Below are 62,447 nucleotides of genomic sequence, written 5' to 3'. Positions count from 1 at the left end.
CCATGGGACCTGGAGTCTCTGTCCCTGCTCTGTGAAGTGGTAACAGGGTGAAATGTTAAGAAACGGGGTGCTGGGGAAAAGGGAGGTGCCCCCACATGTGGGCATGCACATGTACATGTACATGCTAAGGGCCCTGACGGTGCGCGGAGCAGAGGTGGGGTGGTTGGTGCTGTGAGGGTGACCCTGGAAGGGAGCCTATCCTGCAGCCCATGTCCCCGTAGGGCCAGGAGGCCGCTCGGTGGGAGGGCAGCTTCTGGCCACCGCACTGTGCTTTGGGTTCCCTGCTAACCTGCCTCAGGGGCCCCACCCTGAGGCACTCCCAGTCTTGGGAGGCCTCATGGGTGGGGAGAGACCTGTCACCAATGCTGGGTCAGGTAAGAAGGGATGGGGTGGCCACTCCTGAGAGTGACTCACACGAGCAAAGCCTGAGCCTCCAGCCAGCTGGACAAGCTGGGAAGCCCTAAGTAGGTCAGAATGACTGGAGCCACTGCAGCGTGCACGGTGGTAGGACGGTGAGGCCAGAGCACAGGCAGTGACCACCTCAGACTTTCCTTGTGGCCCGGGCCAGGCCTGACCCTGACGGCAGCGGGGAGCCGCGGAGGGTCATGAGCAGGTGAGGGGAAAAGTCTGGTGTAGGCTTCTGCCATATGCTGCTTGGGCTGCGTGCCGAGCTGTTCTCGAGTTGCTGTGAAGAAATACTTGAGGCTGGGTCATTTACAAAGACAGCGGGTTTATTTTGGCTCAGCAGTGCTGGCATCTGTTAACTGGTGGGGCCTCAGGAAGCTTCCACTTATGGCAGAAGGCAAAGGGGGAGCAAGAGAGAGGCGGGGAGGTGAACTCACAGCGAGAATTCAACTCCTTGCGGAGGTGAGGACGGCACCAAGCCATTCATGAGGGATCCAACCCCATGACCCAAACGCCTCCCACCAAGGCCCCACCTCCAACATTGGGGGTTACATCTCAAACTGAGATTTGGAGGGGACGAACGTCCAAACCACATCAGGCTGCTGCATGGAGAATGGGCTGGAGAGGATAGCGACGGCAAGGCGGGCAGAAGCAGAGCATGGAGGGCTTTGGTGGAGGGAGGGAGAGCTATGGGCCTGGCCAAGGACAGTGGCAGCAGGGGAGGGGAGGGGGCACGGTCTGGGGAAGCCCCACAGGACCTAGTTTGGGAATGTGGTTAGTAACCAGAAGATCTTGTCACAGCCAAGCTTCCCGAGGAGAGCATCACCTGGGAGAGTGTCACAAGCCCTGGGCTGGCCCTACAGAAGCTGGAGTAAGGGACACTGAGCCCCCAGATCCCCTGGTGCCCAGACAGGGCCTGCTTCTGTTTATCTTACTGGCCAGGCTCCAGCTGGGCAGCCGAATCCAGCAGGTGTTACCCTTAAAACCCTGGCCTTGGTTGGGCACGGTGGCTTACGCCTATAATCCCAGCACTTTGGGAGGCCGAGGCAGGCGGATTGCTGGAGCCCAGGAGTTTGAGACTGACCTGGGCAACATAGCAAGACCCTATCTCTACAAAAATTAAAAAGAAAAATTAGGAGTGGAGGCACACATCTGTAGTCCCAGCTACTCAGGAGGCTGAGGGCCAGAGGATCACTTGAGCCTGGGAAAGTGAGGCTGCAGTGAGCCATGATGGCACCACTGTACTCCAGCCTGGGCGACAGTGAGACCCGCCTTCCAAATCCAAAAACAAGAAAAAAAACCTGGTCTTGCCACTGACCTGCTGGGTAGGTGACACCAAGTGGGGCCCTTCTCATTGGGCATGCTAGAAGGGTCTCAACCCCAGGATGGGACAGACAGGCAGGTGACAGTCTGATTTTCGCTGCTGCCGCCTCTGTGGAGGGGTCTCTGGTTTTGGGCCCTCTCACCTGTCTTGGGCTGAGGTGCCTCTCTCTCATCACTCTGGGCTCCCCTGGCCTCACGGTGGCCTGGCCTCGGGCGCCCTCCCCGAGTCCATGTTGAGACTGGCCAGGCCAGGTGTCTTGCGTACCATGCTGCACAGACAGGCTGTGACCTGCCTCTCTGCTGCCTCAAAGCAGCAATGTGCTTATAAATGGTTAACAACCAGCTTTCCAGGAAAGGAAATGTACACGTATGTATGTAGGCATGGATCTCTCTCCCTTCCTCCCCTGTCTCTTTCTCTATATACACACAGGCTATACACACAGGCACATGCATACATATACATGAACACACAATTTACAAATAATAAAATCCACAATATATATAAAATATGCAACAAAATACACAATATACTCTTCGCCGTAAATTCCACATGGCCAACGAATACTCACAAAATACCTTCATTGACTTTTACTGAGTTCTTGTTATCTGTACCCTGTACTTGAGTGCGATGGATGGACAGCTGTGCTTCCCACATACATGTTGGCTGATGTTTTCATTTATTTTAATGAGTAAGATAAACATGAAGCAGCAAAGATGAGCAACTTCTGTGCTTAATTGGATGATAGTTTTCAAATACCGAAAATGTTTATTTTTATTTATTTTTTTGCTATTTATAATGTAATGGCCGCAGACCCAGCATTCTTCAGTTTAATCTGCAATATTAGCATTTTCTTCACCTCTTTCTAAAGTCTAGGCAATCAACAAAGCAGTAATACATCAAGCCCTGGCATGCCGTGGCATGCCGAGCTCTGCGGTATAATACTTCCACTTGGCCAGTCTTAAGCTACCAACAGGAAGTCACTGAAGGTGACCTTGGGAAGAGATTCCAGGATTTCCACCACACACATCTGACAGGTGTCAACACACAGCAACAGTAAAGCATGCTCGAATAATGAAGACGTGAGTTTTGAGTATCTCCTTTATTTTTCATATAATTTGTCAGTTTATATAATTTAACTTTTAATAATGATAGTGTTTGTTTAGCTCTCAAAATTCCTGGATGTTTAACATCTATTAGAATGGGTAAAACAAAAACCACTGACCACACCAAGTGTTGGTTTACCAGGGAGGAGATGTGGAGCACCGGGGGTGCCCGTGCCTTTCTGGTGGGAAGGGAAAATGGGGCAGCCACTTGGGAAAACACTTTGGCAGTGTCCGAAAATGTTAAACATGCACCTACCACATGAGCCAACAATTCCCCTCCTAGATACTTACCCAAGACAAAGGGATTGATGTAACCATACAAACACTCATACTCCAACGTTCACAGCAGCTTTTTCATAATAGCCCCAAACAGGAAACAGCCCAAATGTTCATCATCAGGTGAGTGGTTGGACACGCCGCAGCACGTCCACACCACGGAATACTACTCAGCAGGAAGAAGTGAGCTCCCAGTGTGCAAGCTCATTTGCATGGGACTCAAGGTGATGCTGCGGAGCCAACAGCGAACTGACTCCACTGCTCCAGCTCGCCCCTGGCCAGCTGCCTGCCCCCCATCAAGCTGCATCACTGACTGATGAGGCCCGTCAGGCCACCAGGGGTGTCTGCCAGTGGGGAGACAGCGGTGATCACGGGAGTGTACCTGGGGAACATGTGACATAAGCCTATTGAAAATGGAATTCACTTTGGAGAGGGATGAATACTAAAATCAAAGGCCATAACATTTCCAGTTTGTCTTTGTGCAGAAGACAATGTGGGGAGCACGCTGAAAGCCGCAGCAGAAGGTTGGGGAGTGCCACGGGACCACAGTGGGACGTCTGCATTTCTTGTAAATGATATCTGCCCCCTGCCTGTTGCAAAGAAGTTAAGCAGCATTGATGAGTGTCAGCTGTGGAGGTTTCATGTAGGGGACCTCCAGGAACAGTACCAGCATTGTGGGGACACTGCTTCCTATAGCTCAGCTTGTGAACACACACCTCCCACTCACAGATGTGTACAGTCACACACTTGCACGCACACAGACACACTTGTGCACACACCCTCACATATACTCAAGCACTCACACACAAGCACTCACACACCCGAGCACACCCCCACACTTGCACACACACATGCACACACCTGCACACATATTTGCACACAGTACACCCACACACACTCGCACACACTAGCACTCACACACCTGTACACAGTTGCACACACAACCACACACATGCACAAACACTTGCACATACACTCACTCTCGCACACACTTGTACACACTGTGTCAATCCATTCTAGACTTGTATTTGCCATTTAATGTCTCTTGAGCATCAACCTCTTCTAAGGGATTCAGCTGGGACAAGAACCTGGGGAGTATTACTTGCATTTTGTCTTAGTCCCTATGGGCTGCTATAACAAAAATACTTTAGACTGGGTGGCTTATAAACAGCAAACAGTTATTGCTCACAGTTCTCTAGTCTGGGAAGGCCACGATCAAGGCACCAGCAGGTTCAGAGTCTGGCAAGGGCTGGTTCCTCGAATTGTGGAAAGGACTAGCTGGCTCACAGGGTCTCCTGTAAGGGCACTAATCTCATTCATGGTGGTGCAGCCCTCGTGACCTACTCACCTTCTAAATGCCCCACCTCCTACTACTGTCACCTTGGTGATTCAGTTTTAACATGAATTTTGGGGGTACACATGCAAGTCCCCACTCCCCCACCACACACACATGCACCCCCCACTCACACATCACCTACCCCCACCCCCACAACCTATATATGCACACACACACATTTACACTTGTGCCACACACACTCCCCTGACACACACATGCCACTCCCACACACTCACTTGTGATTTGGCATAAGGCACTCGAAGGCTGCAATTTCCCTCTAAATGTAGATTTTTTTGGAATCAAAATCATGTTCTTTAATTGCCTTTTATACTTGGTATCATGCTGAACATAAATTATTTTAAGTTGCAGCATAGACATGAATCCATTTACAGCACGGCATTTCAATCAAAATACTGAGGAAGACAGCATATGTGTGTCTGTGTATTTATTTTGTGCATGGACATTTTTTCTAATCTTTAAAATTTATCCAGTGTATCTTTTGGGTTTTTGGAGTAAAATTGGCATGTTATTATTGATATCAGCAATATCTTCCATGATAGATAAGTTAAGGTTTTATGAAGTTTTGAAAACTTTTGAAAAATAAATTTAATACAGTTTCTGATAATTTCTTTAAGATTTCAGAAAGTCAAGAGTGTACAGATGTTGATCCTCAGGAGCTTCATTTACCTGGCCCATCACTGAAGAGGCAGAAATGGAAGACCAGGCTGAGGGAGGCTGGGAAGAGGGGTATCTGGAGGCTGAAGAGGAAGACGATGAAGATGCCGAGGAAGAACAAGAACCTGAGGTGACGGCAGCTGGCAGTGAGTGTGGGTTTTTTACTTTACAGACACACCCTGTGGCATTCTTCTTGATATGGGAACTAACTTGTAAGAGAAACGCAGTTTCTTCATGGTTTTTCTAAAAGGATCTGATGTTCTACTGGTGGTCTGAATTTGCATTGGCTGACACTTGAGGGAGCTCTCACAATGGTGCTAGTACCACTCTTATGCGTTTGCAGTGCACGTTCAGGGCTGAAAAGCTCTGGAAGCAGGTATGTCAGTTCCTGCTCCAGGGAGCCTCATGCGTTAAATGACACCCATGGGTCACTGGATAAGGTCATTCAAAATATATCCTCTGGGGGTATCCAGTTGTCCATCAGCCTGGCAGATCTCTGCGTGGTGACGAAGAGAGCTGCTTTCTATGCCCATTAGAAGAGCCAAATTGTTTTCCATGTGTCGAACTTTTAAAATTACAAATATCACCCACTGACTACATTCCTATTTCAATAGGGAGCAGCAGTATATGTGGGCATAGTATTGGCTGGGTGAATACAATTTCATACTTTCATATTCCAAAGCTACAGATAGATAGTTTTTAGAGGTAATTATATGTTTAAAGAGAAGTGTCCAATCTTTTTTTTTTTTTTTTTTTTTTTGAGATGGAGTTTCGCTCTGGTCACCCAGGCTGGAATGCAATGGCACGATCTTGGCTCACCGCAACCTCCGCCTCCTGGGTTCAAGCGATTCTCTTGCCTCAGCCTCCCGAGTAACTGGGATTACAGGCGCATGCCACCATGCCCAGCTAATTTTTGTATATTTAGTAGAGACAGGGTTTTGCCATGTTAGCCAGGCTGGTCTCGAACTCCTGACCTCAGGTGATCTGCCCGCTTTGGCCTCCCAAAATGCTGGGATTACAGGTGTGAGCCACCATGCCCAGCTGAATCTTTTAAAACTTTGATTTATTAGTATCTTTTGAGTGATTCGGGTATTTTAAATTAAAGTGTGTATTCAATCTGTACCCTAAACATTATGGCCAGTGATGCATTTGGTGTTGAAATTGTATCTATCAATAAGCTTGACACTTTATTATCGCTAAATGCAGATTTTACTGTGTCCTATAGGTTTGCTATTAAACATTCTTCTTTGCTTTGCTTTAGGAATAGCTTGTAATTTTGCTTTCCATTCCCTTCTTGATCTCATGCTTATATACTGCAGTTTATCTTAATTTCTGAGTAATTATGATTTCATAATCTTTTTTTTTTTTTTTTTGAGACAGGGTCTCATTGTCACCCAGGCTGGAATGCACTGTCGCGATCTTGGCTCACTGCAACTTCCGCCTCCCGGGCTCAAAGGATCTTTCCACCTCATTCTCCCAAATAGCTGGGACTACAGGCATGCGCCACCACAGCCTGCCAATTTTTGTATTTATTGTATAGATGGGGTTTTGCCATGTTTCCCTCTGGTCTCGAACTCCTGAGCTCAAGTGATCAACCCTCCTCGGCCTCCCAAAGGGCTGGGATTACAGGCATGAGCTACCACACCCAGCCAGTCATATTTTGTTGTGTATTTTAGTTGTATTGGATAATAATCTGAGGATGTGTTGCTTAAAATATCACCTTTTCGAATTAAGGTAGTTTGGGGGCTGCTTGAGTTCTCTAGGAATGCCATAGCAAAGTTCCATAAACTAGGGGGCTTCAACAGCAGAAATGGACTGTTCCTCGGATCTGGAGGCCAGAAGTCAGAGATCGAGGTGTTGGCAGGGCAAGGTTCCTCCTGGGGGCCGTGAGGGAGAATCTATTCCAGGCCCTCCCCCAGCTTCCGGGACTTTGCTGGCCATCTTTGGTGTTCCTTGATTTGTGGCAGCCTCTCCCCAATCTCTGCCTTCATCTTCACACAGCCCTCTTTCTCCCTGCATACAAGGCGCTGTGTCCACATTTCTTCTTTTTATAATGACACAGTCATATTGGATTACAGCCCACCCTAATGACCTCATTTTAACTTGATTACCTCTGTGAAGATCCCCAAATAAGGCTCCATTCTGAGGTACTGGGGGTTTGGGCTGTAATATATCTTTTTTTAGGGGGAGGAGGGAGGCAGACACAGAGGCCTGCCTCTGTTATCAATGGATAACAGAGGCCGAATACATAAATAACTGTAAAATATGTTATAGACTCTGAAAAATGCACCTGCTTCAGAGATGCAGGCTTTTCTATATATCTCTAAAATCTAGTTGACAATTGTACTATTCAATTTCCTTTACATTTTTACTTGTTTTTTTTTGTTGACTATATCTGTCTGATTTAATGACAATATATTAGAACATTCCATTGTAATTCCATTTTCTTGAAGTCTTCCTTCATGTCTAGTCATTTTTCTTTATGCATTTAGTTGCTGTATGTTTGTGCTTACTGCATTACAACTGTATTAATACACACACACATATATATATACACGCTCTAACACACATATACTCATGACACATATATACTGACAAATACTTGATACATATTATAGCCAGGCACTGTGGCTCATGCCTGTAATCCCAGCACTTTGGGAGGCTGAGGCAGGCAGAACATTTGAGGCTAGGAGTTCGAGACCAGCCTGGTCAACATGGTGAAACCCTGTCTCTACTAAATGTAACAAAAATTAGCCGGGTGTGGTGGTGAGCCTGGCCAACAGAGCAAGGCTCAGTCTCAAAAAAGAAAAAAAAAAATCCCAAAAAACCACACCAAAAATACACATTATATCCACACCATGTATATGATATATATCATATCGTGTGTGTGTGTTTGTGTGTGCGTAGAGAGAGAGAGATTTTAAGGAATCAGCTCACGTGACATGGAGGTTGGCAAGTCACTGGACACTCAGGGAAGAGTTCTTTGAGTCCAAAGGCTCGAGTTGGAGGCAGAATTCCTTCCTCTTTGGGTGACCTCAGTCATTTTCTCTTAATCCCTTCAACTGATTGGATGAGGCCCGCCCACAGCATGGAGAACAATCTGCTGTACTTAGTCTTCTCATTTAAATACTAATTTTATTTAAAAACACCCTCACAGCCACATCTAGACTGGTGTTTGACCAAAACTGGGTACTGTAGACTGGCCAGGTTGATGCATAAACTTTACCTTCCCAGTCACTATAGCACGGTCTGGTCTTTGTTCTCTGGAATTTTCTTCGTGCGTAACACCCACGAATCTGTACTTGATCCTTACAGCCAGCCCAGCCAGCCCCTCTGTCATCACTTATTTCAATTGAGCGCATACTTTGCAAGGTGGCTGCCCACCGCCCCTTCCTCTCTGAGGCCTCTGTTCTGTTGCAGGGGTTGTTTGGTCTTGCAGCTTTGCAGTGAGCAGATGTTTGCAGAATGTAACCGACTCAAGTCTGGCTGCTTGCTGTTTGGAGGCCAGAATACAAGAAGCAAGGTGTGGTGAAAGGAAAGCCGTTTTTGTTTTTTGTTTTTTTTTGGCAGAATCTTGTTCTGTCACTCAGGCTGGAGTGCAGTAGCACAATCTCGGCTCACTGCAACCTCCGCCTCCTGGGTTCAGGTGATTCTCCTTCCTCAGCCTCCTGAGTAGCTGGGATTATAGGCTCGCACTACCATGCCTGGCTAATTTTTGTATTTTTTGTAGAGACAGGGTTTCGCCATGTTGGATAGGCTGGCCTCAAACTCCTGACCTCAAATGATCCACCCAACTTGGCCTCCCAAAGTGCTGTGATTACAGGCGTGAGCCACCACTCCTGGCCGAAAGCAGCTTTTACTCGAGTGCTAGCAGGTGGGAGAATGGCCGGGCTGGCCAGGCTCAAGCCTCAGAGGAACCATCTCAAGCTTTATGTGGGCGAGAGGGGTAAAAGGGAGCTTGGAATGGGAGACATGCAGGCGGGGCACTGGGCACAAGGTCTGTGTGCCTTGTTCCCTTGGCTATCTTGAGTCATGGTCCACTGGGAGCACGGGCTGGCATCATCTCTACGATGGCCGGGTTGTAGACTGACCGCCTGGAATTTCACAGCTAGATTTCCATGCTTGGTTTGTCTCAAGATTAGCTCCCTGGAACTACTAAGTAAGCACAAAATTAGGTGAGTGAGCAGTGCAGGGAGTGTCTGGTGGGAAGGGAGGGAAACAAGGAGTTTCAAAGTACATTAAGGCTGAAAGCGAGAAAGGAAAGAAGAAGTTTCAAAATGCATTTGTTTTTTGTTTTTTTGAGACGGAGTCTCGCTCAGTCGCCCAGGCTGGAGTGCAGTGGTGCGATTTCTGCTCACTGCAAGCTCCGCCTCCCGGGCTCACGCCATTCTCCTGCCTCAGCCTCCCAAGTATCAAAATGCATTTTGAAGCTAACCTGCTTGGTCACAAGGATTCTTGCTTTCCTTCCCTGCTGGGTGAGTGGTGCTTGGCTGGGATGAGGATCCACAGGCTGCCAGAGTCGCACAGGGAAGCTGGCCCACTCTGATCCATTTCTGCTATTGCTGGTTCTTTCTGTTTGGAAGCTTCTGAGATGCTCCTGCTGTCTTGGGAGCTTGGGAATGTTTGTCAGGCAAAGCCCAGGTCCATGACAATCCGGTTTGGAGTGGAGCTCAGCTAGCCCTCCTGAGGTGGAGACGGGCCTTTGCCTCCTCTGGGAGGCCTTCTTCAGTCAAGGGCTGACCCGTCTGTCCTCTGCCCCTGCTCCTCACTTCTTGTCTCCTGGCCAGCATCCTCCCAATTTCCATCTTTTTGTTTCTAGCTGGATTTGTAGAAGCAGCGACAACCCCTTAAGTGGCGTGAGGTGTGATAGTCGCCACAGTCCCAGTGGAAGCCCCAGGCTCCTGGGTTGTCAGTCACCCAGGTACCTCCACGGGCCCAGCGCATTCCGGGTAGCTGGAGGCTGATCCTCGCCCCGGGCCCCGGATCCATGGCCTCCGCTCAGCCCCTCCCACCTCTGGACCCTGCTCCCCACCCTGGGCGCTCCACGCCTGCATGTACTGGGAAGACTGGAGGTCCTGCCAGCCCGGGGAGCCCTCTCCACAATGCGGGAAAGAAGACAAAGCTGAGCTCAGCTGCAATGGGCATCACAGGCCGAGAAGGAAACCTCATCCTTTGCGCAGTGCATGTCAGCTACCCTTTGATCTAGTCAGGCAGATGCCATCTCAAGATGCCCTGCTGCATGTCCTCATCCATCGTGAGTGCACCTGGTCAGCAGCTGGCCATTCTGCGCTAGTGAGTTGCCTGTATCCAAAGGAAAATGAAAGCTTTCTCTTGGTGGTTAGGGCTTGAAGCCAGGACCTAGGCTAAGCTCTCAGGAAGGCAGGGAGCTAGGGGCGCCAGCTTTATGTTTGCATTTCAAAGAGATGTGTCCGGGTCCTGCAGACACACCTCCCTGGGCCGTAAGCCTGGCGGGGCTGTATTGAAAAGGTTTACAAAGTCTCCTTCCAACCTGGAAATCCAGCACGTACAGCATTCCCCCTCCTGCCAGGGAACCCAGAAGCCCGGCAAAAGAACCCTTGGCCTTTCCCAGGTCCCCTGGGGCGGAGAGGAGGACTTGGCATTTGTAGTTCCCTCCCTTGAGGTCCAGGGCTGAAAGGGACCCAAGCCGTTGGGAGGGGGCCTCAGCTAGTGGTGATAGCCTGGGTGCCAGGCCTCACCCCCCAACTGCGCAACCCTGTGGCTGGCAGAAATGACCTCACAGCCTGGCCTCAGTTTCCTCATCTGTAAAATGGAAACAATACAATGATCCTGGGAGGGTGGGTCATGCCTGGGGCCTGGCACATAGCACATGTGCAGTGCATGTCAGCTACGGTGACAGCTCCTGTTATGTCTGAGCCCTTGCACTTCTTGTCATGCCCTCCGAGCCCTATATGGCTGTCCCTGGCCCTGCCACCCTCATCCCTCCCCACTGCCCCTGGGAGGCCCACTGGCCTCCAGCCACACAGGCCTCAAACACACCAAGCCTGTTCCTGCCTGTGCTGGGTTGAAGGCAGCCCCCAAAAGATGTGTTCATGTCCTAATCTCTGCCCCCTTTTAGTGTGACCTTATTTGGAGAAAGGGTCTTTGCAGATGTAATTACATTAAAGATCTTGAGACAGGGTCATCCTGGATTACTGGGGTGTGCCCTAAATCCATTGACAAGTGTCCTTAGGAGAGACGCAGAGTGGAGGCACACAGTGGGAGGACGAGGCCACTTGAAGACTGAGGCCGGGATTGCGGCGATGCAGCCACAACCCAGGGAAGTCCGGGGCCACCAGCGGCTGGAAAAGGCAAGGGAGGGGTCTTCTGGCTCTTCAACAATAAGAGAGTAAATTTCTGGTGTTTTAAGCCACCTGGTTTGTGCTTAAAACAAACCAGGAAAGGTGCTTTTTCCTTCCTTCCTTCCTTCCTTCCTTCCTTCCTTCCTTCCTTCCTTCCTTCCTTCCTTCCCTCCCTCCCTCCCTCCTTCCCTCCCTCCCTCCCTCTCTCCCTCCCTCTCTCCCTTCCTTCCTCTCTTTTTCTCTCCCTCTCTCCTTTCTTTTTTTCTTTTTTTTTGACGGAGTCTTGCTCTGTTGCCCAGGCTGGAGTGCAGTGGCGTGATCTTGGCTCACTGAAACCTCCGTCTCCTGGGTTCAAGCGATTCTCCTGCCTCAGCTTCCCAAGTAGCTGGGACTACAGGCATGCGCCACCACACCTGGCTAATTTTTGCATTTTTAGTAGAGATGGGGTTTCACCATGTTGGCCAGGCTGGTCTCGAACTCCTGACCTCAGGCAATTCACCCGCCTCAGCCTCCCAAAGTGCTGGGATTACAGATGTGAGCCACCACACCTGGCCCCCTCAGTCTTACAGAAAGGAAACGAAGGTGCATGGCATCCAGAGTGAGCAATTGTGGGTAAGGGATGGAAGAAAGTGTAGGTGGCAGGGCTCCAAGGCCCACAACCCCAGCGCTCCTGAGAGTCTCACCAGCTGAGAACCTATATGGTGCAAGGGCGGGGAGGGGGATGACCAAATGCTTTCCCAATTCCAAGGCAGGATTTAACCTTTGGCTTCTTTCCTTTTGTACAATCTTTTCCAGAAAATCAAATGATTTTTATGTTTGGTTATGGCCAACTTATGGAATCATCCCCCCAAATGGGCGAAGTTAGGAAAATGGTAAAGGCGACTGGATTCCCTCTAGTTTGGGGGCAGAGTTCACACAGCTGCTCTCCCTGGTTGGCTGGAGTGAGCAGCAATGCTGGAGTCCTGGAACTTGGGCACGAATCTGTCGCCGCTTCCTAGTGTTGAGTCTCCAGACAATTCCTTCCCATCTCTAAGCCTCAGTTTTCACATCTGTAAATGGTAGTCAGGATGCTGGCCAGTGGGAGGGGCTTGAGCAAGGCTGGCCTTCTCTCCCTCACCCCCAGCCTCCCAGAGTTCAGGCATAAAGAGCTGAGGGCCCTCGGGTTGATATCTAGGTGTGGGCAGGGCTGCGCTCCCTCCAGAGGCTCTAGGGGAGGGTCCTTCTGCCTCTTCCAGCTTTTGGTGGCCCCGGGTGTTCCTTGGCTCGTGGCCTCATCACTTCTATCCCTGTCTCTGTCTTCACATGGCCTTCTCCCTGTGTGTCTGTTCCTTTGCATGGCATTCTCCTCTCTTTGTAAGGACAGCAGCCATATTGGATTAAGGATGCGCCCTACTCCAGTATGACCTTATTTTAAATATTTACATCGGCAACGACCCTACTTCCAAGCATGATCACATTCTGAGGTACTGGGGGTTAGGACTTCAACCTACCTTTTTGGGGGATACAATTTGACTCATAACACCACCCAATCTGCATCCTAACCTTTTTCTCTGGGGATAAGACCCCAACTTTGTTCAAGGCATCAGTGGGCTCAGCCCCAGGTGATAGGTCATGAAAATCCATCCCATTCCCAACGTTCTCAGCCTCTCTTGAGGTTAGGGGTGGCCGCATGATCCAGTTCTGGCTCCTGAGATCTAAGTGGAAGTCTGCCAGGCAAGTTTCTGGGAAAACTGTTGCTTCCTTGATAAAAGAGGACAGAGTGTCTGTCTCTGCCCCTTCCTCCTTCTGTCTAATGCATATGTGATGGCTGGAGCTTCAGCAGCCATTTTGTGATCACGCAGCAAAGCGAAGCAAATCAGAAAGATGCTGGGTACTGCCAAAAGCTCTGCTGCTGAACCGATGCCAGAAAGCTACCCCAGAGTCCTTAGGTGAGAAAACAAAGCATCTAATTCTTTAATCCACCATACTTAGGTTTTCTACTACTTTTGTGGCCACTTTCCTAACTGATATACTGTGTTTGTTTCTTCCTGCATCCCATTCCCATAACCAGAGGAGACCCTGTGATCTGAGTGTTCAAGTCACTGCAGTCAAGCTGCTCTCCTTCTCACCTGTGCTTTCCTCTTTCCTCCTTTGTCCTTCTCTACCTCCTCTCACCTTGTTCTCATGTAACCAGCTAGAATACATTATATAGTAGGCGAGGAATATTTTCATTGAAAAAAATGAAAAAAATTTAATTCTTACTTTCTTATTTTGATTTGATTTGAGCTCTCACAGTTCTGGAGGCTAAAAGTCTAACGTCAGGGTGCCAGCAGATCTGGTTCTTGGTGAGGTTCTGTCAGAAGCCCTTTTCAGAAAATGGTACTTAAAAAATCTTGGAGCCTGGGCAACATAATGAGACCTCATCTCTATAAAAAAAAAAATTAAAAAATCAGCCAGGTGGCCGGACGAGGTGGCTCACGCCTGTAATCCCAGAACTTTGGGAGGCTGAGGCAGGTGGATCACATCAGGTTGGGAGTTTGAGACCAGCCTGATCAATATGGTGAAATCCCATCTCTACTAAAAATACAAAATTAGCCGGGTGTGGTGGCAGGCACCTGTAGTCCCAGCTACACGGGAGGCTGAGGCAGGAGAATTGCTTGAACCCAAGAGGTGGAGGTTGCAATGAGCCAAGATCATGCCACTGCACTCCAGCCTGGGTGACAGAGCGAGACTCATCTAAAAAAAAAAATTAGCCAGATGTGGTGGCACATGCCTGTAGTCCCAGCTACTTAGGAGGTGAAGGTGGAGGCAGGAGGATCGCTTGAGGCCAAGAGGGCAAGACTGCATTGAGCCACGACTAAACCACTGCACTCCAGTCTAGGCAACAGAGCAAGACTCTATCTCACAAAAAAAAAAAAAAAAAAAAAAATTGGACACAGCTAAAAAATCTTGGACACACGGACACACATAATATAAAACACAACTCTGGGCTGGGCATGGTGGCTCACGCCTGTAATCCCAGCACTTTGGGAGGCTGAGGTGGGCAGATCACAAGGTCAGGAGATCGAGACCATCCTGGCTAACATGGTGAAATGCCATTTCTACTAAAAAAAAAAAATACAAAAATTAGCTGGGCATGGCAGTGTGTGCCTGTAATCCCAGCTACTTGGGAGGCTGAGGCAGGAGAATTGCTTGAACCTGGGAGGTGGAGGTTGCAGTGAGCCGAGATTGCATCACTGTACTCCAGCCTGGTGACAAAGCTAGACTCTGTCAAAAACAAAAACAAAACAAAACAAGACAGACAAACAAACAAACAAAAAAACCTCTGGCCAGGCGTGGTGGCTCACTTCTTTAATCCCAGCACTCTGGGAAGCTAAGGTGGGCAGATCACCTGAGGCCAGGAGTTCGAGACCAGCCTGGCCAACATGGCAAATCACTGTCTCTACTAAAAATACAAAAATTAGCTGGATGTGGTGGCAGGCACCTGTAATCCCAGCTACTCAGGAGGCTGAGGCATGAGAATCGCTTGAACCCAGGAGGTGGAGGTTGCAGTGAGCCAAGATCACACCACTGCACTCCAGCCTGAGGGATAGAGCGAGACTCTGTTTCCAAAACAAACAAACACAAAGAAACAAACAAACGGACAAAGAAACAGAAAATAGCTCTGTGTTATATTATGGTCAAGGCTGCTGTCAAATATGGACTGGGCTAAACAAAAACATCATAGGAACAAAAAAATACACCTAATTCTGTCATACTCATCCTCATATCGCAGCACACAGTTAAATGTTCAGTCTATATCTGTTAGATAAATGAAGAACTAAATGAGAATGCAGGGTTACTAGGAATGGTTGAAACAATACCCATAAACTCAATAACCATATGTAGGGATCTACTAATTATTTAATCCACTCTAGCAGGTTCTCTAGCAACCCACATCCAAGGTCTAAACATTGAAACTACAACCCATTGTTGAGAGAAATTAAAGAAGGCTCCCAATATGGAGAGATACATCATGTTCATAGATTGAAAGGCTTAATATTGTTAAAGATATCAATCCTCCCTCAAATGGTTTATAGATTCAATGCAATCCAATCAAAACCCCAGTAGGCTTTTTCCCCCCATATAAATTGGCAAGGTATTCTAAAACTCATGTGAAAGTGTGACAAACTTTGAAAAGACAAAACAATTTTGAAAATGAAGAACAGCATTGGAGAACTCACATTACCTGATTTCAAGACGTGTTACAAAGCTACAGTAGTCAAGAGAGTGTGGCATTGGCATCGAGATAGACATTGTCTCAGTTTGCTTGGGGTGCTATAACAAAATACCACAGACTGGGTGGCTTAAACAACAGACATTTATTTCTCACAGTTCTGGAGGCTAAAAGTCTAAAGTCAAGGTGCCAGCAGATTTGGTTCTTGGTAATAGTTCTCTTTGGCTTGGACACAGCGGCCTTCTTGCTGTATCCTCACACACAGTGGAGAAAGGAAGCTCTAGTGTCTCTTCCTCTTGTTGTTGGGAACCAATCCCATCATGAGGGTCCCACCGTCATGACCTCATCTAAACCTAATCCGCTCCCAGAGGCCCCAACTCCTAATGCCATGTGATATGGTTTGGCTGTGTTCCCACCCAAATCTCATCTTGAATTGTGGCTCCCACAATTTCCATGTGTCCTATGAGAGACCCAGTGGGAGGTAATTGAATCATGGGGGCAGGTCTTTCCTGTGCTGTTCTCCTGATAGTAAGTCTCACAAGATCTGATGGTTTTATAATGGGCAGTTCCCCTGCACAAGTTCTCTCTTCCTTGCCACCATGTAAGATGTGACTTTGCTCCTCCTTGCCTCCCACCATGATTGTGAGGCCTCCCTCACCACATGGCCCTGTGAGTCAATTAAACTTCTTTTTCTTTATAAGTTACCCAGTCTCGATATGTCTTTATTAGCAGCATGAAAATGGATTAATACACCATCCCACTGGGGATCAGGGCTTCCACATATGAATTTTCAGGGGGCACAAATATTCAGTTCATAGTGCTGACTGATGAGGTACCATGAAGAGTCCAGAAGTAGACTCACACACATATGGCCAACTGATTTTCCACAAAGGGGCTAAGGTAAGTCAACTGGAGAAAAGATAATCTTTTCAACAAATGGTGCTAGAAAAACTGGATATCCATATATAAAAAAATGAATTGTGAATTTGCCTCACACCACACACAAAATGGATCATAGACCTAAATATAAGAGCTAAGATTATACAACTTCTGTAAGGAAACAGGTCTACGTTTTTATAAGAAAACACTGGATAAAGACTTAGTGACTTGAGTTTTGCAAAGATTTCTTAACTATGACACAAAAAGCACAAACTATAAAATTTAAAAGTCCATACCTTAGACTCCATCAACATAACGCAACTTCTGCTCTTTAAAATGCAGTGTTATGCAAATGGAAAGGCAAGCCAGAGTTTGGAAGAAAAATATTGCAAAATACATATCTGACAAAGGACTTGTGTCTAGAGCTCTTAGAACTTAATAAGAAGACAAACAACCTCATTTAAAAACGGGCGAAAGACTTGAACAGATACTTCCTCAAAGAAGACATATGAATGGCCAAAGGACACATGAAAAGATGCTCAACATCATTAGTTATCAGGGAAATGCAAATCAAAACCACAATGAAATACCACCCCACACCCACTGGGATGGCTATAATGAAAAGACAGACAATAACAAGTGTTAGTGTATTAGTCTGTTCTTGCATTACTATGAAGAAATACCTGAGATTGGGTAATTTATGAAGAAAAGAGGTTTAATTGGCTCACGGTTTTTCAGGCTGTACAGGAAGCATGGCAGCATCTGCTTCTGGGGAAGCCTCAGGGGTTTTTACTCATGGTGGAACGCAAAGCAGGAGCAGGCACATCACGCTGCCAGAGCAGGAGCAAGAGAGAGAAAGGGGAGGTGCCACACGCCTTTAAAGGACCATCTCTTGGGAGAACTCAATCACTATCATGAGGACAACACCAAGAGGATGGTACTAAACCATTTGTGAGAACCCTGCCCCCATGATCCAGTAACCTCCCACCAGGCCCCACCTCCAACATTGGAGATTACAATTCAACATGAGATTTGGGTGGGATCACAGATCCAAACTATATCGGTTGGTGAGGATATGGAGAAACTAAAACGCTTGTACACTGCTGGTGGGAACATAAGATGGTGCAGCTGCTATGGAAAAGCTTGGTAGTTCCTCGCACAGTTAAACACAGAGTCACCACATGACCCAACAATTCCACTCCTAGCCGTATATCCAAGAGAAATGCAAACATATGTCCACGCAGAAACTGGTACACAAATGTTCACAGCAGCTTTATTTGTCATGGCCAAAACCTGGTAACAACCCAGATGTCCATCAACAGGTATTCAACAGGTATTGTGGTCCACCCATACAATGGGATCCTACCAACAATAAAAAAAATGGAGTACTGATATGCACAAAAACACCTGATGAAAAAAGAATTGTGCTGAGTGAAAGAGGCCAGACATACACTGTATGAGTCCATTTCTATGGAATTCTAGAAAATGGGAATGAATCTATAGTGACAGCAAGCCAAGCAGTGGCGGTGGGGATGGGGGACAGTGAGGAGCAGGAAAGAGGGGTTGCTGGAGGCGCAAGGCCACTTTTGGGAGTGGCAGATCAATTCACTGTCTCGATTATGGGGGAGGTTTCATGGGTGTCCACACATGCCAAAAACCCTCCAACTGTACACTTTAAAGACGTGCAGTTTCTTGTATGCCCATTATACCTTCATAATGCTGTCAAAGAAAGATTAAACAATCATTGACCTTCAGGTCTGCAGCAGGCCTCCATTTCCCACATGAATATTCCCCGGCGGTGGAGAAGGCTCTAGTTTGGCCTTCCTGAACACAAAAAGAGGGCACTGCGCTCCTCTCAAAAGTTCAAGGCCTTCGATTAAAGGTATATAAGAATCTGCAGAGCAGCTGTCCAGAACTCCTGGAGGACCCCCGTTTTGTGAAGACAGTGATAGATGCACTGGGGCTGGCATCAGATGGAACCAGCTGCGAGTCCCATGGCAAGTGGGAGCCCCTGAGACACGTGGCTGGGGCCCTGGTGTCAAAGACGTCCCCTCTCATGTTGCCTCAGCGTCATCATGCCCCCAGCCCAACACCTCATGGGCATCACAACCATCGAGACGACTACAGTTATAAAATTTGTGGTGGTCAGTGTGTAAATTCAAACCCTGTGGTAGTCATAATTTATATTAACTTCCCTTTGTCATTCTTAGAATAATTCTTTCATGTTTTGGAAAATTGCTCCTCATCAGGAGACTGTTAGAGCCCAAACTTTTGTATATGGCATCCCACACTCTCCATACTCTGGTTCTAACTGACCCTTTAGCCCATACATGTCCTACTGCAACCTCTCTGCCCTTCTAAGCTTCCCTGAACACACCTCATACTTTCCCTTCTTCCCTGTCTGTCCGAACCCAAGCACTTCCCAGCCAAGGACTCCCTTCCTTTGCTTCTACCTCCACTTCCTGTCTCCAGAGCTGCCCTTCCAACTACCCTGGCAAGTGTGGGAGCTGCCATGTTGCCTGAAGTCTGGGAACAGAAGCGACTGGAAAGAACACACAGCTGTGTTCTCAGGAGACTGATGTGGCACTTTGCTGAGGAACACAGGGGACCAGGTCCAGCCTCCCTTCCCTCTGGTCTCAGAGTCACGGCATCTGAGTGGCCTCGGGTGGCTGCCTGTGGTCCCAGTCAGAGGAGCCTGCACCCCAGGGCTGACCCGAGGCAGCTCACCCAGAATGCCTTTCTGTCTTACCTTCACAGGGACCCCCCCAAGGAACACCCAAAGCCCAGCTCTGGCCATTCCCCACAATCTCAGGCTTACAGCTTTTCCTGTAACCTTGAACCCAAGGCCTATCCATGTAGTTTAAACCCTCAGAATAACCTCTCTACACTAGAGGGCTCATTTCCAGGCCAATACTCATACATCTTCCTTATTTGCAACCAAAGTAAATGGGACAGTTCCATTTCACAACGAATCCAGCCAGGACAATTTACTAGTTACATGGAGACACTGCCAGAGCATTTATGTGGCTCTTGAAGCATTCACAGTTTCAAAGGGCAAAAGCCCAAAGACAAAGGGGTCCCAGGTTGGCATCCAGGTAAGTTCTTCAGTGGCGGGGTGGAGGAAGCCTTGGAAAACAGGCAAGACTTTCCCCATAGTTTAAGCTTTTACATTCTAGCTGTCCATCACAAAGCAAGCTTGGGCTATACCCTCCCAGTTCCCCACACAGCAAGAGGGAGGGAGCCCAATTTCAAGGCACCATTGAAGGAAAAACACAAATATCCTTTTCGAACATTCTGACTTTGATTCCATGTGAAACCCATTCAGCTCACGTGGCATACCTAACTGCCACACCCAAAAGAAAATGATAGCAATGACCACCTTGCAGTGAGAATGTTATTAAGGGGAGCTAAATTAGACTAAGCAATGATAAAAGGCTGCACTATTTTAAATGCCGTTTATCTAAGTAAGCACTGGGGACCCTGGAACTTTTCCCGGCACTCCAAAGTCACAGTGCAAGTGCCCAGCATCTCTCCTGGCAACTCCACTTTCTGCTGAAAACTCCTGTACCTTGTCCTGCCAGTATCTAGTCAGTCTTGGGTAGGTCCTGAGGTGAAAAAAAAGGAGCTTCTGTTAAAAACAGGGTTCACTTATGCATCAGAACCAACGGCATGACAAGATACTAAGGAGTCGATTCTTCTTTAGTGAAAGCTGGCTACTGTCTGGCTTGTAGGAACGAAATCATTTACCTCCTAGAACAACGGAAATGGGTATCGGAGTGCGTGGATCTGTTTCTTTCCTGGTTCAGTTGAATGAAGCAAGACTAGAGCCCAATTGCATGGCCTCCTGCCACAGGCACCTACTCTGCACGAGGATTGCATTTCTGGACCCATGCCAGCCCTTGCAAAGACTGTCTGCACAGCAGAAAAACCCAGACTTCCCAATGGCCTCATCAGGGACTTCAAATACACCATTCCTAATACTTCTTTTTCTGGAAAACCCAAAGTCGTAGATGCTTCGGATTGCCTCAAGGCAAGGCTGGAGCCGACAATGGTCCCAAGCCTGAGTCTGAGGTGCTAGGACTGCAAGACCTATTTCACTCATGCTTACTGATTACCAGCACCAGGCTTGGCATCAAGGACATGGGGACAGGCATGACACGCACTTGTGGGCTTATGAGACCAGCTTGCAGACAAGAACGCAATCACAGGATGGGGAATAGGGACACACTGAAGGAGGCTACGGTATAAGTGCAACTTACAAGAACTCTAGAAGTTTTCATAAAACTATATATATCTTGAGTGTGTGTGTGTGTGTGTGTGTATAACATTATTTCTGGAGTTGTCCTAGTGACTGGCACTCCAAGCAGCATTCTCCGAGGGAATCCTGTATGTTCGGGTCTTCCCACACTCTCCTGATAGGAGCCAGCTGTCTTTGAACCTCCCCCCTCCACCACGCCTACCACCCACCTGCCCTCAGGCCTTGTGGATGAAAAACCCCCTCTCCCCTGGGAGGGGACAGGGCTGGAAGGAGGTGGCCGCTGACCAGGACGCTGGGCTGAGAGCACCAAGGGGCAGAGCTCCTGAGCCCAGCTCTGGGGACAGCGCTGGGGAACTAGGATAAGGCCTGCCAGCAGCTGCCTCTGCCAGCCCCGAGACTTTTCCTTGAGAATTCCCCTTGGCTTTCAGTAAAGTGCCATTTGAAGAGTCTGCCCTGTTTCTGCAGGGCTAAGGGGAAGAGGGGTGGACTGCATCGTTGTAGGGAGAAGAGGGGCCAGGCTTGCCACCACACTCATCTGGGGGCAGGCCTGGGGTGGCCCCCTTTCTCCTGCCTGAGGTCTTCTCAGAGGGCTGGGGGGACTCTTATTTAGGGAGTGAATCCCTGATACTCTGATATGGCAAAATCTCTATTTTCAATATACATTACCCCTGAATACAAAAACAATCAAAGCAACGGAACGTCCAATATTCTACAAAATGTCACGCAAAAGACATTCGATGAAAGATTCGTTCCTGGGCTTGCTCTGTTGCCTAAGTGCAAATTCCTAACCCGTCTGGCTTTCCTCCTAATCGTCACCAGCCGCAAGAGAGGCTGCCTGATGGGGAGGAGCAGGTAAGTGCAAAGCTTTAGGCACTGGTGGTGGGGCGGGGCAGGGGGACAGGGGACAGAGAGGCCAGGGTGGCCTTTGCTGGTGGGGTCTGGGGAGCAGAAGGCAGTGGGCGGGCAGGGGGGAAAGCAAAGCCTGGAGGGTGGCTAGCTACAAATGTCCAATTGTGAGTGACTTGAAGGGTCTTATCCTCTCTGCAGGGCCTGGGCTAGCCATTCCCAGAACCACTGGTGCTCAGGGATGATGGGGCCTGGGCGCTGCTCCTCCTCCCAGAAGCAGCTGGGGGCACCCAGACAAGGCGGGAGTTTTCTGGCACAGCCCCCCCATCCTATGCCAACATTCAGGGAGCCTCTTGCCTCTGTGCTAACTTTAGCGCCTCCCCCACCTGCAATATAAGCGCTTAAAGGATTAAAGTGCTTTCAGTATCTTCTACTTGGGAACACTAACAACTCTTAGGGCGAGGGGAACGACCCCCAGGGAGGAAATGCACCACTCTTCTGTAACTCAAAGCCAGCGTGCCCCGCGCTGGCTGGCCTCACTGGCCTCACGCGGCCTCCTCCCTACCCGCAGCAGGCGATTCTGATGCAAATCCGAGGGATGGTTCACGCATCCCCTCCACGCACGCCTGTGCACACTCGATAGTACCTGTGGCTCAGGGACGAGTGACCCAGGTGCCATCTATGTGCCTCAGTTGCAAGGCCCAGGACTCAGGAGGGAGTAGAGGGCCTCCATTCCCAGCCCGCACTGCCGTTGATGGAGGAGCCAGGGCAGGCGGCAGTCCTCGGTTCTGAGTCCTTCCTGCGTTTCTCAGCCTCAGGGTGAGGCTCTGCCTGGGGTCTTCTGATGGCCAAAGAGGTCAGGGCTGTGGCCGCAATCGAGGCCCTGGGAGGGCGGTCTTCCCACCTGAAGGGGGCTGAGCCTCGACGTCCCCAGGAAGGCCCCCCACGCAGACCGGCCGCGCCCTGGGTGCACTGGCGGGGAGTCAGCGGCGGCTGGGCCTGGAAGGCCTGGCGGCTGCGCTCGGCCGCGGGGGGCTGGTGGCCGCCACCGCGCTCCCAGGGCCGGTGCTCCCAGGGCCCGCTAGCCTCCGCGCCGTCTCCGCCTTCGCAGGGCGCCTGGCGCCGTGCACTGCCTGGTGCTTGAATAGGTTGGCGCGCCGGCCGAAGGCCTTGCCGCAGTCGCTGCACTCGTAGGGCTTCTCACCGCTGTGCACGCGCCGGTGCTGGCTGAGGCCCGAACGGCCACGGAAGGCCTTGCCGCACTCGCGGCACGCGAAGGGCCGCTCGCCGCTGTGGCTGCGCTGGTGGTGGATGAGCTGCGAGACGCCCTTGAAGGCCTTGGCGCACTGGCCGCAGGCGTAGGGCTTCTCGCCGCGGTGCGTGCGCTGGTGCTCGATGAGGTTGGAGCTGCGGCTGAAGGCCTTGCCGCACTCTGGGCACGCGTAGGGCCGCTCGCCGCTGTGCACGCGCGCGTGCTCCAGGAGCGCGAAGCTGCGGCGGAACAGTTTGCCGCAGTCGCCGCAGGCGAAGGGCCGCTCGCCGCTGTGGATGACCTGGTGCTTGATGAGGTTGGAGCTGCGCGTGAAGGTCTTGCTGCACTCGGGGCAGGCGTAGGGCTTCTCGCCGCTGTGGATGCGCTGGTGCTCCAGGAGCGCGAAGCTGCGGCGAAACAGCTTGCCGCACTCGGGGCACGCGTAAGGCTTCTCGCCACTGTGGATGATGCGGTGCTTGATGAGGTTGGAGCTGCGGCTGAAGGCCTTCCCGCACTGCTGGCACAGGTACCGCTTCTCCGCGCCTTTGGGGCCCTGCGGCCCCGCAGCCGAACTCTGCCCCAAGCCCTGGGCACCTCTCTGGAGCACAGACGACCTCGCCGCCTGCCCCTCCTTGCCACCTTGTGGATCGGCCCCGGGGAGTTGTCGTCCAGAATGCTTCTGCGTTGAAGTCGACGTCTTGCTCTGTGTTCTGTCACCTGGAAAGACAGAGCACCAGGCAGTGTCACCCTCATGCCAAGTCAGAGAGATGAACGAGCAGGAGGTGAGAACATAGGGGGATGGAGCAAGGTGACCACAGAACAGAAAGCCATCACACAGGCAGACAGGAGAGATGAAGGGGCGGGAGGATGGGCTGGAGATAGCGGGGCTGCTGTGACACCTGGAGATTGACATCTGCCTCCAAAGAGGATTTCCCACCCAAAGCGGCAGGGTACCCTCCCTGCCCCCTTTGCCACTGCTATTTCTTTTTCCCCCGATGGGGAGCTGGTTGAGCACCTCTCACTCACCTATGTGCAATCCTGCGGTGGCCCAGGTTCTGGGGATGTCTGCTACCCAGGGTCCTTCCCCTCGTTCCAATTGGGAGATCAGGTGAGGCTTGGAGAAGGAAAATCCTGGGCGTGGAATATGAAGCAGGTCAAGACCACTATGGCTGAGGGCAGGGTCGCTCCTGAACTCAGGCAATTCTCAATATCTTCAGGTAACAGAGAATAAAGAACTCTCTAAAAAGCACTACTGGGAAGGCTCAGAGAAAGGGCCAAGTCCCTCTACAAGGGCAAGGGCTCCTGCGCGTCCAGGGCCAGGTGGGCACGGAGATCTTCAGTAGCTGGCGATTTGGGCCATGAGGACAACTGTGTTTGTCACCTGGCCTGCAGGGAGGCTGAGAAGCTCATGAGAAATCGGGGATGTTTGTGGGCACCCTGAGGGACAGAAGAAGGGCTTGCAAGCCCCAGGGACTATTGGGAGGCCGACAGCCATGGGCCCCGAAAGCTGAATTGCCCTGTTTCATCATCCAACTCCACTGAGGATCCCAGACCCCTCCCTGGAAGCCCAGGTCTGCCTGGTGAGTGTCAGAAGGAATCCAGGGGATGAAGCTGCTTTCCCTCTATGGGGCTAGATTACAGAGGCAAAATCTGTGGAGCCAGACCCCCACAACCCCAAAGGCAGTAGAGTGCAATGTTGAAGACCCTCTGGATTTCCCCTCCAGCAGCAAGGGGAAGTGGAGTGTTTCCATTTCCACTGGGAAGTGGAGTGTCTGAGCTTAGCTGCAGCAGCCAGCCTTGCTGGGCACACTGGGGGAAAAGCCAGAGGCCCGGTCCCACTCTGTTTCACGCATGCATCTCTCATCAGCTGCGTGAGGTGGGGGCAAGTCACTGGCACCCTCAGAGGTTCTTTACCCCACCTGAAAACCTTCCTGAGTGCTCCGGCCCCCATCCGTTCAGCCTGTGAATCCTGCTTTTGCCCTTTACTTGGCAAAATTGCTGCCCCTTCCGGCAGTGGGTGTGCACTGGCATGGAAGGGGGAGAGCAGTGTGCTCCAAGCTGCCCCAGCTCCTCCCGGGACTTCTCAAGGCTTGAAATCCAAGTCTACACTTTGTCCTTATGTGGGACCTCCCTGGTCAATGGAAGGAAAAGATGTTGCTAAATTTTATAAAGTGGAACGGATGCAAAATGCAGCCGTCATAGAAACGAATTAAGTCTAAAAGAGTGCACATAAATATTCCAGTAGAATTTGCATCTCTCTTTTGAGTAGAAAGACCTTTAGTCGATCCACGATTTTATACACAAGATAAGACTGGTACTGAAACTTACAGGCCAACGCATTTACCTAAAACATTTACAGGTCCAGGCCACTTAGCTAAAAACCATCCTACTGAGATGGCGGCTGGCCTGCAATGGATTACTGGCATTACTGGTCTGATGGAGAAATGCATTTATTCTTGGGCTCATAGCAACCAACAAACAGGAATCTCGGAAATAAACTGAGCCCAGAGACAGAGTAGGTGGGACTGGGTGTGTGTATGTCGTGGAGGGATCACTTACCCAGTGACACCAAATGGCTATAGTTCTCCAGCATCACCCGCTTGTAGAGGACCTTTTGTCTGAGGTCCAGAAGCTTCCATTCTGTCTTTGTGAAGTACACGGACACATCCTCAAAAGATACTGGCACCTAAAATAAGGCATTCTTGTGGCCACAGGGGAATTCAACCCCCTGGGGCCCTGGAGGAGCTGACAGAAACAAAATGTAGGGGGCGGGGGGAGCCCTGGAAGGCTCAGCAGGTGGAAAGACTCGGGTTGCACGAGTTGTAAGACAGAAAAGCAGGCAGCACAGCCGACAGAGGCAGGAAGCCCAGATTGTGTGCCTCAGGAAAGGAAAACGATGCTAAGGGCAGCCTAAGCTCAGCCCAGCTGGAGAGGCCTGGGCATGAGGAGGCAGCAGACGGGGGCTGCCAGGGGGAGAGGCCAGGGAGAGGGGCCACCACTCACCTTGGGTCTCGTGGTCAGGAGAATGGCTGCCATCACCAGGGCGCAGAGGAGCTAAGGGAAATGCAAAGAGCCCCCTGTGAGCCCAGGGCAGCCTGGAGCAGCCAATCTGCGACCTGCTTGAAGACCCTGCTTAGTTTTTCTTGTGAAATAAGCACAGCGGCCACCTGTGGTGTTCTAGTGAGAACAGAACACCTGCAGCTTCACCAAGGGCCCCTCACCATCAGACCTTCTGTATGGCTTCCTGGGGCGGCCATACTAAGTACGACAAATCGGGGCCTTCAAGCAAGACACATTTTTCTCTCCCGGTTCTGGAGGCCAGAAGTCCGAGATCCAGGTGCTGGCAGGCCCCCGCTCCACTGAAGCCCCTTTCTCGCCAGTTTCGGCTTCTGGTGGTTTCCAGCAATCCTTCTTGGCCTCTGTCTTCGTGTGGCCATCCTCTCTCTGTGTGTGTCTGTGTCCCAATTTCCCTGGTCTGTTGTGAATGCCAATCACTGGATTAGGGCCCACCCTGCTCCTACAGTATGACCTCATCTTACCTTGATTACAGCTGCAAAGAGTCCCTTTCCAAATGAGGTCACAGTCACAGATACCAGGAGTTGAGACTTCAATATGTATTTTTGGGGGGCACCATTCAAACCCAGGACACTCTCTGCAATTGAGGTGCCATGCCCACTTCCATACTGGTGCTCGCCTGACCAGGCTTTCGAGGGAGCCCGTTCCTTCTTTCCTTTCTTTTCTTCTTTTGCTGCTTTTCTTAGCTCTCTCCCCATGTGGCCAGCGTCCCCTGACCCCAACTTTCCAGCCATTCCTGGAAGCTCCACTGCCAATCCCCTTCCCTCAGGTCGGGATTCTTAAGGAAACTCCAAATGCACATGTACGACCTCCCTTTGCAAAATGAAGAGAAGAGAGGTGAGGGCAGTGCAGAATCAAGGGGGACCTACAGTAGTGGGGGTGCTCTCTGAAGGGGTGACATTCAGGCAGAGAGCTGGAGGCTGCAAGTGGCAAAGAGAGTAGCCAGCCAACAGCACAGCACATACCCTGGCCCTCAGATGGTCCTGCATTTGGCATTCGTGGTGCTGAAAATTAGGGAACAGGCACAGAGGATGACACCATGTGGGACCCTGGAGGGACAGCAGGAAGTTGAGTTTCAGGCTAAGAGTAGGGAACATGAAATTGACAAAGTGGACAAAATTCACCTCGGCCTCAGGACTTCTCCACATCAGTTCTCAATGCCAGATGGCAGTCAGTGCTGTGGGTTGGATATCTGAGTCTCCACACGTCACGTTGCACGTCACGTTGCAATTTGATCCCCAATGTTGGAGGTGGGGCCTCATGGGAGTTGTTTGGGTCATGGGGGTGAGTCCCTCATGAACAGATTAATGCCCTCCCTCAGGGGTGAGTGAGTCCTTGCTCTGTGAGAGCTGATTGTTAAAAAGAGCCTGGCTCCTCCCCTCATCTTGCGTCCCCTCTGGCCACGTGATCTCTGCACATGCCGTGCGCGCCACCAGCTCCCCTTAGGCTCCCACCCTGAATGGAAGCAGCTTGAGGCTCTCACTAGATGCAGACGCCCAGTCTTGAACTTTCCAGCCAGCAAAATCCTGAGCTAAAGAAACCTTTTCTCTTTATAAATTACCCAGCCTCTGGTATTCCTGTACAGCAACACAGGAGGACTAGGACAGGGGGGTAAAAGATTGTTCCTTTCTCAGCACACGCCCCCACCAGCTACTTCCTGGTTTCTCTGCTTCTCTGCCTGGGATTTCCATTTTGTTGGTCTCCAAGCTTTTACTGATGTTCCAATGGGTGACTACAGTTTGTTTGTGCCAACAACGCCACAGGAGAGAGGGAGAGGGCACAGGGTCCCAGGAGCATAGAGAAGGACAGCGATAGTATTTGCCTGGCATTTAAATTGCCCCAAAGTCCCTTATCATCCATGATGACCTGCCAGCCAACATTGGTCCAAGATACATAAGCTGATGTTCTGAATCCCTGAAGGTGGAATGGATGCTAAACCATTAGGTTAAAGACTTGAGAGAGAAAGGGGTATCACATATCAAAATGCCATCCTGTGATTATTTGAGGGCTGCAAGAGAGTAATCTAACCTAGCAGTGGGACATAGGGTGGGACAGTCCTGCTGCCAGGATGCAGTAGGAAGGTATCCTACCAAAGCCATATGACTGGATTTGAACGCGGCCTTGGCACTCAATGTCCAGTGTCCAGAGGCCCTTGGGAATAGATGACACCACAAGGAAGCAACCTGCCTGACCCAGAAAGGGGCTGTTCCATAGAGCAACGGGTCCAGTATCCTCTGCAAATCAGTGTCATGGGGGGAGAAAGGAGACTGGGGAGAGAGGCTGTTCTAGATGAAAAGAGATTTAAGGGGTCCAACACCCAACTGCAGGAGGGGTCGTCAATGAGATGCTGGCGTAAATGAGAGAGTCGTCAAAGGGATTAGGGATCATTGGGAGAGGGTGATTATGGGGTGGCCCTCGGAAGGAAGTAGGGGATCATTACTGCTCATGTGTTGGATGGATAGTGGCACTGGGTCATGGAAGAAAATGTCCCTTTTAAAGAAATGCATATTAAAGCATTTGGGGGAGGGAATGGCATGCAACTTACTTTAAAACCTTTCACAAAGAGAAAGAGAGAAAAGCTGACACAAAAAAGGCAAGATGGTGATTAAAAAGAAAAAAAAACTATGGAAAACAGACTGGTGGCTTGTCAATGAGTTAAACATAGTTATCATATGACCCGGCAATTCCACTTCTGGGTATATACCCCCAAAGAACTGAAAACAGGTGGTTCACACAAACCCTTGCGCACCCGTGTTCACAGCAGCATTAATCACTAGAGCCAAAAGGTGGAAGAAGCCCAAATGTCCATCGATGGATGGATGGACCAACACCATGAGCCTATATATACAATGGAAAAGTATTTGGCCATAGAAAGAAAGGAAATTCTGACACATGCTACCATGTGGATGAACCCTGAGGACACTGCTCAGTGAAAGAAGCCAGATGCAGACTTGAAAGGTCACATATTGTATGATTCCATTTTGTGATGTAACATCACATTTCCCAAGAGCCGTCTTGACCTAGTTTTGAAATAGTGGCTAAAACCTCTCATCTCTATGCCCTTCGAGGGCAGTTTGCTAAGTCCCCACTCCCACCACTTTTCTTACAATTTCCCTCTCTCTGGGGCCACCAAACACACACTCCAACGGCCCCTGCCTCATTGGGCCCCCACACTCTGGGGCCAGGCACCAGACAAGTAGGGACAGCCCCTATGTCCTGGAGCCTGAAAACTTATGCAACTCAATCAATCCAAAGGAAGCTGGAGAAACCTAGCCACCCGCCTCTGCTGGCTCCTTCCGGCCCCAGCTGCTGTTTCCCTGTCCCCGGGTCTAACCTCTGTGTGGCCCTGCCTGGCAGCCTTCTCTCGTTCAGAGCTATACAGAACAAAAAGCTATGCCTTTCGTCTATCCCAGGGTCCTGTCATCCAAAGAACCTTTAACTCTCATAAAACATGTCTGTCCAGAACAGGTAAATCCATCATGTCAGAAGGCAGATTGGTGGGTGCCCGGGGGTGGGGGGATGGGGAGTGAGTGCTAATGGGTCTAGAGGTTTCCTTATGGGGCGATGAGAATGTTCTGGAGCCAGGTAGAGGTGGTGACTGCACAACATGGTGAATGTACTAAATGGCCTCTGAATTGTTCTCTTTAAAATGGTTAATTTGGCCGGGCATGGTGGCTCACACCTATAATCCCAGCACTTTGGGAGGCCGAGGTGGGTGGATCACTTGAGCTCAGGAGTTGGAGACCAGCCTGGCCAACACAGTGAGATCCCATCTCTACAAAAAATACATAAAATTAGCTGGGCATGGTGGCGCGTGTCTGTAGTCCCAGATACTTGGGAGGCTGAGGTGGGGTGATGGCTTGAACTGCGAAGGTTGAGGTTGCAGCGAGCCGTGATTGCACCACTGCACTCCAGCCTGGGCGACAAAGCTAGACTCTGTCTCAAAAAATTATTTTTTATGTTGTGTGAATCTCACCTCAATCAAAAAGGAGGGAAAAGAAATGTTCCTGTACGTAAAATCATTCTAATGTCCGCAGGCCACACCTCATTTCATTATAACACACTGTCAGTCACTGGGACCCCTGCAAAACTAAAGGTGCGTGGGGAGGTATTACTGATAATTTGCCAGTGCTTTCAGACTAGTATAAAATTATTGTTTTGAAAAGCAGCATAAGCTCATTTTTTTCCCTACCATAACAGTACTGAAAGTTCACTACCCATTTTGGACAAGTTGAAAGAGGGAGGAGTTATCTCTAGTCCCTCCACCCCAAGATTACTGAGGCAGGTCTGAGCCCCAAGGGAGCAGAGCACTGTTGAGTGGTGACCCCCTGAGTGAACACCCCATCGGCGGGAGGCCGCCCAGAGACGGAGACCCGCACTCAAGTGCAGCATCGGAAGACCCAGCGGAGGTGCTGGCCACACCAAGCCGTCACCCAGAGCAGTGCCTGTCCTTGAGAGCTAGTTCCCGAAAATCATCTACAATTTCAACTCCTGGAAAGAAAGACACGACAAACCCTGTGCCCATAGAACTCAAATAACACCCAGGTGGGCACTACTCCGTGCATCTGAGGACAGAAGCACCTGGAAGGCACCTGGCGGAACTAGAGAGCAGCTTCTTCCAGCTGGACCAGCAAGACCCTGTGACCTTTGGGGACCAGCAGAGCAGAGGCCAAGCAGAAGGATAATCCTGGGCTCTGAAGCCAGGCTTCCCCGAGGCACAGCATCGGGCACACAGGTGAGAATCCACCAGACCTCGGCGCCTCAGGTAAGGAGCCAGAAAGGCCCATCAACCTGGGTGACCGGTGCCACTGCCGGCCCCTCCAGGGCTGCTCCACCTCTGTGAGGGGCCTCGGACCCGGGACCCCTGCTTGCGGACCTTAGCCTATGGGTGGAACTGAGTATGCAGGGTGCTCCACGCGGGGAGGGCTGGGAAGGGGATGAGAGCAGGGCCACTGCCGGCAAGGAAGCCTGGCCAACCAAGGGGAGAGCTGGCTCTAGCAGGATGCCTTAAGACGACCACTAGATGGGGAGATATTCCCAGAAAAAGAAAAAAGAACCCACACAAACAAACAACAATCAGAAAAGCATCCAGCAGTCCCACTCGGTGGGAGCAGGAATTTGGGCTTTTTCATCCACAACAAGGGACAGGCATCACCACTTTGGTTGGGTTTCTTCCATCCTGGGGGATCTTGCTTCTCTCAGCCCCATCAGCTTTCCTTGGCCTGAGGCCCTAGGCACCTGCTGCCCACCTGGCAGAACGGCTGGAGAAGGAAACTGGAGAAACCCAGAGCCAAGGCCCGGCCTGGGTGCTGCATGGGTCGACCGGGGCCCTCCATGCAGCCTAGCCTGAAAAAGTCCTATGAGGAGCTTCCTTGCAGCTGGGCAGGCCTTGCCCTCTGGGGGCAGAGGCTAACCTAGCCAAAAGGGGGCCACCCAGGCTGCTCGCTGAGGGATCCTTCTAAGAGGCGGGTCGGGTCCTGTCCTTCTCTGCTCACAGTTATCCCTGGGATGCCCGTGTCACTCAGAGTAAACTCACACAACCCTTCCTGACCTTGCCCAACCCTCCTCCCACCTCTGCACCTCCCTCTGCTCCTGCCACACTCTTGCTCCCTTGAGCCAGGCCACCCCTGCCTCAGGGCCTTTGTACAGGGGATTCCTTGTGCCTAGAATGCTCTTCCAAAACCATAACCACATGCCTCGCTCTTTTACCACCTTCAAGTTTTGGTAGAAATGTTGCCTTTGAAATGAGACTTATTCTAACCACACCACCTAAACTGGCAACCAGACCTCCCTTCCCCGGCTCTTACTGCCTTTTAACAGACTCTGTAATTACTAATGGAAAACATTTTCTGCTTATTGTCTGCGCTCAGCCACTAGAACGAGAACAACAGGGCAGGGCTTACTACCGCCGTGTCCCTGGCAGATCTCAAATGCTTGCTCAGGAGGTATCTGTGGGATTGAATCAGTCACAACTAGCCCTGTAGGGAAGCGCTGGGTGCCGCTTTCTGCCCAGCTCAGCTGGCTCCTTCTCTCACCCTTGCCCACCACTTCCATCGGCCCTTCGCTTCCTCCTTGGCTTGGCTAAGCTTATGCTTTTCGGTGGCATGCCAGTCACCTGGTCAACATCCCGCACCACCGCGAGGCACCAGCCCCCACCTGATACCCTCTGGAGCACAATTTTGGGCATCCTGCCCCCATCTGGAGACCCTCAGGGCCGGTGCCTGGGCAGCAGTGCCACAACCTCACAATGCCAGTCTGCCCAGCACTCTCACACCCAGAGGTGCAAAATCCAAACTCACCAGGCAGATCAGCGACAGGATGCTCTTTAGCCAGCCTCGGGACTGGTGGCTGGAAACCAATCAGGAGAGAAATTGACAAACACGGGCCGCGGCTCCCAGCGCCCAGCCCTGGATGGCTCTTCTCCCCTGGCGCCCCTGGTACGGGGGCGGCCCCGAGGGCTGGTCCGGCGGCGGCCCCGAGGGCTGGTCCGGCCACTCAGTGCTAGCCCGCCTCCCAGGGAGTCCCTGCTTGTCGCCGCCGCCGCAGCTCCCTCGTCCCCCTCGACACCTGCACCCTGCCGAGACGGGCCCCTTACCCGCTTACCCGCACCCCTGCGGCCCAGCTCGGCCCTCTTACCTGGGCTCGGCGGGCGGCCGAGGGAGTCGGCCTGCCTTCCTGCTCCCGGCAGGCCCGAGGCCAAGGCCGCCGCCTCCTCCTAGAAGCCCTCCGAGGCCGCGTCCCCAGGAAACGCGGGCGGGGGGTGGGGGCTCCTGGGCTTGTCTCGACTTCGCCTCTGGGTACCGCTCGCGAAGAGCGTCCTGAAGGGGAGTCTCAGTCTGGTGCGCCGACGAGCGGGCCGGGAGCGGGCGGGGCCGGGGCGGCGGCAGCGTGGGAACGGGGCGCGTTGTGGGGGGGGGCATGGAGCATGCGCGGCGCAGAGGGATGGCGGCCCGCCCCGCGCCCGCCCCACAGGGGCGTCTGGCCTGGCTCCCCACGCGCCCCGAGGCACTTCCGCTTTCTGTCTGGGCTGCACTGAAGGCTGGGGTCGAAGTGGTCAGCGCACCGCGGCTCCTGAAGGAGACGGGAGGGACCCGCGTTGGCAGAACACCTCCCATGGGCTAGACCCCTGGGCGTTATTACGTCCATTCATTCAGTTATTCATCTCCCTGGGGTCCCCGGGACCTCTGCAGGGCAGCTAGCACCAAGTACCCCGGCCATGGTCACTCAGTAAAGGAGTGACCCAGGATGGCAAGGATCAGAGAGCGGGGAAGAGGTGAAAGGTGACTCAGGGAGCATGGTGTGGAGACACGAGGAGGGGAAAAAGGAGGTCAGGGAAGTGCAAGAAGCCAAGACCCTCTGGGTGCATCTGGCTTTCCCTCAGGTTACCGGAGGGGATCGCACCTGGAGTTTGTCATTTTCCAAAGGGTCATGCTCCACGTGGTAGAGCAGGGATTGAAATCCAAGGTTGGTTGGGATATTGCTCTGATGACAATTGTGAGACCTTTGACAAATAGTGAAGCGTATGAAAAAGACCGTAAAAGAAAAGCAACAGGGAAAAATCAGCCACATCACATATCCCAGCCCCGGCCACTGGGAACTGAGCACGAGGCGGGAGCCTCCTTGGCCTTTGAGCCAGAGTTCAGGGGTTTCTTTTCTTCAGAGACCCTGGGCCCTGGCCAGGAGCACTTAGCCCGCAGCAAGGAGCCCTCGGCAAGCCTGTGCTCCCAGAACAAAAGCCGTCCATCTGGGGCATAGGGGAAGGGCGAGGACGCTGCTCAGGGAACCTCCGGCTGCAGGGAGCAGGGCCCCCAGGGGGCCCGGTGCAGGGAGAGCTTCGGAGCCCCTTTCCCGGCACAGAGGCAGGGAGGCTCCCGGTGGCCCTCAGCTGTGTGTCCTGGTGCCCAAGCTTGTCCCTTCACCGGGGCTCTGGCTGGGCAGGCTGGGGTCTGGGCTGTTGAGATGTTGTGGGGTGACTGGTTGGTGCCCCCTGAAAGATATGGCCATATCTTAACACCCAGGCCCTGTGAACAGGGCCTTATATGCAAAAAAAGGGTGTCTGCAGATGTCATTAAATTGAGGATGTGGAGATGAGAGCAACCCAGATGATCCAGGGGGCCCCAAATCCAAGGACAGTTTCCTTAGAAGAGACAGGAGAGAGAGACACAGAGAAGGCCATGTGGAGGCGAAGGTGGGGAGTGCCCAGGGCCCCCAGAAGCTGGAAGAGGTGGGTGGATCCGCCCCCAGAGCCACCGGAGGAAGCGCCCGATTCTGGACTCCGGCCTCCAGAACTGGGAGAGTCAATTCCTGTTGGCTGAAGCCAAGCGGTTTGTGGTCATTTGCTGCGGCAGCCCAGGCCACTCCGACACGAGGGAATAGGCTGAGCCCAGAGTCCTCTTGGGCCATGGAGGCGGGGGGCGGGGGGACCTTTGCACCCGCATCGTCCCGTAACCTGGTGGGGACTGGGGCGACCTTGGGAAGGCAGCTCCTGTTGTCCTTGGCTCATTTCCAGAGAGTGTGAGCGGCCAACCTGCATGGAGGCTGGGGAGTGTGTGCCTCGGGCAGGGGAAGGGGGCCCCTGGGAGTGCACCCCACTTCCACTGCAAGAGAAAGGGCCATGTGCACTGGGCTGCGGGTCCCACACAAGCCTAGAAATGGGGGAGCAGGGGCCACCGTGTGCACCATTGTTGGCACCGCGTGTGTGGACACATTGGTGGTGGAGGCGGCAGCGCGGTCAGTTGAAGAGCACAATGCCTAGAGCAAGTGAAGACGATCTTGACAAGCCCACGATCCTGTCGGGAGATCAATCTCCCTTCCAGCATGTTTTCAGTTTTTTACTGTAAAGAACTGCAAACCCATGCCCAACCTAGAGAGGATGACAGGGCACACGGGCCCCGCCGGCGGTCCTCACACGGCCCTCTCTCCTCCTCTCCACTCCCCTTATTGTGGCCCTGAGGCCTGGGGCCTCCTGAGAGAGGTATCTCCATCTCTGCTTTAGGCAGGGGCAGGGCCTCCTGGGCAGCAAACCCGGATTCAGAACCTGGGGAGGAAGAGTTGGGGTCTGGAAGTGGGGAGGTCCCCTTTCCTCCCTGGGTTCCCACCACACCTAGCCCTCTCACAGTCCGGCTGGCCTGGCTGCTCCCCAGCTCTGGTCTCCCGTTCTCCCCTTGCCCTAGGCTGGCCCAGGACGGGCAGGTGAGGTAGCCGGGGGACAGAGGAGTGGGCGCTTTCCCACAGCTGTGGTGCTGCCCACTGTGCCATGGGCACCCGCCAGGTCACAGGCAGCCCCCTCCTGGGGGCAGGTTGGCAGCCGGTCTCCCAAGCCACAGCAGGTGCCCAGGGGCCCAGCAGGGAGGTCCAGTGTGACGTCAAGCTGTCTGTGGGAAGTGAGTGAGCAAGTTGGGGAAGGCCAGGCCAAAGGGGGCTGTAAGCCACCTTCACAGCAGGGCAGGGGTCAGGGCGGCACCTCTCCCAGGGGTCAGCTGGGCTGTGGCTGACTGCTCTGCTGGAGTGCCCTTGGAGGGAGGTGGTCTTGGGCTGCATGCAGAGCCTTGGGAATATGCTGCCAGCCTCAGATATCCACTGAGGGTGATGGCGACTGTGAGCTCCTGTGGGGACAGGATGTGTGTCTGGACTGGATGAGCTGTTTTTGCAACTCCTGTCTCCACCCCCCTGCCAGAAAAGTGCTGTAGATGGGGTGCAGCCAGTGAGTGGAGGAGGGGATGTCCAGGCTGCAGTCCCAGGAGACAGTGGCTCTGGGGAAAGCAGGGGATGGAATGCACGCGGCAATGCCTCAGGTCACGCAGGTTGCTCCTTGACCCTGCAGAAGGGTCGGAGTACTGCGTGGCTCATGGCATGGAGAATGCCTTGTGTCATGTGGGCCAGTTTGTCCAACCCTGCGACCCCTGAGGATTGATGGGACCCTCAGGGTGAGGCCGGTAGGGGCAATAGTGTCAGGCCTGGGTGCCAGGAGGGAGCAATGCCCAGGCCTCAGGGCAGGCTGTCTTGGCCTTCAGAAGCCTGACGGCCTGAAGCTCAGCTGGGCAGCTGCCCCAGGAGGTGGCCGTCCACTGCCTGAGTGGCAGCTTCTCTCATGGCTGCAGCTGTGGCTCCGGTTCCTGAATGTCCCAGAGGGGAGCCACCAGTGGCCCTCTGCTGATCCTCTTCAGTGTGGCCACTGCCGTTCTCACTGTCCCTCCCAGGACGGCCTCCCTCTCCCTTCACTGACACTCCCAGTCTGATCACAACTGTTTCTCAACTATCCCTCCCAGTGTGGCCACAGCTATCCTTATGGTGCCCCCTCTAGTGGCTTCACTGTCCTGAGCTGTCACCCAGGCCCCAGCCTCTTTCCAACCTCAAGTCTTGGCTCTGGCTTCAGGCTGCTGCCTGTGTGCTAGAGAATGTCTGTCAGTGTCCGCTGGGATCACGTGCTTCCTTGTTCCTGCTCAAGGAAAGAGAGGCCCCTCCTCTGTGGATAAAATCTGAAAACTTCCCTTTGGTCTGACTGGGCCATTTGGGCCATGGACTGCTCGGATCACTAACAGTTGCCCCAGGAACACATGTGCAGCTGCATTTGAACCAATCAGGAGCCACCTGTGGATTTGGGGATGGGAGTCACCATGCCCTGAGCCACGTGGGGGAGGGACGGAGGCTGGAACAAAAAGGGGCTTCTAGCCGGGCATGGTGGCTCATGCCTGTAATCTCACCACTTTGGGAGGCTGAGGCAGGAGGACTGCTTGAGATCAGGAGTTTGAGATCAGCCTGGGCAACACGGTGAGACCCCATCTCTACAAAACATAAAAAAGTTTTGGCTGGGCACAGTGGCATGCACCTGTAGTCCAAGCTACTTGGGAAGCTGAAGTGGGAGGATCACTGGAACCCAGGAGTTTGAGGCTGCAGTGAGCTATTATGGCCCCACTGCACTCCAGCCTGGGCAGCAGAGCGAGACCCCGACTCTAAAACAAGCAGGAGTCCACTGAGGAAAAAAAAGGGGGATTGGCTGCTGGGAGGGCAGCCAGCAGTGTCTAGTCTCCAGACATTCCTTCAGGTGATAGGGACCAAAGCCAGGAGGGTCACCAAGGGTAAGGAGCTGAAGAGTCACCCAGCCTTGCCAAGACTTCCTGGCAGAGGAGAAGGCTTAGCCATCTACTGGCCCGGAGGCTGAGCTGGAGCGTGGCTGTGCCTGGCCTCTTGGCTGGCCTCCCCAGCCTCAGTGCCTGGCATGTCCCCACCTGGATGCACCTGCTTTTTTGGTATTTGCACTTGGATGCGCCAATGCACACATCCAAAACTGAGCTTGTGATCTCGTGCCAGGGCTAGCACTCTTACCAAGTCCCCAGCTGCAGTGAATGGAACACGCCTGTGTCAAAGGCCAGAAAGTGGGGATACATCCCTTGCCCACCCTCCACCTCCCATCATTCACGGTGTCTGGTTAGTTCTCTGCACGTTTTAGGTCTGTTAAACGGACCCTCTCTATCTGCTCCATGACACTGTCCTTGATGTCATCTAGGCTAGTTATCTCTCACAGGACAACTCCAGCCACCCTTAGCTAGTCTTACTGCATCCACTCTGCTCCCCAAATAATTTCTCCACAAAGAAACCAGAGATAACTCTTTAGAATGCAATGAGTTCGTGTCACTCACACAAATACATGTCTGTGCGTGCATGTGCAGCACTGGCTTCACATCTGTCAGTGAGTTCTCAGCTTTTTCAGGATGAAGATGAAACCCCTCTGAGGTCCATGAGGCCTGCACTGTCTGGCCTCCGCAGCATTGGTGCGTGGCATCCCCAACCCTGCAGTCACACCGACCTTTCAGCCCAGTACTCTCCATGTCCCTTCCAGCTCCAGGACCTTTGCACATGCAATTCTCTCACCTGATGGGGAGCTTCCCTCCCAAAAGAGGAGTGGAAAATGTCTGGGCTTTCCCAGCTTCCCTTGTAGCTATGGCATGGGCACCTAACCCAGGCTCTACCAATCAGATACACCCACTACCCACTGAGTGTGAGGCCCGAGGTACGCCTGTGGGATACCCTCTAGCTGGTTTTCCCTGGGCTTCCATCAGCCAGTCTGTTCCTGTTATGTGCAACTGAGAACCCTGAGGGACTAGCTCTCCGCCGATGCCGTCGAATCTCCCGCTGCTTTAAATGCTCCCCTCCCCGGGCTCAGGATGCCACTGGCCCTTGGTTTGCTTCTCAGAACTTGAGCAGCTCTCTGCAGAGTCCTTTTTTGACTCTTCTTACTTCATCTTTCCTCTAAGATTGGTGTCTGTTCACGGTTATGAATATTTAGAGGCTTCATATTACTTGCGGGATTGATGGCCCACCAGGCAATGCCTCCCTGGGTGACTTTTGGTGCCATTTACTAAGACAATGCTGCTCAGAAGAGTAGGCTTGGAGGAAATCTCACCGGCCACTGTAGACTGCTGGGCATTAAGGGGATATTAGAGTATTAGTTATCTATTGTTACATAACAAATTACTCCCAATGGCTTAGCTGAGGGGTTCTGGGTTAGGGTCACTCATGAGGCAACAGTGAAACTTTCATCCAGGGCAGCAGCCTCTGAGACTTAATTGGGGCTGAGGGATCCACTTCCAGGCTTACTCACGTGGCTACGTGGCTGTTGGCAAGTAGCTCAGTTCCTCAGCACGTGGGCCTCTCCATAGGGCTGCTCATAGCAGGGCTTCCTGCAAAACAGTGATCTATTTTGGGGGGTGAGGGAGAGAGAGTGAGAGAGGCAGGGGGATCTATGTGTGTGTGGGGAGACAGAGTGAAGGGTGGGGAAAGGGAGAGGGAGGGAGGAAAGGGCGGGGGAGGAAAGGAGAAAGGGGAAACAAGTGCAAGAAGGTAAGAGAGAGCACCCAAGACACACGCTGCCTTCTCTGAGAAGCCACGCTTGCCAGTTACAGCCCACAGATTCTGCTGAACTCTTTGTTACTAAGTCTAGACTCCACTCAAAGGGAGAGGGATCCAGCTACACCTCTTGAAAGGGGAGTATCACAGAGTTTGTGGACATATTCTTCAAATTCTCTTTTTAGTCACCTATGATAACTGCATCAGGTCCCATGAATGAGAGGATGGGTTGGAGAGGCGACAACACTTGAAGCAAAGTGGGGGTTAGAGCCTTAGTTATCTATCATTACATAACAAATTACTCCTGGTGGCTTAGCTGGGAGGTTCCGGCTTAGGGTCACTCACAAGGCGACAGCGAAACTGTCATCCGGGGCATCTTGTTAAAACTTGCCATAGTGTTGGCCCCAGGGATCTTGTTAAAACTTAAGTCAGGTTCTGCCTTCGGCAATGGTGGAGTCACTCCTATCAGACCAACCCTCCCACAGATGACATCTATGAAACCAGGATGAAATACTAACAACAAAACCTTCTGATGGCATGAGGGACTAAGCAGTAGAGGCAGAAACCATAGGGGGTTAACACCTCGAAGAAGAGACCGGCACTAGGTGAGTTTCTTACATGTGAGCATGGGCCACAGAGGACACCATGCTGGGTGACCAAAACTCAAAGACTCAGAGAGTAGACTTTGGGATGGCCACGGGAGAGGGAAAGCATGAGGGGTATCACCTGGGAGCAGAGAAGCACCATGTGGAGGAGCCCCGTATTTGGCCTGTACACTCGGCCCAAATCTCTGGCTGACCCCAGGGCTATTAATACACAAGGCAGAGTCCAAGAAAAGAACTGAGCAGAGGTTTCAGCTGATGCCCAATACCGTGGAAATGGAGTCTGGAGATTGCAGTTGATACCCAATACAGGGGAGACTTAGTGTGAGTTTAGCTAGTTTAGTTGTCTACTAGGACAACAAACCACCACCGCCACCACCACCACCACCACAACAACAATAACAAACAATGACTCATCTTCGGAGAAATATAACAGAAACCAAGAAGCCAAAGCTACTAGAACTCATTATGGACAGTGTCTAGGATATAATGCTAGATTACTACAAGAAACAAGAATTGTCCTGATACTCAAGGAAAAAAGCATTCAAGAGAATCCAACCCCTGAGATGACCCTAGTAATTCACAATATTAAAAAAATATATATTCTTAAGGAGATAAAGCACACTTCTGCCTGTAATCCCAGCACTTAGGGAGGCTGAGGTGGGTGGATTGCTTGAGCCTAGGAGTTTGAGGCCAGCCTGGGCAATATGGTGAAACTCTGTCTCTACAAAACATACAAAAAATTTAGCTGGGCATTGTGACATGCACCTGTAGTCCCAGCTACTTGGGAGGCTGAGGTGGGAGGATTGCTTGAGCCTAGGAGGTGGAGGTTGCAATGAGCCATAATCACACCATTGCACTCCAGCCTAGGCAACAGAGTGACACTGTGTAAAAAAAAAAAAAAAAAAGAAGCATGCTTTTAATACTTTATTAATTTATTTATTTTGAGGCAGAGTTTTGCTCTGTTACTCAGGCTGGAGTGCAGTGGTGTGATCATGGCTCACTGCAACCTCCACCTCCCAGGCTCAAGCAATCCTCCCATCTCAGCCTCCCAGGTAGCTGGGATTACAGGCATATGCCACCACATCCAGCTAATTTTTGTATTTTTTTGTAGAGATGGGGTTTCTCCATGTTGCCCAGGCTGATTTCAAACTCCTGACCTCAAGCAATCTGCTCACTTCAGCCTCCCAAAGTGCTGGGATTACAGGTGTGAGCCACCATGCCCAGCCACCTAACATTTTTTTTAAACCCATCTCACTGCTCACTGATTATGAATTTTTTCAAATAGGAAATTTCAGAAGAGAAATAGAAACTATAGATGTTCCTTGACTTACTGTGGTTAAGTCCTGACAAACCAGTAGTAAGTCAAAAATATGGTAATTTGAAAATGCATTTAATGTCCCGATAAACCCAGATGCTCCTTGACTTAGGTTGGGGTGATGTCCCAGTAAAGCCAGTGTAAAGTTGAAAAATCATAAGTCAAACCGTCATAAATCAAGGACTGTGTAAGTTGTAAGTGTAAGTAAAGAACCAAGGATAAGTTCTGAACTGAAAAACAACATCGAAAGTAAAATCTTCACTGGATGATCTTAATAACATTGTAGATGACAGGTGAGTTGCAAACTTACAGATAAATAGAAATAATCTTTTCTGAAAAACCAAGAGGAAAAAATGAAAAGGGCGCCTCAGTGAGCTGTGGGACAATATATAGAGGTCTAATGAATGTGTATATGGACTCCTAGGAGAGAAGGGAGAGCATGGGGAAGAAAAACTACTCGAAGAAATAATGACTGAAATTTCCAAAATTTGGAGATAGACATAATTTACAGATTCAAGGAGCTCAGTGAATTCCAAGGAAGATAAATACAAAGAAAAAACACGTGTAGGCACATTGCAGTCAAAGTACCGAAAACAAAGAGTAATGAGTGAATTGTGAAAACAGTAAAATGCAACTCGAAGAAGAAGAGAACATTCACAAGTTCTACTGAATTCTCATCAGAAGTAATGGAAACCAAGAGAGAATGGAACAGGATCTTTAAAGTGGTGAGAGAGAAGAAACAATCCTTTCAACTCAGAACTCTGTATCTATATCCAGGGAAAATACTCCTCAAGAATGAAGGTGAAATAAGGATGTTTCGAGATACATGAAAGCTAAGAGAATTCATCAACTGACTTGCATTAAAATAAATGCTACAGAAAGACTTTCGATCTTAAGGAAAAGAAGGAAATCTCGATCTTTGGGTAGAAATGAATAACAAAATATGTGGGTAAATATCAAGGAATATTTATTTTATCTTTATAAGTTATTTATAATACACATGACAGTTTAAGGTAAAATTATAAATAATGTATTGTAGGGTTTATAACATGTAGATATATATATGACAACTATAGCATAAAGGACGGGGTGCAGGGGGCAGTAATCTGTATAATGAAAATGGTCTTAAATTTAGGTGATGTGGTACAATGTAAACTGTAAGTAGAGAGTGAAAAGTAAAGGATATATATAGGAATCCCTAGAGCAACCACTAGAAAACAATGCAAAATGTTATTGCTGAAAAGGTAAAATAAAAGGTAATGATACAAGGATCAATTAATCAGGAACACATCGAATTCATACATATGTTTGCACCCAATAACAGAGCTTCAGAGCTTCAAAATACATAAAACAAAAGTTGACAGAATAAAGACAGAAATCGGCATCTTCACAATTATAATTGGAGATTTTAACACTCCTGCCCCAGTCATTGTTACTGCTAGAAAAGGGATCAATAAAAACATAGGGCATGTAATCCCAGCACTTTGGGAGGCCGAGGCGGGCGGATCACAAGGTCAAGAGATGGAGACCATCCTGGTCAACATGGTGAAACCCCGTCTCTACTAAAAATACCAAAATTAGCTGGGTGTGGTAGTGCGCACCTGTAGTCCCAGCTACTCGGGAGGCTGAGGCAGGAGAATCGCTTGTACCCGGGAGGCGGAGGTTGCAGTGAGCCGAAATTGCGCCACTGCAGCCTGGCAACAGAGCGAGTCTCAAAAAAAAAAAAAAAAAAAATCCAGCCTGGCGACAGAGCAAGACTCAGTCTAAAAAAACAAAAACAAAAACAAAACAAAACAAAAACCAAATAAACAAAAAACAAAACAAAACAAAACATAGGATCTCTTTATGACATTATCAAGCACATTGGAAAGGAAACAGTGGAAAAAATTGGACCGATTTACCGCAATGAACTTTCGCTTTGCAAATGTACTCCACCGATCCTCGTGGGCAGGCCTTTCCATTGGCGGAGGGTCAATCGGTGTGCCTGCCGCTTCTGGGCTTCGAGCCTTTCCACCTTTTGATTCACGTGTAGTCGTCATGGTAACAACAGTGCATTCCCACGTGCTCCTCTCTTGTGCTCTCCCTATCCAATCATTTGCCTTGCATAGCGACACCAGTCTGGAACTTTCTTTCGGAACTCCCTGTGGCTTCCGGGAGGACCAGGGGTTTCTGGGAGCCCGGGTGACTGTTGGCGCCAAGTGCCTCAGAGAGCCACACGCTTCCACGCTGCGGAGCTGAGGTGATCTCTTCAGACCCTTCGGAGAGACCCAGATATCTGACTTCCCACTGAGAGACCCGGAATTGCCCAGAGTTTGAGAAAGTGAGTAGACCGTGGGGGTTTGCCAGGACCCAGGCCCGGGAGGTGTTGCCGGAGCTCAGGATGGCGGCCCAGGAGGTTCCCGGGGTGTGGGGGGGGCAGGCGGTGTGGCAGGCCGTGAGGAGCCGGCTGCGGAGCTGGGGGGCGGCGGTCCCACCTGGCCCGGTTTAGGTGCGGCGTGGCTGTCACGGTGGGCTTCCCGCCAAGGAAGGCCCCCTCGGGAGGGCAGTTGGAAGGAGGGCTGAGGGGAGGGGTTCCTCAGTGCGGGGTGGCCAGAGGAGGACCCCTGGGTCCCTGGGCGGAGAGGGTCGCCAAGCACGCGGGGTAGAGGAGGCAAGAGGGAGGGTGACTTGCCCAGTGCTGGGATGAGGGGGTGTCGAGGGCTTCCGGCTGTGGGGCTGGGGGTCGGGAGGGGGCTCCCTGGCGTGGGAGGGCAAGGGGGCTGCGCAGCGCCACGTGGGAGAGCAGGCTGGCGGGCTCCAAGCGTGGGGCGGGACGGAGGGCGGCCCAGCCTGGGTCTGAGGCGTGAGAGGGGACGGCCCCTGGCGGGTGCCGTGGTCAGGTCCTAGGGCTGGGTGGGTGAGGGCAGAGGTGATTCCTAAGCCTGGTGGAGGGCCGACCAGAGCGGAGGGTGCCCTGCCTCTGTGGGCTATGGGGGCTCCTGACTTGGGGGTGGAGGGCGGGATTGTCGGGCCCCTGGCTGTGGGGAGGCCACAGAGGGAGGCTCATGTCTAAGCACGTGGGACGCCCTGCTGCCCGGGGCTAGACTGGAGTGCTGCCAGCTGGGCGTAGGGGGCGCCCAGTGTGGAAGGGCACGTTGGGGGCAGGAAGGGACTGTCCCCCGTGTGCGGTGGGGGATGGGCTGGAAGGAGGGCCAATGCCTAAGGGTGCACGGGGTGCGGAGCCGGAGGCTGCCTGGCGGCCAGTGGTACAGGCGACGGTGAGCGCCCCCTGGAGGCTGTCGGCGTGGCAGTGCCGTGAGGAGCCTGGCCCCCTACAGGTGGAATTGGAAAGGCTTCAGGTCGCCTCTTCGTGGGGAATGGCGACAGGAGTTGCAGTGGTTGGAGGGGGCAGACCTTGGCCTCTGTAGAAAATACGGATTCATGACAAGGGCAAATTGTACATTCACTTAGATAGACCATATGTCGAGCCATTTAAAAATCTTCAGAAACTGAAAAGGATCGCACGTTTTCATAAGTTCTCTGATCACAGTGGAATTTTATTTGAAATTAATAACAATAACATATGTCTAGATATTTTGAAATCCATGGGTCAAAGATGAAATCACCAAGGAACTTACAAGATATTTCAAACTGCACAAAACATTCAACTTACCCAAATTACTAGCCATTTGGAAGGAAGGAAGTGGTCAGAGGAAAATTTCTTGCTTTCAGTGCTCATAACAGAAAAAAAAAACATAAAATCAATGGCCGAACAGTCCATTTAAAGAAGCTCGAAAAAGAGCAAAAGTAAACACAGAATGAGTCAAATAAAGAAATAACAGAGATAAAAAGGACAATCAGTAAACCCCGATATTAGGCTTTTTAAAGAGTACCAAAATTAATGAACCCTAGCAAGACTAATTAAGATGAGAGGGGGCTAGGCACAGTGGTTTATGCCTGTAATCCCAGCACTTTGAGAGGCTGAGGCGGGAGGATTGCCTGAGCCCAGGAGTTCAAGGCCAGCCTAGGCGACATAGTGAGACCCCCTTCTCTACAAAAAGTACAAAAAAATTAACCACGTGTGTTAGCATGTGCCGGTAGTCCCAGCTACTCAGGAGGCTGAGGTGGGAGGATCGCTTGAGCTCAGGGGGTCGAGGCTGCACTGAGCCGAGATCGAGCTGCTGCACTCCAGCCTGGGTGACAGAGTGAGACCCTGTCTCAAAAAACAAACAAACAAACAAAAAACAACACACACACACACACACAACACACAAGAGAGAATGAACACTAATCAATATCAGGAATGAAGGACAGGATATTACTACAGATCATATAGACATTAAAAAGATAAAGAGGGAATATTGTGAACAAGTTTTTATCAAAAGTTTTGAAAACTGAGATAAGCTTCCCAATTCCTTTGTGGGGGGGAAAAAAGTAACTTACTACAAATGGCACCAAGTAACATAGAAAATGTGACTAGCCCTGTATCTTGCAAATAAATTTAATTTTGCCATCAAAATTTCACTAAAATCAAAGCGACAAAACAAGGAGGCAGAGGAACTCCAGCCCTGCCCCCTCACCCCCACACACGTAGGGGCAGATGAGTGGTGGGAGTGAGTGTTTGGCACAAACAAGCTTCTCTCTTTGCACTCACAGGCTGTGTCAGAGACTGCAACAGTCAGCACACCTTCCTGTCTGATCAGGCTCCCTCCCTCAAGTCCTCTGCGATGGCTCTGGCGATGCTTCGGGACTGGTGCAGGTGGATGGGTGCGAACGCAGAGCGCTCCCTGCTCATCCTGGGTATCCCTGATGACTGCAAGGAACATGAGTTCCAGGAGGCCGTGCGGGCTGCCCTGTCGCCCCTGGGCAGGTACCGAGTACTCACCAAGCACTTCAGAAAGGAGCTCGGGGCCAAGGCAGCCTTGGTGGAGTTCACTGAGTATTTAAACCGAAGCTTGATTCCCCATCAAATACCAGGCAATGGGGGGCCCTGGAAAGTGATCTTCCTGCCCCAAGTACCTGTTATTGAGTTTCAGGATATGCCCAGTTTTCCTGCACAGCCCCAGGGTCAAGCAGTAGCAAAAGCTGCAGGTGAGGGAGGAGGCGCAGGTGAGGCAGGAGGTGTAGGTGAGGCAGGAGCAGCAGGTGAGGCAGGAGGCACAGGTGAGGCAGGAGCAACAGGTGAGGCAGGAGCAGCAGGTGAGGCAGGAGGCGCAGGTGAGGCAGGAGGTGTAGGTGAGGCAGGAGCAGCAGCTGAGGCAGGAGGCGCAGGTGAGGCAGGAGGTGTAGGTGAGGCAGGAGCAGCAGGTGAGGCAGGAGGCGCAGGTGAGGCAGGAGGTATAGGTGAGGCAGGAGCAGCAGGTGAGGCAGGAGGCGCAGGTGAGGCAGGAGGTGTAGGTGAGGCAGGAGCAGCAGGTGAGGGAGGAGCAGCAGGTGAGGCAGGAGGCGCAGGTGAGGGAAGAGCAGCAGGTGAGGCAGGAGCAGCAGGTGAGGCAGGAGCTGTGGGTGAGGCAGGAGCTGCAGGTGAGGCAGGAGCTGTGGGTGAAGCAGGAGGGACAAATGTAACAAAAGCCTGGGTCCAGCCTTGGCGCTGCACCCTACAGGCTGTGCTGGAAAACAGGGCCTACCGGGAATTGAGACCCTTTTCCGGGAGGGAGCAGCCAGGCTGCGAGGAAGAGTCCTTTGAGAGCTGGGTGGAGCAGGCCAAGGATATGCTGCAGCTGTGGTGCCACGCGTCGGAAAGGGAGAAGAAGAGGTGGCTGCTGGAGAGCTTGGGCGGCCCGGCCCTGGAAGTCGTGAGCGGCCTCCTGGAGGAAGATACCAACTTGTCCGCGCTGGACTGCCTGGCGGCGCTGGGGCAGGTATTTAGGAACCAGGACACTCGAATGACTTCGAGGCTGAAGTTCCTGACTTGTACGCAGGGGCCCCAGGAGGGGCTGTTTGCCTTCGTGGTGCGCCTGGAAGGCCTGCTGCAGAGGGCTGTGGAGAAGGGGGCCGTCTGCCCAGCCTTGGCCAATTACCTGCGACTACAGCAGGTGCTGTCTCGGGCCCGCCCCAGCGAGGCACTCCAGGATACCCTGAGAGGGATGCAGCTGGAGAAGAGGCCACCTGGCTTCCTGGGGCTGCTCCGGCTCATCCGGGAGATGGAGGCATGGGCAGCCTTCCCAGCGAGGAGCCAGCAGGGTGTGGCCTGGGGAGCAGCCCCAGTGGAGAGTGAAGACCCAGCTGCTGCCCAGGCCTCCCCAGCCCAGGGGAATGCCAGCGAGGCTGGTCCTGGAGCAGAAGATGCTGCCAAGGCCGCTTCTGCCACCAAAGAGGCTGCAAGGGGAGCCCCTGCCGCTGGGGAAGGTGAAAGTGCCCCTGCAGGCCCCGAAGGCCTAGGTCAGGCAAGGCCCATAGAGGTCCCCTGGGGCTCCTCCCCAGCCCGGATGAGCAGTGCTGTCTGGGTGTTCCCAAGAGGTCTTAGCTGGGGTCCAGAGGGCCTCATCCAGGTGAGAGGCCAGGAAGCCAGGAAACCCCCACTGGAGGGGCTCCAGACCATCTTGGAGGAGCCCGAAAACGAGGATGAGGATGGGGCCGGGGACGAGGGCCAGCCCAAGTCCTCCCACGGCAAATAGGCTCCTAGGGCCCCGGGGTCTCCTCTCCTCTCAGGCAGCAGCGCCTTGGAGGCAGACAGAGGCCAGGCCAGGGCCAGTCCCTCACCCCACATTCAGGAGTAAGGGCCCCCCACCTCCCCCAAGGGGCTCTGGCCACCACCCCCATTCCTTCCCTGTGACCCAGATGACCACGTTTGATACAAAATGGGGTGGGGAGAGGCGCCCCCCCGCTCCCTTGCACCCAGCACACCCAGCCCCAGCCCCAAACCCTGCCGCCACGGGGGGCTGGCCTGGAGGGAGCCCTGAGTGGGCAGCTGTGGCCTGGGTGGGGGCACCTGAAGATGTCTGCCCCTAACCCAGGCCGTGAGTTGGGAGAGACAGGGGGAAAGAGGCCCTCTCAAGGTTGCCAGCTGCCTGGGTCTCTCAAGAGGGGTCAGCCCACTTGCCATCTCCGGGGCAGGCTGCCCTCTGTTCCGGGAAGCTCACCCTCACCTGTGTGACCCACGCGCCCAGCAGACGCCCACCCACTGCTAGCCATCATTTCTGCGAAAAGTCATGTACTGTGCCCCCATGCAGGCGGCCACCTCTGGGCCCGGGGCACGTGCTGTGAGCTTCCTGCGAGCCCAGGCTCTGCTTGCTGCTGTCCTGCATCGTGAGCACCACCTCTGCTTTCCTGGCGTAGATCTAGGCCAGGGGCTGCTTGTTCTCGTGGAGCTGCGTGTGTTCTTCTCTGAGCAGCTTCTCCCCGGAGACCCCCAGCGCAGTCCCAGGAGATGGCGGGAAGGAGGCACCAGGGCACGGCGGACGCTCACCCCGTGACCACGATGGTGACCCTGACTGCGGGAAGAAGAACCGGACCCGGGGCACAGCGGGGCTGCGTGAGGATCCACAAGAACTATGCTTTGGCGTTTCACCCCTGTTGTTACTTGTGACTCAGCTTCTTCAGCCTGCTGGGGTGTTCCCTGGTCTTTCCCAGTGTTCTGTGACTGTCCTGTGAAGGCCATAGGGATGGGCTGAGGAGGGGGCTCCCTGAAGCCAGTGGACACTGCCAGAGTCCACTGTCCTGGCAAAAGGCAGACCCTGGGGCCCTCGGGAAGGGGGGAGGTGGCAGCGGGGGCAGCAGCGGGAGGGGGAGCAGATGACGCGCCTTGCCAGGAACCCCAGGAGGAGGGGGCCCGGGACCTGTGGCCTGTGGTGGCTGTTTACAGTTTCTCTCTGTATTGTGGTTTCCTTCTCTTCAATAGTTTCAGTATATGTTTCTCTTCAATAAATTTCATTCCATGTTCCAGCCGGTCTCGCCTCTGCTGTGGGAAACTAGGGGAGGGGGATTGGCTGGGGATGGGGTGGGCATGGAGGAGAGGAAAAATATTCCTGCCCAGCACCCCTGGGGGACATCTCCAAAAAGAGTGTAAGTGAGAGCACTTTGACCAGCATGTGAGGGCACGACAAGGGCTTTTCTTATATTTTATAGGTGAATTGTCAAGTTTTGGGGTTTCATTCGTCCTTAGATTGGTGTTGTCCTGTTCCCTGCAGCTTTTAAAAATGTGTGGGAATGATGCTGGTTGTTTACTCGATTCGGGGGAAAGTGCCACTGGCATTCCGTCCTCAGGGTTCAGGACTTCTGAACATGGGTCACGTGTTTCTGAGGCCATGCAAGAAAGATCAGTCCTGCCCACAAGGTCAATAGCATCCACAATGAGAAAGCCAGTATTAGAGTTACAGGGGTTTCCTAAAACCCCCAAATGTTTTAAAACTTGAGATATCCTAAAACTTGAAAATGTCACTATGGAACAATAATGAGCAACTTCAAATCTCTAGAGCCTAGTGGGGCTTCCGGGAGGATGGGTGCAAACATTCATCCGATCTCCACCTGAGACGGGAGATGTGCTATCCAGGAAGAGGAGAGGCAAGGCAGGCGCAGAATGAAGTGGGGACCTGCAGGAGCCCGGGTGCTCTCCGAAGCGGTGACAGGCTGAGAGCTAGAGGCTGTGAGTGGGCAAAGACTGGCAGTCTGTTCAAAGAAAAACTTTAGACGAAATACATTTAATAAAGTTTGTTTGAGCATGAAAGGGTTCACAGATCAGGCAGCACTGGTGATGGGGAGTTCAGAGAGCTGTGCTGCAGCCGCGTAAAGAGCGGGAGGAGGAATGTGGAGGCAGAGAAAGGAGCTCCTGAATCGGCTGCAGTGAGGCGTTTGCCTCACTTGGGTGTGATACAGTGGGTGGTCCCTAGTTAGAGGTTAGATGGCAGTTTCTCCTTGGCCAAACTTGTGTTTTGCTTTACTGTTTACGTTGGGCTTAAGTTTGCTTGTGTAGGAATCCAGGGCATGGGAGCTGTCCCAGCCTTTTGGTCTAATTACATTTCTTTTTAACAAGGTCAAGGGCGTGGCACATAACCTGGCCCCCAGAAGGGCTGGAGCTTTGCATTTTTGTGCTGAAAATTGAGGAAATAGGGTGCAGAGGAAGAGACTGTTTGGGGTCCTGTGGGGATGGGGAGGAGTCAGGTTTAATTCTCAGGGCAGTAGGATGCTGTTGGCTGATTTAGGCCTCTCACAAGGAGCAGAAAATGCCAAGTCTGTATTCTCCCAGCTTCTCCTGCAGCGAGGGCTTTGGTGCATGACCTGGGCTCCACCAATCAAATGCACCCACTGCCCACTGAGTCTGAGGCCCAAGGTGGGAAGAAGCAGGGGCCACAGATTCAGTGGATCAGTGGTGGCTGCATTAGGCCACTCTCGCATGGCCATAAGGAAATATCTGAGACTGGGTAATTTATAAAGAAAAGAGGTTTAAATGCGGGCTGTACAGGAAGCATGGTACAAGCATTTGCTTCTGGGGAGGCCTCAGGAAGCTTTTACTCACGGTGGAAGGGGGAGAGGGAGCAGGCACTTCACATGGTGTAAACAGGAGCGAGCAAGCGAGCGTGCCAGACACACACACACACACAGAGACAGAGAGAGAGAGAGGCAGAGAGAGACAGAGAGTGCGCGAGAGAGTGAGCAGGGGAGGAGGTGCCACACACTTTTAACTGACCAGATCTTGTGAATTCGGAGCGAAACTTCACTCATCAGCAAGGGGATAGTCCAAGCCATTCATGAGGGAACTGTCCCCATGACCCAAACACCTCCCACCAGGCCCCACCTCCAACATTGGGGATTACAATTCCACATGAGATTTGGGCGGGGACAAATATCCAAACTATATGACCATGGTTCTTGTGGCAGCACCCTGAGTCCCACAGTGTCTGTGCCCACTCAGTTGTGGGTGGGAGCCACAGGGGAGCCCTCCCCTGCTCAGCACTCGGGGGATTTGGAACCTCGTTCCTCTCTGCAAAGCCTCCTAGCCCGGTTCTCCAGCCCTCCCCAGACCAATCATGGGATAGTGCCGTAGGCCTGGCAGTTCTTCTGGACCCGCTGTTGCTGGCTACCCAGAATGCAGCGGCCCTTCCTCTTAGTTCTCTTAGGGATTTTGAGAGAATCCCTCACTGTTTGCAATTTTGGTGGCAAGTAGGGCCCTGTCACACCATTAAACGCACAGGGACCAGCTCTTTTCTTTCTGCCTGGGCCCAGCTATGGGGTGGGCATGTGACTTGGGCTTGGCTAATCAAATGCCTTGTCCTGGGTCTCTGAATCTGAACCTGAGGTGCCTGGACAGGGGTGGCTGGAGGCCTGGACCCAGGTGGTGGCGGCAGCATGCTGGCTGGCCTGCCCCTGCTCTTGGCCTATGCTCTGGTTTTGGAATCCCTGGGGAAATTCCAGTGTTCCGAACCCGGTTCCTGGTCTCCTGCCCTTTCCATAAGCCCCTAGGAGCCAGATGAGTAGTCCTCACTGTGCCTGAGAGAGCCACAGGCTGTCCCGGTGCAAGCTGGTCACTGACTGGCACATGCTGCCCGCTCTCTTGGCCGCCATGTGGTCCTTTCGAGGCAGCTGCCTTCCCTCAACTCTGCTAAATCCTCAGCACCAGCTCAAAGTATCCCCTAGGTGGGAGCAGCTGGAGGGCAGGGGTGTGTCTTGCTCACCCCTGTGTTGGGCATGGCCAGACAGGGGCGGGGCGCAGCGGTTCCTCGGGGAGTTTTTGTAGGTGACTCTACTGGCTCAGGCTGACCCTATCCGAGCACATTCGCACTGACATTCGCAGCCCCTCCTGGGCAGTCCCACGTGACCAAGCCCCCAACTCTCTTCAAATGAAGAAGCTCCTCACACGTCCCAACTGGGGCCATCGTGCTCCATGAGCCCCAGAGAGTGGTCAGCCAGTGAGTAAGTCTGGGGGTGGCCTGCATGTAGCAACACAGCCAATGGTGAGTTCTCCGTTTTCAGGTCTGGGGCTCCACCCGTGCCCGAGTTCTCCGTTTCAGAGGAAAGAAAGCAACTCAACGTCTCTGGCTCCCTCCCACTTTCCTCTGCCACTGCCCTGGAAGGGCCATAGACACTCCATGGCCACCATGGACTGCAGAGCTGCTGCCCACCTGTGACCTGGTGGAGGCAGGGTGCCGGTGCTGAGGCCCTTTGGGTGGGCAGGTCTGGGGGAAGCTCTCGGAGCTGAAGGTGAGGGCCTTGGGGAGCCCCCAATCCAGTGTAAGCCCTGCTGGAGAAGGATTCCCAGCCCCAGTTAGAGTTGGGTCCTTCCCACAGACACTGCTGCCAGCTAGGTGGCACCAGTCAATGGGAAGGGGGCGTCTGGCAATGCTTCAGTGGTGGGGGTGGGGGTGTAGGAGTGGCTGTGCTGTGTGAGTGTGCATGGTGTGTGTGTGTGGTGTGCGAGTGTGCGTGGTGTGCATGGTGTGTGTGCATGGTGTGCGAGTGTGTGGTGTGCATGGTGTGTGTGGTGTGCATGGTGTGCATGGTGTGTGTGTGTGGTGTGTGAGTGTGCGTGGTGTGTGAGTGTGCATGGTGTGCGACTGTGTGGTGTGCATGGTGTGTGTGGTGTGCATGGTGTGCATGGTGTGTGAGTGTGTGGTGTGTGAGTGCATGTGGTGTGCATGGTGTGTGTGGTGTGTGAGTGTGTGTGGTGTGCATGGTGTGTGTGGTGTGCATGGTGTGTGTGGTGTGTGTGCATGGTGTGTGTGGTGTGTGTGTGGTGTGTGCGTGTGGTGTGCATGGTGTGTGTGGTGTGTGAGTGTGGTGTGCATGGTGTGTGTGGTGTGTGTGTGGTGTGTGCGTGTGGTGTGCATGGTGTGTGTGGTGTGTGAGTGTGTGTGGTGTGCATGGTGTGTGTGGTGTGTATGTGTGGTGTATGTGTGGTGTGTGAGTGTGTGTGGTGTAAATGGTGTGTGTGGTGTGTGAGTGTGCATGGTGTGCATGGTGTGCGTGGTGTGTGAGTGTGCATGGTGTGCATGGTGTGTGAGTGTGCGTGGTGTGCATGGTGTGTGGTGTGTGTGCATGGTGTGCATGGTGTGTGTGTGGTGTGCATGGTGTGTGTGGTGTGTGTGTGGTGTGCATGGTGTGTGTGGTGTGTGCATGGTGTGCATGGTGTGTGTGGTGTGTGTGTGTGGTGTGCATGGTGTGTGGTGTGTATGTGTGGTGTGTGTGGTGTGTGTGTGCGTGGTGTGCATGGTGTGTGTGGTGTGTGAGTGTGCATGGTGTGTGTGGTGTGTGAGTGTGCGTGGTGTGCATGGTGTGTGTGGTGTGTGAGTGTGCGTGGTGTGCATGGTGTGTGAGTGTGCATGGTGTGCATGGTGTGTGTGGTGTGTGAGTGTGCGTGGTGTGCATGGTGTGTGTGGTGTGTGAGTGTGCGTGGTGTGCATGGTGTGTGTGGTGTGTGAGTGTGCATGGTGTGCATGGTGTGTGTGGTGTGTGCGTGGTGTGCATGGTGTGTGTGGTGTGTGTGTGTGGTGTGCATGGTGTGTGTGGTGTGTGAGTGTATGTGGTGTATGAGTGTGTGTGGTATGCATGATGTGTGTGGTGTGTGTGTGTGGTGTGTGAGTGTGTGGTGTGTGAGTGTGCGTGCTTTGCAGTGTGTGTTGGGCAGGGTGGCTTTTCTCTCAGCTGGTCTCATCTTCTCTGACAGGAGCTGGAGACTTCCAGTGGCTTCCCTCTCGCCCACCAACCACAGCAAGGGCATGAGGGGCACCTCCAGCCCAGGGCGGCATGCCTCCCTTGCAAAGCTCAGCCAACTGGGGGGCACAGCAGGCTGGCTGCTGGGGGGTGCTGTGTCACCAATTCCCCACCCTGCTGCCCCTGCCCGAAGCTTCTGGGACATGAGTAAAACATCAGAAGCTTTGAGGGACAAAGTGAGAGCTTTCTCCACAGGCCTCGATGGCACCATTCACATTTCCTTCTCAGTCTCCATGCTGTGCCCTCCGTCTAGACTTGAGGTCCAAATGCATGTTGGCCTGGCCCCTTCCTGCACCCGCCTGCAGCCCCTGCACCCCACCCACCCTGTCCACCGCGAGTGTCAGGTCCCAGAGCTGACGCAGGCCAAGGGCCACAGCTTGGAGAGGGTAAAGCACCTTGCTGCACAGTGGACAGCCTCCCTCGAAGCCCAGTACACTCTGCCCGGCTCCTGTCTGTGGAGGGGGAGATGGTATTCAGCAGAGGGGCATTGGGTCCCCGCTGTGGAGAGACTGCTTGGTGAGTGACTTGGTGCCTGCTTCTTGGGGCATTCGGGAACTGGCCTCGAGCAGCTCCTCCAGAGGGGTTTGGTGTGGAAGCCTGAGTATTACTGAGAGGCCACCCTGGGCTTTGGGGTACAAGTCCACTGGAGAAGGGCTACAGAGACCCTCCTGGCAGCCATCTACCCAGGGAGCCAAAGATTTCTGGGTGAGCAGGGGCTCAGGGCTCAGGGCTCAGGGTGGCCAGGAAGGAAATGCTTGGTGAGCCGTGGCTGAGCCTGGCAGCCTCCTGTCACCTCACTGGGCACCTTGTAGGACCCAAAGCCCATGTCTCCGTGTCTTTTGAAGGTTTGGGGCTGGAGAAGCCGCCAAAGCCCTGCTCCCAGGCAGGACAGGCCCCAGAATCGTTGTGTAAGTGCACAGCTGTCTTGCTGGCTTTGCTCCCAATGGCCTGGGCATGGGCCGCTCCCCGCTCAGTGGCTCCCCAGGAACTCTGGATCCTCTTTGGGTAGGGGGGCATTAGGTTCGGCTGAGCAGTGCAGGTGGCACACCTGGCAAAGCAGGGTGTGGAGGCTTGGGGAACCTCTGAAGGAGAAGGCTGATGTCCCCAGCTGCACATACAGAGGGGCCAGCAAGGGTCAATTGTGCAGCATCCCCTGGGCTGCAGTGGCACAAGTCTTCTCAGAATGCCCTGTCCTTTATGGTCTCAGGTTAGGGTTGGGCACAGGAGAAATTTGCTTGAGATTTGGAAAGAAGAAATGAAGCCGAAGCTGTTTTTCCTTTAAACGCCCAGGAGGTTGTGGTAGGCCGGGAGCCATAGCAGACCCTCCGCCGCCTTCATCTGCTGCCCCCACCACACCCCTGCTTTCCACTTCTTCCGGCATGGGGTGGGCATGACTCTTGCTGGTCCCTGGTTGTGGAGGTTTGAGGTGCTCCACCTCGGCTCTGCGATGACTGTGATCCCACAGGTGGGAGTTCTTCTTGGGACTAAACCTTAACCAGCACACCACAGGCCTGGGCTGGAGTCAAGCTTGTTCCCAGAGCACCTTCATCCACTCTACCTGCAGGGCCCTCCTGCCCTGGCCTACCCGGCCTGGCCCCCTCTCCCAGCCTGGGACTCCTCACCCTCCCTGCTCTGCTCTGTCCTCCTGGGAGAGCAGTCCTCCTGAGAGATGCTTGCAGTCAGGGCACCCGCTCTCCTTGCCTGCGGACCTCACTGCCTTGGCCTTTCAGGAGTTACTCCAGGCCACATCCTCTTTAACGTCTTCCCAAGTGGATTGAAGGTCCTTGATCCAATGTCCCAGGTCACAGTTTAAGAAACAGTCCAGAGTTGCCTGAAAAGCCTCATCTTGCCAGCTGAGATAGGCTGGGTCTTCCTGGCCTGGAGTAGCCTTCAAGCAGGAGCTACAGATGCCCCCTCCCCAGTCCAGAGCTCCTGGAAGTTTGCCTCCCAGTGACTGACATAGTCTGGGAACAGATGGAGCTGAGCACTATATATTATATATGGGCATGGCCTATGATGTTATCTGCTTGCAAAAGATACAGACTAAAGAAACAACATTCCTTCATGGTCTTGGCACTTTTCTTTTTTAGTTATACAGAAAAATGATGGGCTGGCCTTGCTTCAAATACAACTTCAAAGAGAAAAATACCATTGAAAACTGCTACAACCTCAGACCACAAATTAGCCAGAGGCCCAGCCGCACATTGCTAAGTCTGGACAGGGAGTAGAGAACAAGCCGAGCCGAGCCGGCAATGCCTCCTCAGAACTGAGGCAGAAATCAGATCGCCCCCAAGCTAAGGGTCACTGTCCCCAAAGTAATAGAACACTTGAAAACAAATCTCTGACTAGATTAATGAAATTGAAGGCCACAGGCCACTGGTGTGGCAGAACATCCCGGTCAGATGATGCGGACGAGGGAGACGATGGGAAGATGCTGGTGAAATCCAGTGCCTTTGCAAACCAACGCGGGTTGTACACATACGATGGCAACAGCGACAACGGCAAAAACAATAGGTGGAAGGGAGAGCTAAGAGCAGATGAAAACCACAAGGAGGAATTACGAGAAAACGCAGAAAGCCCCCAGACAAAAAAAAAATGCTCCATAGACTCAGAGAAAGTCCTGAAAACATGACTCTCAGAACAAAAGACACAGCTTAAAGGAGAGATGCAGTGCTCAGAGAAGAGATGACAAGAAAACAGAAGGAAATAAAATGAAGGTCGCAGAGCTCAGGGAAAAAAATGGAAGAAAAGAATAAAAATATTACCAGGATGAAAATCCCATGCAAAGCAATGACAATTTCAGGAAACGAAACCACAGACATACTGGTCATCTGGGGACTTCGTGGCAAGACTTGAAGAAGTCACATGATACAAAGCGGAAGAGAGACTATGGAAGATAGAAAAATAGACACTGCGTACATAGCATGATATTCCTGAAAAACAGCACAAATAAACCAAATAAAACAGACTTGGAAAGAATCATGTTGGCTTTAGACTTCTCTAGATCAGTTCTTAATGCCAGAAGACAGTGGGGCAAGGTTTACCAACTTCGAAGTTTGTCTGAAGTTTACAAACTTCGGTTTGCTTCAATAATGTTATGGCCATCCAAAAAACAAAAAGGAAAAATTACTACTGGACAATAAACTTGAGCCAATTAAAAGATGTAATAAAAAATGCAGGAACAATTGTGAACATTGAATCCATTTATATACAGATCAAATATTAAACAAGTGTGGAATTATGCATTGGTGCCTCCTATAGAATTTAAAGGTGAGAAACCTTCACATTAGAAAATTAACAAAGATCCCAGGTGAAGGACTGAGGCTGAGGAGAGATGTCTTCATCTGTTACAGCAAGGAATCATTAGGCACTGTGTTAGAACATGCAATTATTATTATTATTATTTTTATTTTTATTATTACTATTATTTTTTGAGACAGAGTCTCGCTCTGTCGCCCAGGCTGGAGTGCAGTGGCACAATCTCGGCTCACTGCAACCTCCACTTCCTGGATTCAAGCGATTCTTCTGCCTCAGCCTCCTGAGTAGCTGTGACTACAGGCGCGTGCCACCATGCCCAGCTAATTTTTTGTATTTTTAGTAGAGACCGGGTTTTGCTGTGTTAGCCAGGGTGGTCTCGATCTCCTGACTTCATGATCCACCCGCTTCGGCCTCCCAAAGTGCTGGGATTACAGGCATGAGCCACTGTGCCCGGCCAGAACATGCAATTATTATAAACAGAATATTTCAAATAGCTTAGCATTTTTCATAGTTTTATTCCTTTAGTGGGATTTTTTTTTGGGAACTAATACTTGTGAAGAAACATTTATTACAAGTTCAACAATCCTTTCAGCTTTATTTCAGTTTGTTTTCTTTTTAAAATTTTTTGAGCTGGGGTCTCACTCTGTTGCCCAGGCTGGAGTGCAGTGGTGCAACCACGGCTCACTGCAACCTTGACCTCCTGGGCTCAAGTGATCCTCCCACCTCAACCTGCTGAGTAGCTGGATCTGTAGGTGCATGCCACCGTGCCCAGCTCATTTTTGTATTTTTTGTAGAGACAAGGGTCTCACTATGTTGCCCAGGCTGGTCTCAAACTCCTTGGCTCAAGTTATCCTCCCACCTCTGCCTCCCTAGGTGCTGGGATTACAGATGTGAGCTACCACAGCAGGCCCTCAGTGTTAACAAATAAGATGAGTATACTACTTTTGATTAAACACAATGTATACACATATAATGATCCCATTTTTGTTGAGATGGGTCATATACATACCACAAAATTCATCTTTTCCAAGTGCACAATTCAGTGGTATTTAATATGTTCACAGAGTTGTGCAACCATCACTACTATCTACCCCCAGAACGTTTCTGTCACCCTAAAGGAGACCCTGTCCACATCGGCAGTCACTCCCCACTCCTCCCAGCCCCAGCCCTTGGCAACGACTTATTTGTTTCCATCTCTGTGGATTGGTCTCTTCTGGACATATCATACAAATAGAATCACAATATGCGGCCTTTTGTGTCTGGCTTCTTTCACTGAGCACACTGGATGACCCCATTTTGGGGAAATTGTTCTGCCACCCACCAGTTCCTTCATCAGCCCGTCTTTCACAGTCCTGGGTCTGGGGTGATGTTCATGGTGGCATTCTAGGTGCTGCGATGTGGGGTGGACACAATGCCGCCCTGAACTTTTCTGTGGTGCTCGGCCTTCCCTAGCAAGCCTGCACTCTCTCTCCTGCTTTCCTTGCTAGTTGGCTCATGGTGGTCTCTCTCTGCTTCTCAGTTATTGATTCAAGGAGTATTTACTGTGCTCCTCCTGCGTGCGAGTGAGTGGGGCTACGGGCCTGGTCTGAGGAGGTGGCAGGCAGTGTGGAGAGGAGTGGTGGATGGGTTGGGGGCTGCTGAGGGGCCCAGATAGCAGGAGTTCATGAGTAATGAGCGAGGTGCCTGGTGGGGTGGGGGTTTCTGGATGACGCTGAGGGGTTCAGCCTGGGCTGCTGGCATGGAAGAACCCATGGTGAGCGGGGGGATGAGCAAGACATTGGACTGGAAGTCAACCAGGTACAGCACCACCTTTCCCCCTGTGGGCAGCCTCTGCCAGGGCGCAGACCTCCCCTTGACAGCCTTCTCCTCTGGGTTCGGTCTCTCACTTCCGCCATCATGCTGGGAGAGCGTTGAGGGAGTGAATGCCTTATAAGGGGAGAGAAATGGACTCCAGGCTCCTGATGCTACTCTCGTGTCAGTCTGCCCCTGGCATGGGGTGCATGTGTGCCTGTGTGCGTGTGTGTGGTGTGTCTGGTGTGTGTGTATTCACGTGGGGGGTCTGTGTGGTGTGTGGTGTGTGTTCATGTGTGTGCTGTGTTCATGTGTGGTGTATGTGTTCATGTGTGGGTGTGGTTGTGGTGTGTGTGTGTTCATGTGGGGTGTGTGGTGTGTGTTCATGTGTGGTGTGTGTGTGATCTGTGTGTTCATGTGTGGTGTGTGTGTTCATGTGAGGATGTGTGGTATGTGTGGTTTGTGTGTTCATGTGGGGTGTGTGTGGTGTATGTGGGGTGTGTGGTGTGTGTGTGGTGTGGGCTGTATAGGGGGTGCAGGCTGTGGGGCGTGTGAGTTTTCATGTGTGGGGTTGTGTAATGTGTGTCTTCATGAGTAGGGTGTGTCTGTGTGTGTTCATGTGTAGTGTGTGTAGGGTGTGTGTGGTCTGTGTGGTGTGTGTGGGGTGTGATGTGTGTTCACATGTGGTGTGTTTGTGTTCATGTGTGGTGTCTGTGGTGTGTGTTGGCTGTGTGGAGTGTTTTCCATGTGTGTTGTGTGTCTTCATGTGGGGATGCATGTGGGGTGTGTGTAGTGTATGTGTTCATGTGGGGTGTGTGTGTTCATGTGTGGAGGTTGTGTGATATGTGTGTTCATGTGTAGGGTGTGTGTCTTCATGTGTGGTGTGTGGGGGGGTGTGTGTGGTCTATGTGATGTGTGTGTTTGTGTGTGGTGTATTTGTGTTCATGTGTGGTGTGGGTTGTGTGGGGTGTGTTTTCGTGTGTGGTGTATGTGGTGTGTGTGTTCAAGTGGGGTGTGTGTGGTGTGTGTGTTCATGCAGGGAACTGTGTGTGGTGTGTGTTCATGTGTGGCATGTGGGGTGTATGTGTTCATGTGTGGTGTGCAGGGTGTGTGTGTTCATGTGTGGTGTGTGTGGTGTGTGCGCGTTCATGTGTAGGGTGTGTGTGTTCATATGGGACTATGTGGAGGTTGTGTTCATGTGGGGTATGTGAGGTATATGGTATGTGTGTTCATATGGGGGGTGTGTGTGTTCATGTGGGGGGTGTATGTAGTGTGTATGTGTTCACGTGTGCTGTGTGTGTGTTCATGTGTGGTGTATTTATGAGGGGTGTGTGTTCATGTGTGTGGTCCATGTGGTATGTGGTGTATGGTGTGTGTTCATGTGTGGTGTGTGTGATGTGTGTGTGTTCATATGTGGTGTGTGTTCATGTGTGATGTGTGTAGTGTGTGTTCATGTGAGGTGTGTGGCATGTGTTCATGTGTGGGATGTACGTGGTGTGTGCTGTGTGTGGTCTGTGTGGTGTGTGTGTTCATGTGTGGTGTGTGAGTTCATGTGTAGGGTGTATGTGTTCATGTGGGGCGTGTGAGGTATGTGGTGTGTGTGTGTTCATGTGGGGGGTGGGTAGTGTGTGTGCTACGGGTGCGTGTGTGATGTGTGTGTTCATATGTGGTGTTTGTGTGTTGTGTGTGTTCATATGGGGTGAGTGTGGGGTGTGTGGGGTGTGTGTTCATGTGTTGTGTGTGGTGTGTTTGTATTCTTGTGTGATGTGTATGTGGTGTGTGTTGTGTGTGGTGTGTTTGTATTCTTGTGTGATGTGTATGTGGTGTGTGTTCATGTGTGATGTGTGTATTCATGCATAATGTGTGTGTTCATTGTGGTGTGTGTGTTCATGTGTGTGTTCATGTGGGGGTGTGTGGGGTGTGTGGGGTGTATGTGTTCACGTGAGGTGTATTTGGTGTGTGTGTTCATGTGGGGTGTGTGTGCTCATGTGGGGTATGTGTGTCCATGTGGGGTATGTGTGGTGTATGTATGGTTTGTGTGGTGTGGGGTATGTGTGTTCATGTGTGGGGGTTGTGTAATGTGTTTGTTCATGTGTAGGGTGTGTGTTGTGTATGTGTTCATGTGTCGTGTGTGTGGTGTGTGTGGTGTGTGATGTGTGTTAGTGTGTGGTGTATTTGTGTTCATGTGTGGTGTGTGGGTTGTGTGGGGTGTGTTTTCATGGGTGTGGTGTGGTGTGTTCAAGTGGGGGTTGTGTGTGGTGTCTGTGTGTGTTCACGTGGGATTGTGTGTGGTGTGTGTGTTCATGTAGGGTGTGTGTGGTGTGTGTGTGGTGTGGGCTGTGTGAGGGGTGCGGGTTGTGGGGTGTGTGTGTTCATGTGTGGGAGTTGTATGATGTTTGTGTTCATGTGTAGGGTGTGTGTTCTGTGTGTGTGTTCATGCATGCAGTGTGTCTTCATATGTCTTGTGTGGGGTGTGTGTGGTGTGTTTGGTGTGTGGGGTGTGGTATGTGTGTTCGTGTGTGGTGTGTTTGCGTTCATGTGTGGTGTGTGTGATGTGTGTGAGTCGTGTGAGGTGTATTTTCGTGTATGGTGTGTTTGTTCAAGTGTGGTGTGTGTGTTCATGTGGGGGCTGTGTAAGGTGTGTGGTGTGTGTTCATGTATGGGGTGTGTGGTGTGTGGGGTGTTTGTGTTCATGTGTGCAGGGTGTGTGGTGTGTGTGTTCATGTGTGGTTTGTGTGTTCATATGTGGTGTATGGTGTGTGGTCTGTGTTGTGTGTGGGTTCATGTGTGGTGTGTGTGCTCATGTGTGTGGGGCATGTTGTGTGTGTGTTCACATGTGGTGTGTGTGTTCATGTAGGGGCGTGGGGGTGTTTGTGGTGTGTGTGTTCATGCGGGGTGTGTGAGGTATGTGATGTGTTCATGTCGGGGGTGTATGTAGTGTGTGTGTTCTTGTGTGTGTGTTTAGTGTGCATGTTCATGTGTGGTGTGTGTGTAGGGTGTGATATGTGTGGTTTGTGTGTGTTCATGTGTGGTGTGTGTGATGTGTGGTGTGTGTGTTCATGAGTGTGGTGTGTGGGATGTGTGTGTGGTGTGTGTGTTTGTGTGGGGGGCTATGTGGGGTGTGTAGTGTGTGTATTCATGTGTGGTGTATGTGGGGTTTGTGCTCATATGTTGGGGTTTGTGGTGTGTGTGTTCATGTGTGTGGGGTGTATGGTGTGGGGTGTATGGTGTGTGGTGTGTGTGTTCATGTGTGGCGTGTGTGTATTCATGTGTGGGGCTGTGTGGGGTGTGTGGTGTGTGTGTTCATGGAGTGTGTATGGTGCGTGTTTGTGTGTGGGGTGTGTGGTGTGTGTGGGTTGTGTGCTTATGTGTGTGAGGTTTGTGGTGTGTGTGTTCATGTGTGGTGTGTGTGTGGGGTGTTTGTGTTCATGTGTATGTGTGCTGTGGTGTGTGATGTGTGTGCATGTTCATGTGTGGTGTGTGGGGTGTGAGGAGTGTATGTGATGTGTGTAGTGTGTGTTCATGTATGTGTGGTATGTGTGGTATGTGTGGTGTGTGTGGGGTGTGTGTGTTCGTGTGTGGGGTGTCAGGTATTTGTGTTCATGTGTGGGGTGTGTGTGTATTAATGTGTGGTGTGTGGGGGGTGTGTGCGCTCGTGTGTGGGGTGTGTGGGGTGTTTGTGTGTTCATGTGTGGGGTGTGTATGATGTATGAGGTGTGTGTGTGTGGTGTGTGTGTTCATGTGTGGTGTGTGAGGGTTTTGTGTGCTGTGTGTGGGGTGTGTGGGGTGTTTGTGTGCTCATGTGTGGGGTGTGTGTGATGTGTGTGTGGTGTATGTGTGCTTATGTGTGGTGTGTGTGGTATATGTGTGTTCACGTGTGATGTGTGTGGTGTGTATGTGTTCGTATGTGGTGTGCGTGTGATCATGTGTGGTGTGTGTGGTGTGTCTGGGCTGTTTGTGTGTTCGTGTGCATGATGTGTGTAAGGTGTGTGTTTATGTGTGGTGTGTATGTTCATGTGTGTGGGGTGTGTGGCATGATTGTGTGTTTATGTGTGGTGTGTGTG

The 62,447-nt window shown here is 52.0% G+C and overlaps 2 protein-coding genes across 4 annotated transcripts; one reads left to right on the top strand and one right to left on the bottom strand.

The window, feature by feature from the left end:
- Positions 1-17,761: 17,761 nt before the first annotated feature.
- Positions 17,762-32,903, bottom strand: ZFP92 (ZFP92 zinc finger protein). Of its 2 annotated transcripts, XM_034949838.4 has the most exons (6): positions 32,581-32,903; positions 32,244-32,292; positions 25,873-25,923; positions 25,429-25,555; positions 23,896-24,000; positions 17,762-23,586 (listed from the first exon to the last, which is right to left on the bottom strand). In XM_034949838.4, the coding sequence occupies exons 1-6, from the start codon at positions 32,862-32,864 to the stop codon at positions 22,601-22,603; spliced, it is 1,602 nt and encodes a 533-aa protein (XP_034805729.1). In that variant the 5' UTR covers positions 32,865-32,903; the 3' UTR covers positions 17,762-22,600. The 2 variants fall into 2 exon arrangements, with proteins under 2 accessions (XP_034805729.1, XP_003804904.1); XM_003804856.5 differs by lacking the exon at positions 32,244-32,292 and having other exon boundaries at positions 32,581-32,714.
- Positions 32,904-41,807: 8,904 nt separating this feature from the next.
- Positions 41,808-48,572, top strand: LOC112438438 (paraneoplastic antigen Ma6E). 2 transcript variants are annotated; one of them, XM_055106362.1, is made up of 2 exons: positions 41,808-43,030; positions 45,346-48,572. In XM_055106362.1, the coding sequence occupies exon 2, from the start codon at positions 45,417-45,419 to the stop codon at positions 47,304-47,306; it is 1,890 nt and encodes a 629-aa protein (XP_054962337.1). In that variant the 5' UTR covers positions 41,808-43,030; positions 45,346-45,416; the 3' UTR covers positions 47,307-48,572. The 2 variants fall into 2 exon arrangements, with proteins under 2 accessions (XP_054962337.1, XP_054962336.1); XM_055106361.1 differs by lacking the exon at positions 41,808-43,030 and having other exon boundaries at positions 43,740-48,566.
- The last annotated feature ends 13,875 nt before the right edge of the window (positions 48,573-62,447 follow it).

Source organism: Pan paniscus, chromosome X (assembly GCF_029289425.2).
Source record: "Pan paniscus chromosome X, NHGRI_mPanPan1-v2.0_pri, whole genome shotgun sequence".
In the NCBI taxonomy this organism is placed as follows: Eukaryota; Metazoa; Chordata; class Mammalia; order Primates; family Hominidae; genus Pan; species Pan paniscus.
Note: the sequence above shows the minus strand (reverse complement) of the source record. Positions and strands in the feature narration are given on the sequence as shown.

Coding starts and splice junctions, on each gene's coding strand:
- ZFP92 (XM_034949838.4), bottom strand. CDS start 32,864: ATGCCCCCCCCCACAACGCGCCCCGTTCCCACGCTGCCGCCGCCCCGG. Junction 32,293..32,580: donor CGGCCGCCCGCCGAGCCCAG/GTAAGAGGGCCG, acceptor ATTGGTTTCCAG/CCACCAGTCCCGAGGCTGGC. Junction 24,001..25,428: donor TAGCCATTTGGTGTCACTGG/GTAAGTGATCCC, acceptor TTCCACGCCCAG/GATTTTCCTTCTCCAAGCCT.
- LOC112438438 (XM_055106362.1), top strand. CDS start 45,417: ATGGCTCTGGCGATGCTTCGGGACTGGTGCAGGTGGATGGGTGCGAAC.